A 71,888-nucleotide genomic window follows, 5' to 3' on the forward strand; every position below is an offset into this window, starting at 1 on the left:
AGGCACTTTCATTTTCTTTGCTACTTCTAAGAGTTTTTATCGGGAATTATCTGCTGAATGTGATCTGAAACAACCAATAAAATGCATTGCCAGCTGCATGCAAGGTCCTAAGTTAGGACTATGGGAGAGACAAAGGACTAGACAGAGTTTCTGTCCTCAGAAAATTAATCATCTCACTTAAAAGAGAAGGAATAAAGCTTTAGAGGTCATTGTGCTGAATAATCATGACGTTTTCTTCCAAAATAGATTTTTCGGAGGAAGCTAAAGAAAAAGGGAAGCTCAAGGTAAATATGGGTCTGGTGATTTTTAAAGTAGAATTTTTTAAGGAGAGGAACTTCCTCTTTCTGTAAGCAGCCAGGGGTGATCTCGGAAAATGGCCCATTATTCACTTAAGTCAAAAAACGCCACAAAATCACGAAAGTCAAGAGATTTAAACCTTTGTGTTTACTTTAAGGACACTGGTGAAAACTACACAGGTCATCAAGGGTATGCATATCTGAAAACCACCAAGCATCTGAAGGATGTCACCTTATAGGAGCAATGTGTGCCATTCTGTCATTATAGTGGTGGAGTTGGTAGGCGTGCTCCAATGGAGGGGCTGGGTGCAGGATTGGGTGCAGGTTGGTGACCCCAAAGAGTGCTGAATTTTTGCTGCTGTTAACGTAAAAAAACCATTGTAAAGAATTTTTTTGAGTTTATTTGAGCCAAACTGTCAACATATGCTGGGAAGGAGAACCTCTAGGAATTGAGGTAATGCTCCAAAGAATGGTGGGTTACATCTGTATTTATACATTGCAATCAAAGGAAAGGGATGTAGGTGGATTACATGAACTCCATTGGTGATAGATTAAGGAGGTGGGATAAAGCAAAGCAGGAAAACCTCTGGGATAGGAGAAAAGTGAAATGATGGACATGTGCTGCTTTTACATAGATGGATACAGGACAGTTCAACATAATTAACAGTTGACGATTAACTTGATAACATAACAATGAGGGAATGTCTTGGTGCTATTTGTTGCACCCTGAAGGGTCCAGAAAAAAGAGGAATTTACAAGTTACCCAGACATTTCACAGATATGTTATCTTAGAGGCAAAAGACAAATGGGCTCAGTAAAGATCTAAGTTGATCTTTGTCAGGGAAAATACTGGCCTAGGACATGAGAACCCACTATAACCTGTGTGTAGTTAAATATTGAATTTTCAGACCATCCTTTGTGGTTACTTTAGGTCTCTGAGTCTGCAAGACTGCCATGCAGACCTCCCCTGAGCTTGTCTGGTTAGGTGTGATCCCTTTTGTCCACACTGCACATGCTTAAAAATGCAGTAACACACTGAAAATCCTGCCTATATCCTATGCGAAGCTACATACATAGGTCCCCCAGAGACATTGCAGGGCCATTTTAAACTGTCACAGAGAATTGGAAGCCCAGCATGCAAGGAATCATTTTCCAGGTCCCAGGTGTGTGGTGATTTTGCTCAGGAATATAGACCCAAGTACCCAATTAGTCCGAATAAGACCAGAACTGTATGTGTGAGAGACATGGAGAATGGCATGAATCACTAACTGTTGGTATGTATTTTCCTCCAAGCAGCTTTTTCTCCAGATTGACATCTTCGTCTGACATTGATATAGAGGTAAATTTGAGGAGGACAAAGTACTGTGTCGAGACAAAGCAGGGGAAACGTAGAGTTCATGTCTCCCCATCTGTTTTCTAGCAACATGGATTTTGGAGCAGGCGGTCGTTTAAGCTGAAGCAATTATTTGGCAAGAAGACAAACAAGAAGGGGGAGCAGAAGGCACAGGAGCAGGAACCGTTCTTGAAAACGTAAATAATTGGGAACACTTAGAATTCTTATCTGAAACGAGGAAATAATGAATAGTTTAATTGTATCTTTCAAGAGTCAAAGCCTTGACCTTTGTCTTCTTCTTACTCCAGGGAGTGGAGTAAATTTGTTGATTCCTTAAGGATGGACATGTCCGAGTCTGCTTCTGACACAGGTGGAGAAACTAGCGCCTGATACCTTCACAGAGCAAGGCCATCTTCTGCCTAATTAAACATGTTTTGCAAATGTGTCAGTTCATAGCTACCTCTAGCCTTGATGTAAGGAATGAAAGTGTAAATAGTCAAGTATATATGCAAATAAGAAGGGCCATAGGCAAGAAAAGCAGGGCTGAAGCTGGAATCCCTGGGGAAGCCAATACTTCCTCAAGCAGCAGTGTGGTCCAAGGAGGTGAAGAGGTCTTCTCTCCCTTATTTCCCCAATACACTCAGTCCCTGAGAACTGGCAGACACCTCCTCTCCCAGGGGTATAGGGCAGTGGTGGGCAACCCCTGGCTCTCGTGCCAAACAGAGCACGCCAGTAACTTTTGCTGGCACGTGAAACCCTCTCTTATAATCTTCCTGTTAGGTTAGGTGGCTCAGGAGGCGGCGTAAGAAATAAAGAGTCGAGTGAATCAGAAAAGAAAAGGTTTATATCTGCATCCCCGGGAGACCCACGTACTCCAAAGACAGGGCACATGGATTCACACAACCGGGGGTGGGGGGGGGGGGGCGTGCTTTTTTTATACTGTGGTTGGGTGAGGGGCGGGGACCTGAGCTGAGGTATTTAGCTGAGGAAGTTTCAGCTGCAGAGGGTCAGCAAGGTATTCAGGAAGGAGTCAGTATCTGTGTGGGGGCCGTCAGGGAGAAGCCAGTATCTGTGTCTGGCATGCTGATCTGTGAGAAATTCCAGGGGAAGTCCATTGTGTCATCACATGACTGCATGTATCTGATCCTGGGCTCTCTCTGACCTAACATCCTGGCCTTTTGGTGATAGGGGATGCCGACTCATTCTGGCTACTTCCAGTTGACCAGGGACATGGGGGTGTGGGGGTTGTTTAAAGGCCAGGGTCAGGTAGAGGCAGGTCAGAGGGGAGCCGAGTGTAGGGATGAAGCAGGAGCTGGTTCACAGTCACCCGTGACATCTCCGAAATCCGGGAGCAGATGAACTTGAGGAGGCAGAGGGCTAGGAGAAAAAAGACACAGATGAGAATCAGGGGCCCTACCCTGGGTAGGACCCAGGTAGCTAAGGGGCTTTGGAACCAGCTGAAAGGAGAGTTGTCCTGGAAGTGTCCTGCATATAGTTCTTCACTCAGCTTAGTCAGGGTCTTTACGTTTTACTCCACTACTCCAGTCTCGTTGATGTAGCAGCAGCATTCTTCTTGAAGGAATATGCAGGTTCCTCCTCTTTCTGCACTCAGAAGGTCTAAGGCGCTCTGGTTCTGTAGGGCTACTTGGACTACTGATGTTATGTGTCGCAGTAGGGATGCTAAAGAAGCAGTAGTGGACTCCAGGGCTAACTGGAGCTTGTCATTAAAGTCCTGAGCCATGACCAGACTAATCCTGAGGACTCTCCCGCCCCCCCTCCCCGGCAAGGCCTATGGAGGTAGCTATACTCCAGTGACAGGGAGGAAGGCGGCCTAGCGGGCCCGGGGGCTGGATGGAGGGAGCAGCCAGGCGAGCTCCGACTCTCCATACAAGGTTAGTTGGGGAACTACCATGACCACGAAGCAAGGACTGGGGTCAGAGGAGTTTATGCAGTTGCTTAAGATGCCGTTGTACCAAAAGAAGGTACCCAGGCTGGCCTTGGTGAAACTGGATGGGATATAGTTCTGGGTGCAGTTCCAAGTGACTCGCCCTCCGATTACTGGATTACTGGTCTGGTAGCATATCCTTGGGGGCAGGGTGGGCTCTGGAGTTTCAGGTTCCCAAAGGGGAATACCAGCCACAGGAGGCTGACATTCACCTTTCCCTTGGGTTCTTGGAGAAGTCGTGAGTGGGATGGCAGCCAGCAAAGACCTTCGGAGAGAGGTGCATAGAAAGCAGTGCGAGACATTGGGCAGGGTGTGGGTCTCATTGAGGAATAGTAGGGTGTGTTGAATAAGTCGGAGCCAAGAAGACAGGACTTCTACTTGGGGGGAGTCAGGCAGCTTCCCTTTAAGGGACTGTTCGGCCTGTAGGATGCTGTTGGAGACCTGGACTTGGGCCTCTTGGGCCAGGTCATATTCCCAGGAGATGTAAATGGTCCCTGAAGGGGTTGAGCTCCAACTACTTAAGTATAGCTTTCCCACAACACCTGTAACGCATTGCTGGTCTCAGGGATCTCGGATTATGATGTGGAAGGCCCCCTTCTCCCCGATAAAGGAGCCACCCCTGTAGGCATCATTGACAACACAGTCTCTCCAGCGGCAACCCCCATAGGTGTCAACATCTTGATTACACCTGTCTGGGTCCTCTTGGTCATAAGCAAAACAGGCATAGGGTCAGCCACCATTGTATATTGACCGGATGTCACCCTGATCCCTGTCTGGCATCTGACCAGGGGGCAATCCTGAGATCCTACCTGCTGGGTGACTTGTTTGCCATTCTGGTGGTAAGTTTCATGGACCTTGAACCTCCACACATAAGCAGGTAGGGGTTGGTGTAGGTTGCTCAGGGCCAGGAGGAGAAGGAGGAGGGGGTGGGTGGCTGAGGCGGACTTTAGTGGGTCCCAACACCTCACATTTACAGAAGTCATGCTGCACCGGAGTCCTCTTGAGCCTGGAGAGGTGGTGCCACGATGGGTCACCGAGCAGCTTGGCTGCGGTGGGTGTTGTAAGGATCACGATGTGAGGTCCCGTCCACCTAGGCTCCAAGGCTTGTGGATGTAGGTTCCCAGGGGAGGGGGATCAGTAAGGAGACGGTGGTTGAGCAAGAAGGGTCTCCCATATAGGAGCTCAAAAGGACTTAAGAAGGCGGGGCTCCTTGGTGTAGCAGAGTTTGGTCAGGGCCATGGGCAGGAGGTCTGGCCAGGAGCTGTGAATTTCTAGAGAGAGTTTACTTAGATGGTCCAATTCATTGGAGTTGAATGGCTATGATGAGGGTTCGAGCCAGTGACAGACAAATCCAGCAGGATGTAGAAGAGGAGGGATTGATGTTGGAGAGTACATGGAAAGTTGTGTGATTGAGGGTGGGCATAGGAGTAGGTCCAGGGTTCATAAATAGAGAGTGACACTAGAGGATTTCCCATCCCAGACAGTAGAATTGATGACTCCCTCATCATACCATGTCCCTTTCACCTGAAAATATAAAAAACCTGAGCAAAATTGGAGGGTCCCTTGCCAGGTAAGAGCCTGTGAGGAATGATGGGTCATCCATCAGGTCCTGGATGGTGTCGCCAAATCTTCTTCAGGGATGGTGGGAGGCATTTGGTGAGCCTGAGAGAGGTAGGTATTGCAGTGAAAGTGAGAGGAAATGTTAGAATGTGCTGTTATCCAAGGGAAAAGAGAAAGGGACAGAGCAGTGGAAGCCAGGGATCTGGAGGTTGGAGAAAAGGCGGGGAGGGAGGGAGCAGGTCGTGCTGCATGTTTCCAGGCCTCTAGCAGCTTGGATTATAAAACTGCTGCATTTTTTCCTTTGGGAAGGGTGGAGCGGGATGGGGTGAGAAGGCGCTGAGGTCAGAGTAGTTCTCAGTTAAGAAAAGGGGACAGTCGTGGAGGAGATAAGGAGATCAGGTGTTCACAGCGAGACTGAGGTAGGCCACTGAGGTAGGCGAGACTGAGGTCTGGGACAACAGGGCCCCATAAGGGGCCTCGTGGCAGTGGATGGTCGGCATCCCTGTAAAGGGGGACAGGAGCAGGGAGTCTGAAGGGCAGAGTGGCCACTAGGATGGTGAGAATATCTCGTCCTAAAAGGGGCACGGGGCATGCTATCATCAAGGAGGCAGGGAAGGGGTCCAGTGGCCAGCGGGCAGGTGGATTTGCCATCAATACCCATGACCGAGATCTTGGAAGGATAAAGGGGCCCTAAAAAGGAGGGCAGGACAGAGAAGGTAGCCCCCATGTCGACCAGGAAGGTGACCTGTTGCCTTCAGTGCAGCCCTGGACTCGCGATGGTGGTGGGGGCCGTCGGGACTGGGCATCTTCAGTCTTCAGCCAGTCCCAGCATGGCCAGCGGTGGGTCATGACCTGGAAGGGTGGCCCCTCCACACTGGGGTGCAGAGGGCCTGCCACCTTTCCAGGGGAAGTCACTTTTCAAGTGGCAGCTTTGACCACACGCTGGGCAGGGCTTGGTTGGAGCCTGGGGCTGGGGGCACTGCATTGTCCAGTGGCCTTCATCTCTGCATTTGAAGCATTCTCCGGTGGCGTTCCTTTTGTTGCACCCCACTGCGAACAGCCCCCTTAGGGCCATGCGTGGCTGCCATTGACCTCAGGGCCAAAACCAAGGCGTGTCTGCAGATCTACCTTCTGTGAAAGGCAGGCCTGCCATTCTGACTGTGCCTGCTCCTCACGGGCATTAAGAACCTTCAAGGCCATTTTTCACTTGATCTCGGACCGGGGTATGAGGGAAGAGGCTGTTTTGGAGCTAACGTTCTCAGGATTTGGGCTTTCAGGGATAGGGGAGAAGGAAGCTGCTGGTTAAGAGGGTCTGAAGAGAGCCCAGCTGCAACCTCTCGCAAAGGGAACTGGCCGGCCACCTGTGAATTAAAGTGTTGGCAGTCATGAGGGAGGAGATTCGGTGGAGCGCACAGAGGAAGGCGGGCAATTAGAATTTACAGAGGGTACTGCATGGGGTCCAGGTTACTAGGCAGGCCCGTAAGGGGAGGGGAGAGAGCTGGAGAGGTGGCCTGGGTGGGCATGGGAGAGTTACCGGAATTCTTTGATGAACGCAGTGGGGTTGGCAGAGAAAGACACCAGCTGCTTCTCAATTGTAGTTAAAAGTCACAACCTCCCAGGGGCGGGGCAAAGGGGAGGAGAGATAGAAGGAAGGTGGAGCCTACAGACGTGTGTGTGTGTGTGTGTGTGTGTGTGTGTGTGTGTGTGTCCGTGTGCTCACGGACTGACCCTGCCTGAGGACGAGGGCGCAGTGCACACAGCGGTAGCGTGCAGGAGCGTGGGGTTGTTGTCCAGGCCTTTTGAGTTTTTGGCTTCCGTGGGGGCGGGTGGAAGAAGGGAGGCGGGGTCAGGAGGCTGCAGAGAAGGCGAGGCTGGAGGAGGGTCTGGCAGGGAGGAGGGGAGAGTGTGGATGGACAGGGGCACAGAAGCTGGTGGGAGAACAGGCGGCTTTTGCCAGGGGATGTTCTGGGTGGTCTCCAGTGTGGGGGGGGGGGGGGTGGGAGGACGCTGAGACGATGGCAGTGCCGTCGCCACCACACACACACAGCACATGAACCCACCCCCCCACGCTCCACAGACACCGCGGGCTCGGAGGCACGCAAGGCCGCTGGGCAGTGCAGGGACAGCCCAGAGGGAGGAGGAAGGACCAGGCGAGGAGAGACCGCAGAAGGAACTGTGGGGGGAAGAGATGGGGACACAGACTGGGTGGAGAGAGGGACTGAGAGAGAGAGACTTGGGCACATTTCCCAGTTCGCTGGCAGAAATTCCTGAGATCGGTGCGGATGGTAAAGTCAAGGTCCCGTTTTCAGACTGAGGCCATGCTACATTACAGAAATAGGACGCAGTTCCGGGGCAGGCATAGTGTTTAGCCAGATCGGTGAGCCGGCACCCTAGAGGTGTGCTCAGTCAGGTTTGGAATTTGGATTCCCCCTGTGCTTGATCCCGTGGCCTGTAGAGGGGCCAAAGCCTGGCGTCCCAGCAGTTTAACCCACGCTACGGAAGGACGATTGGGCCAGGAAATGTAGGCACGTCTCCACTACTTCCCTGGACCGGAGGAGCCTTCCTGGAAGGGTCCGGAAAGAGGCAATCTCTGACTCTGCCGCGTTTTATGGACAGAGATGCTGGCGGGCAGGTGGCCACCTGGGACCGGCACAGGGGTGGAATGGGACTCAGCGCTGATGTTGCCAAACTGGGAAAAGTTGCTGAACTGAAGAGATGAGGTCCTGATGGGTCCAGAGCTACAAGGAGGAAGAGGCAGGCACCCCAAGCTGCAGAGGGACGGCCAAATGAGGTGCTCACGTCACCCAGGTTTCAAGGCACCAAATGTTAGGTTAGGTGGCTCAGGAGGCAGCATAAGAAATAAAGATTCGAGTGAATCAGAAAAGAAAAGAGAAGGAAAGGTTTATTTCTGCATCCCCGGGAGACCCACGTACTCCAAAGACAGGGCACGTGGATTCACGCCAACAGGGAGGGGGGGCGCTTTTTTATACTGCGGTTGGGTGAGGGGCGGGGACATGAGCTGAGGTATCTAGCTGAGGAAGTTTCAGCTGCAGGGGGTCAGCAAGGTATTCAGGAAGGAGTCAGTATCTGTGTGGGGGCCATCAGGGAGAAGCCAGTATCTGTCTGGCACGCTGACATGTGAGAAATTCCCAGGGAAGCCCATTGTCTCATCACATGTCTTCATGTATCTGATCCTGGGCTCTCTCTGACCTAACACTTCCATTTACAATTTTTTTCTTAATATCGACTTTTTTATTTTTCAGGTAAGTTCAGTGTAGGTGCATCTTAGTTAAATAATTTTACATAAAAAGTTATCTTAAAGACCATAGACATGGATTGACGAGAGAGGGGAAGAGCAATGTCAATAGTGTCGAAAACGATCTATTGAGGACTTGAAATGCCATTGCAGAAAATTTTTTCTGTTTAAAAAACTGCAACAGCGTTACTCTCCATGTTTTCATCCACATGCACTTGTGAATCTTTGTGCTCAGTGATGAATTTTGTTAAGTCTCATAATAGGAGTAGCCTGATGGATGAAAGTAGTAGCTTGTGCATATTTCTGAAGGTCACGAAACATAAACCTGATGTAAAATCTCTGTCATCTATGATGCAGCAGCAAAAGTCCCACTGAAAATATCAAACGAAGTAATAAAGTTTTCTGTCGGACTATCAGTGCACATGTATACATTAAAAAATAAATGTATTTTTCATCATCATATACTGTGTTTTTGTCGCTCAAATGAATTTTATGATTTCTTCAAGGTTCTTCACATATGTACACCTTAAGAGATATCAAGTAGGTGTAACATGTTCTCAAAAAATTAGGGTTGGCACGCAGAAGAATTCTGAGTCAGAGATTTTGCTGGTTTTGGCACCCACTCACAAAAAGGAGCCCACCCTTGGTATAGGTTATTCTGGTGCTCTGTCCCTCTAGCTCACCAGTTATTTATAATACATTTGACCTCCTATCCATAGAGGATCATTCACTTTCTCCCCTCTCAACAGGCCTTGGGGTTCTCAGAATATTTGGGTCCCTGAGCCAATTTCCACCCCCTCCCCCCATCCCCCACACACAAGCCTTTAAGATCTTGCATAAATGTGTGCCCTGTCCTGGAATAGCAGGTTCTTCACTCTTAAAAGCTAGTGTAAAATTCACAGTAGGTTTTTGGTATTTTTTTTTAATTAAAAAAACTCCCAGCCCGGCCAGTGTTGCTCAGTTGATTCAATGTCGTCTCACCTACCAGGAGGTCCATGTTGAATTACTGCTCAGGACACATGTCAGGGTAGTAGGGGAGCATGTTTCTTTCCCTTCCTCTTTCTGAAATCAATAAAAATAATAAAGAATCAAAAGTCTTTTGAAAAACAAACCACAACAAAAAACCCTTCCTAACTGTTGGACAGCTATCAAGGAGTTTCTGGAGATAAAGAAGAATGTGTGAGCAGTAACTAACCAATTCTTTCCTCCTCAGGACTTTATTTCAGGAAACATACTGGTGGGGCCACTGCTCCATTCACTACCCTGCCTCAGCCTCTGTGAATCCCACTGGGGCTCATGTGTGTGCTCCTCCGCTCCCTCCAGCTCAGCCCAGCACCAAACCTACCTACTTCCTTCTGTGTCCAACACAGATCCTTCGACGCGTGATTCCAAGTGAATGTCCTGGTTCCTCTACTCCTGCAAAGAGAGGAGAGTCATTACTACATCACATTAAGTCAGTGAGAGTTAAATGCCTGAGTGAGTGTAAGAAATTCTGAGTGAACAAGATTGACCTCAATGACCACAGATAACTGCTGGTGGCTTAGCAATATGAGATGCAGAATGGTGCCAACCACACACAGGACAACAGCACAGCGTCCCCCAGTAAAGCAGTGGGGCTGGGAAACAGGCCAGCATGTTTTGTGGCAGAATAAAGCAAGGGAAAGGCAGAATTCATATTTATGTGTCTGTTTCTAGGAGGCCTTTTTCTGGAGAAAGCAGCCGCCTTGGCTAAGGGATACATTTAGACCTCTCAATGCCACATACAAGCAAAACATGGCACAGATGCTACATGACAAGGATTGTCTAATGAGGATGAGATTTTCTATAAGAATAAAGGGTAAATGGGGACAATTTGGAGTTCTTATCTGAAATGGTTAGGTGGGGTTCTAGGCAGAGTGCAAGGGCCTCCAGTTCCTATGTGGTTATTTGGTTTGCGGATGCTGTTCTCTTGGTGCCTGCCCAAGTGACCTCCCAAAGTTCCTTACTGAGAATGAAAGCAAGTGTTTTTCTCTGTGTTGTCCAGTGAGCCAGCAAATACATAGTGTGTTTAAGGCACATCTTGGGAATGGGGATCAGTGAGTGTGGGGAATCCAGGAGGTGAGGAACAACAAATGGGATCATCCTGGAGACTCATTTTCTGTCCCCTTTCAGTAGTTCACCAGATCGCTAGCTCAGCAGGTACCAGCAAGTAATGGAAAAATAGTCCCCTTTTCCAATGAGATAATTTCTTTCATCCAACAGCTTTCATGGTGGTGGCATAGATGTTCCTGCCTCACCTTTCCTATAAGCGTGATGCATTCCATGCAGGCTCCCTCTCCACAGGACCTGTAGCCATGGGACACATGGTCCTACTAAGTCTGGCCTAATCCCCTTCTATGGAAGCTTGGGGATTGAGTAAATTCTGTTACATTTTTTAAATTTTTTAAAAGATTTTCTTTAAATGTGAGAGAGAACAGAAAGAAGGAGAGAGGAACATCAATATGAGACCAAAACATCCCTTGCATGCCCTCTCTCGGGAATGGAGCCTGCAACCCAGGCGTGTGCCCTGACCATGAATCTAACTGACAACTTTGGGGTGTACAGGAGAACATACAAGCCTCAGAGCCACTCTGGCCAGGGCTATGTTATTCTGATTGGAAGTGTCCCCCCAAAACAACCAAACACTATATTGACACATGTGTCCTCTTTACATGCTGGCTTCAAGGAATTTTATACCCACAATAATCTATAGGTTGTTAGCATGGCTGATATACAGAGGAAGACTTGGGGCCTGGAGTCAAGTTCGCAACCATTACAAGGGCATCATTTGTTAACATATGAACAAGCTCAAAGGGTCTCAAGTCTGTCTCACTGAACCCCTGTATCACAGTGTATTGGGCGTTAATTTCTCCACATATGAACCTGTCTATATTTTAATATGGATTTGCGTGTATATACATAAACTTGGAAAGACACACAAAGACTGGTGATGTTAGGTGTTTTTGCTGAAGAAATTGGTTGGCTGTTGGACAGAAGTGGAAGAGTGACTTCTGTACTCTTTGCATTTTTCTTATTTAAAAATTGTGGTAAAATGCCCATACTATAATAGTGACCATCTTAACCCTTTCAAAAACTATATTTTTATTGATTTCAGAGAGGAATGGAGAGGGAGAGATAGAAACATCAATGAAGTGAGAATCAGTGATTGGCTGCCTCCTGCACACCCCCTAGTGGGGATTGAGCCCACAACCCAGGCATGTGTCCTGACTGAACATTGAACTGTAACCTTCTGATTCATAGATTGACTTTCAACTACTGAGCCACACTGACCCAGCCCATCTTAAAAATCTTTTAGTGTACACGTCTGTGACATTAGGTACATTCACAGTGTTGTGCAATGATCACCACCATCCATCCCCAGAACATTTTCATCTTACAAAACTGAAACTCTACCGATGCCTGCTCTCCAGCCCCTGGCAACCACCACTCTCCTTTCTAGTCCTGTGAATTCGACCACTCTGACACCTTATACAAATGGGATCTTACGGTATTTGCCTTTTTGTCGTTGACTTTCTTCACATAGCATAGTGTCCTCCAAGTTCATATTGTAACAAGTGGGAGCACTGAATAATATTCCAGTGTATATAGCATATTTTGTTTATCCTGTCCTCCCTTGTTACCTTTGCTTCTACCTTTTTGCTATTGTGAAGAATGTTGCTATGAATATACTTTTTTTTTAATTTGAGAGAGAGGGGAAAGGAGAAGGAGAGAGAGAGAAACATAGATGTGAGAGGAGAACATGGGTCGCATGCCCACTACCGGGGATCAAGCTTGCAACCCAGGTATATCCTCTGACCAGAAATCAAACCAACCACCTTCAGGTGCATGGTAGGACACCCAAGTCACAGAGCTACACCAGCCTGGGCTCTGTTGTTATTCTGATGGTTATTTCCTCCAAAAAAACAACAAAACAGTATATTGACACATTTGTCTTCTTTACATGCTGGGTTCAAGGAATTTTGTGCCCACAAACATCTATAGGTAGTTAGTGGGGCTAATATTATACAGAGGAAGACTTGGAGCTTGGACTCAAGTCCCCAACCATTACAAGGGCATCATTGGTTAATATTTGAGCTCAGAGAGTCTGAAGTCCGTCTCACTGAACCCCTGTATCACAGTGTATTAGGCCTCAGTTCCTCCTCATATGCACCTGTCTACATGTATGTATGGATTTGCTTGTATAGGCATTGATTCTGGAAAGATACACAAAGACTGGTGATGTTAGGTGTTTTGGGTGAAGGAATTGGATGGATGTTAAGACAGAAGTGGAAGGGTGACTTCTGTACTTTTTATGTTTTTACTAGAGGCCCAATGCATGAAAATTGTGGTAAAATGCACATACCCTAAAATTTACCATCTTAACCTTTTAAAAATATATTTTTATTGATTTCAGAGAGGAGTGGAGAGGAAGAGAGAGAGAGAGAGAGAAGAGGAAACATCAGTGAGAAAGAATCCTGATCGGCTGCCTCCTGCACACCTCCTACTTGGGATTGAACCTAGGTATGTGCCCTGACTGGTAACAAAAGGTATTTGCTACAAAGCTGGAGCACATTCTGGGGAAATAGCCTAGAGACTTCAGAAACAAAAGTATCTAACATAGATTCTTTAGTTGCTTGTGTTGTTATGTAGCAAAATCTTTCATTTCTGCAAATTTAGCAGGGTATGGAATGTAAATATATAAAACTGTATGGGGTTTTTCCAGGCTAATATGCAAACTGTCTCCTCCGGAGTTCGACTGGGAGACCGTAAGTTCGATGGCTCAGTATGATGTGCGCTACAACCAGGGGGCAGCATGGAAGGAAGGAAGGTCCCACCTGGCAGCCAGGGGAGGGAGGCCCTCCCCACCCACCCCGCCCCCCTGCAACTCTCCCCCCCTTCTTCCCTTCTCCCCCTTCCCCCCAGCATCTGCTAGGCAGCCTACCCATGCACGACTTTCATGTACTGGGCCTCTAGTATAAATAAATAAATAGTATGTCTCCAAATTAATATTAAAAGGCAAATACTCATAACAGCAACAGGGAGGCATCAGTCTGGACAGCATGCACATTTCCCTCTAGAGCAGTGATTCTCTACCTTCCTAATGCCGAAACCCTTTAATACAGTTCCTCATGTTGTGGTGACCCCCAATCATAAAATTATTTTCGTTGCTACTTCCTAACTGTAATTTTGCTAAGGTTATGAATCATAATGTAAATATCTGATATGCAGGATGTATTTTCATTGCATAGTGATTAATCACAAAACAAGATGTAATTACATATGTGTTTTCCGATGGTCTTAGGTGACCCCTGTGAAAGGGTCCTTCAACCCCCAGTTTGAGAACCGCTGCTTTAGTGCATCAGTGAGGCTCATTCAGTTCTAGGCTCCTGGGAGGTGCAGCTCAGGTGACCACGCTGCTCCAGGCCTGTGGTACCTGTTGCTTGTCAACCATGGGTTCCAGCAGTCACCTAGAAAATTGGAGGATAGGACTTAGGGCTTCAAGACTGTCCAGAGTGAGGCCCCAGCAATTCCCTAGGGCCTCATTCCTGCCCGCACCAGGCGGCCAGCTTCAACTTGAATGGACACTGGGACAGGACACCCAAGCAGCGCTGGCCCCGCCCCCTCCCACCTGCCAGTCCACCCAGGCAGCGCTGGCCCCGCCCCCTCCCACCTGCCAATCCACCCAGGCAGCGCTGGCCCCGCCCCCTCCCACCTGCCAGTCCACCCAGGCAGCGCTGGCCCCGCCCCCTCCCACCTGCCAGTCCACCCAGGCAGCCCTGGCCCCGCCCCCTCCCACCTGCCAGTCCACCCAGGCAGCGCTGGCCCCGCCCCCACCCACGTGAGGACCCATCTAGGGTTCTGCTCTCCTGGTGGCACTTCCGCTCCCCTGGCGGCGCTTCCCGGCAGGACCAGGTGGCTGAGGTGGGGGCCTAGATGATTCGGGGCGGGGGGGGGGGCGGCGGGGGCAGCAGTAACCCCAGGTAGCAGCCGCCAGCTCCTTTCCCACCTCTCCCGAACCGACCCCCAGCGCCTGGGGCCATAAGGGGCTCCCTGGCTCAGACCCAATGCTGTGTGGTGTACGTTGACCACGAAGGAGAAGAGGACGACGAAGCCGGGAAGCAGAGGAGGCCCTGGATTCCGAGGACGCCAAGGAAGAGGACAGCGCAGCCAGTGGCTGCAGGGAAAGCGGCTAAAGGAGGCACAGCGCCTACAGGTACCCACCCAGTCCATGGCTGCGGGCTCCTGCCCGCCTCCTCTGCCCTCACCCGAGCTCTCCCAAACCCGAACCCCAACCTCCACTCCCCTGACTGAGGGGAAATGACAGGGCACATCGAGTGACACTCACACACAACAGAAACACACACAGCACAACAGAACAGCACACCTACATCTACTCTCTCTTACTGGCTTCCTTTACTCAGATGATTACTTTAAGACTAGAGGCCTCATGCACGAAATTTGTGCACTGGAGTGGGGTCTCTCAGCCCAGCTCTCGGGGGAAGCCCAACTGATGGCTCCCTGTAGGAAGCTGGCCTAAGCCAGCACTCAGACATCCTTAGCACTGCTTTGGATGCAGATGAGGCTGCAGCCACCACCATTGCACTCACCAGCCATGAGCCCAGCTTCTGGCTGAGAGGCGCTCCCCCTGTGCCAGCAACTGACCACCAGGGGCCAGTTCCTGTGTTTAGCGTCTACCCTCTGGTGGTCAGTGTGCATCATAGTGACCAGTCATTTCGTCATTCAGTCGTTTTGCATATTAGCCTTTTATTATGCAGGATTAGTCCATCTTGTTTTGCATATCAATAATTCATTTTTATTGCTGAATAGTATTCCATTAATAATGGATATATCAGTATATTTCAACACTGATGGCTATTTGAGTTGTTCCAATTTTTGACTTACAAATAAAGCTATTATGAATATTTATATACAAGTCTGTTTATGGAAATATACTTCTATTTCTCTTGGTAAATACCTGAAAGTGGAATGGCTGGGTCATACAGTAGGTGTCTGTTTAACCTTAAAAAAAACTATTTTCCAAGTAACTCCTTTGTCACTAATATAATTCTGTATGTTTCCATTTATAGTATCTTACCTAACCATTTGGCCTGCTGCCTCTGCCAATTTAAAAATCATATTGAGGTCTTGCCAAGACAGTGAAACTGCATTGTGAGACTGAATGTGTGACCAACACACCTTGTGATGAGTCTGAAATGCCCGATGATAGACTTTTTTATTTTATTTTATGTTTTCACTAGAGGCCCTGTGCACAAAATTGTGCACGGGCAGGGAGTCCCTCAGCTTGGCGTGCACCCTCTCCAATCCAGGACATCCCTCTTGCAATCCGGGACCACTGGCTCCTAACTGATCAAGTGCCTGCCTGCCCGATTGCTCCTACCCATTCTACCTGCCGTCCTGATCGCCCCTAACTGCCCTTCCCTGCTGGCCTGATTACTCCTGACTGCCTTTGCCTCATTCCCTGCCACCCTGGCTTTTTCTGGAAGATGTCCGGTCTGATTAGCATATTACCCTTTTATTAGTATAATTTCTTTATTTGTAATCAATGACGATACATTTTAAGCAAATAAAGTAACTGTATTATTTCTATTCATTTATTCAGAGTTCAACTCTAAATTATTAAGAACTACTCCTTGCTAAGAGTCTGATGAAGGGAAGGGTATTTCTATTAATGGGCACATCCTGTGTGTTGTGCTCTCTGCCGGGTGCTTTGCTTCCAAAAGAGAAATTGTTCATTAGTGTGTCACAGTTTGTAAACTCTTTTGTATGCATTAGGTTTCAATTGCCCTTTGCAGAGTAGACAGATGAAGATACATTTTTATTTTGTTTGTTTTTGCAAGTTTATGAAAAGAGTACAAATGATGCTGTTTTATGTAAGTTTTATTTGGAACCTGACAGTTTTTGGATCCATCACCAGAAGCTGCTACCCAGCCCTTCTATGGCATGGGAGGGCTCTTTCTTTTTAGACTGTCCAACTCTGAACTTGCTCTGAAGCACAAGGTTTTCTATCCACCAAACAGTCGTGTGCTTTTAAGTATTTTTCTATACATTAGGTTTATTGGCAGCTACTTGATAACTTCCCAAATGTGTTTTCATGCCCAGATAGCTTAAATACAGGTTTCCATCATGACCTGGGGCACATCAGAAATAATACTGCTGTGCTACTTACATGAAGTCAGTTTAGCTTCTTTTTCAAAACAATGTTTTGACCAATTATATTACTCCCTTCTGCCCCAACAGTGGGCAGAATAGGCATTTTAATCTGCTTTTAAGGTGAGTAAAAACAAGATCAGAAAGGGCTAAGAGCTGTCACCTAGAGCCCAGGTCTCCAGCTCCCAGTTTTGGACTTTCCACAAGACCATCCATGCTCCTCTTTCCCCGAACATTACCCCCTTCTCTGACCCTTATCATCACCAGCAACACTTTCAATTCTTCTGGAAAATAAACCCAGCTGCTCAATGGTACACTTGACCTTCACACAGTCAGAATCTTTAGATGGTTCCCTAAGTAAAGCTGAAAATATAAGAAATTACATGAAATGATAGCAAAGTAGGCAACTGACAAAAGTTGTTTCTCCCGTTCTGTATTTTAGGACCCCAAAAATTTTTTCATAGATCTATTGAACACTAGAGGTTCAGTGCATGAAATTTGCACATGAGGGATCCCCTCAGCCCAGCCTGCACCCTCTCCAATCCGGGACCACTTGGAGGATGTCTGACTCACAATATGGGACCACTGGCTCCTAACTCCTCATCTGCCTGCCTGCCTGCCTGTCTGATCAGCCCTAACTGCCCCCCCTGCTGGCCAAGTCACCCACAACTGCCCCTCCTGCCAGCCTAGTTGCCCCCAACTGCTCTTCCCCTGCCAGCCTGGTTGCCCCTAACTGCCGCTGTGCTGGCCTGGTCACCACTTACTGCCCCCCACCACCACCCCGTTCCGGCCTGGTTGCCCACAACTGCCCCCCCCCCCCACCACCGTGGGTCTCGTTGCCCCATGCACCATGCTGCTTGGTTGTTTGGTCACCCCTCACTAACTCCCTGTGGGCCTGGTCACCGCATGCAGCCTGCTGCTCGATCATTTGGTTGCCCCTCACTAATCCCCCTGCCACCCTAGTTGCCTCACACAGCCTGTTTGGTTGCCTGTTCAGTTGCGATGGTTGCTTAGGCTTTTATATATATAGGAGATTCTACAGTGGTACACAACCTGGCAAGTCTGTTAACGTACATCCCGAGTACCTGCCTAAATCTTAAGCATAGAGTGAGGGTAGACATATTGTTTTTTCTGTATAGAGCCATCTGTTATGGGGCTGGCATATGTGAAGGCAGGGCCCAAGTGAGGAATAGGTGAGTTAGTGCAGAAGGGTGGGTCCAGATGAGGACGTGTTAGCCGTGGGTGTTAATCGTGGTCATCTGTGATGGTAGCAAGAACACAAGCATCCTGAAGAGTGGAGAGAGGAAGGCTCAGGCCCCCTCTGCATCTGAAGCAGGACAGGATGGGTGCGTGAATGTGAGTTCACAGTAGATCTGCAGAGTGTCTAACTGAGTGGGTCTTCCAGCCCTGGCTTTCCTCCAGTAACTGGCTGTTGGCCCTTGGGGCCCAATGGTATAGTCCTAAATATAGTCACCATATGTCATGCTAGGGAATGATCTACGTAACCACTTTAAAAAAAGAGACAGTTTCTCCTTTTGTTGTGTCAACAATCATAGATGTAAGTTGGGGTTTATTTTTCTCCTCTCCAAATGGCACTCAAATATTTGCTGAGTCCCTATATATTGGACTGGGATGTAGGCTCTGGACTGACAAATAGCTGTCCCGTGAGTCTTTCAATATCAGATGTGATTTCTTCTTTTTTGACAGATGAAGAACTCCTATTAGAAGGAACTGTCATCAAAGCATTACAAGGCCGACAGAACACCTGCACTGAGCTGACCATTGAGCCAGAGAGGGCATCCTCTATCAAAAATAGCTACACTTCCTCATTTCTTATGAGTGAGCTGCTAGACTCTAATAAATTCCTGAATGAATCTCCAGAGTGAACCCCATCCTCAAGCATATTAATAAAGCACTAGTGTCTCAGTTCATGAAATTCGTGTGTGTGTGTGTGGGGGGGAGGGGTTGTCCCTCAGCCTGTCATGCATCCTCTCCAATCTGGGACACCTCGGGGGATGTCGGACATACCTCTCACAATCCGGGACCGCTGGCTCCTAACCACTCACCTGCCTGCCTGCCTGATTGCCTCTAACCGCTTCTGCCTGCCCGCCTGATTGCACCCTAACCGCTCCCCTGCCAGCCCAATTGATGTCTAACTGCTGCCCTGACAGCCTGATCGCCCCCAGCTGCCCTCCCCTGCCGGCCCAATCGCCCCCAGCTGCCCTCTGCTATAGCGACCCGCCTCCTCCACTGGGATCCGCCTACTTTACTTGAGGTGGCGGAGATGCCCATACTGGCCTCTTCCGCACCATGTGGAGCAATGGGACCCCTAGGCCTCACCACATGGAGCGGCCACTGGGCACCGCCTGCGTGGTGCATGTGGCCATCTTGTGGTGGCCATCTTGTGATGATGTCGCATGCAAGGTCGTGAGGACCACCTAGGCCAGGGGTGGGCAACCCCTGACACGGATGCCATGTTTGGCTGAACCATATGTTTGGCAGCAAGAAACGCAAGAAGGGGGAGTGGAAGTCTCAGGAGGAGGAATTGTTCCTAAAAACGTAAGTAATTGGGAACACTTAGAGTTCTTATCTAAAATGAGGAAATAATGAATAGTTATAATGAGTTATAATAATGAGTAACTTTTGCTGGCACGTGAGACCCTCTGTTATAAGCTTCCATTTACAATTTTTTTTCTTAATATCGACTTTATTACTTTTCAGATAAATTCAGTGTGGGTACATCTTAGATAAATAAATAACTTTACATAACAAGTTATCGTAAAGACCATAGACATGGATTGACAAGAGAGGGGGAGAGCAATTTCTATGCCTCTGCCTTAACTCTCTCTTCCTTCCTAGATCCGACTAGTGTTTTGGTTTCATCCACATACACTTGTGAATCTTTCTTCTCAGTGATGAATTTTGTTAAGTCTCATAATAGGAGTAGCCTGACGGATGAAAGTAGTAGCTCGTGCATATCTCTGAAGGTCACAAAATATAAACCTGATGTAATTTCTCTGTCATCAGTGATGCAGCAGCAAAAGTCCCACTGATAATATCAAATGGAGTCATAAAGTTTTCTGTTGGACTAGCAGTGTACATGTATACATTAAAAAATACATGTATTTTTCATCATCATATACTGTGTTTTTGTCGCTCAAATGAATTTTATTATTTCTTCAAATTTCTTTTTTTTTAAATGTATTGATTTTTTACAGGGAGGAAGGGAGAGGGATAGAGAGTTAGAAACATCGATGAGTGAGAAACCTTGATCAGCTGCCTCCTGCACACCCCCCACTGGGGATGTGCCTGCAACCGAGGCACATGCCCTTGACCAGAATCGAACCCGGGACTCTTTGGTCCACAGGCCATCGCTCTAGCCACTGAGCCAAATCGGTCAGGTCTCTTCAAGTTTCTTCACATATGTACACCTTAAGAGATATCAAGTAGGCCTAACATGTTCTCAAAAAATTAGGGTTGGCACGCAGAAGAATTTTGAGTCAGAGATTTTGCTGGTTTGGGCATGCACTCACAAAAAGGCTGCCCACCCTTGACCTAGGCTTTTATTAGTATAGTTAATAAAGCATGTATTTGAAATGTATCAATTCATAGCTAACTCTAGCCTTGAGGTAAGGAATTATAGTGTAAATAGTCAAGTATTTATATGCAAATAACAAGGGCCATAGGCAAGACAAACAGGGCTGAAGCTGGAATCCCTGGGGAAGACATTACTTCCTCAAGCAGCAGTGTGGTCCAACCAGGTGAAGAGGTCTTCTCTCCCTTGTTTCCCCAAGACACTCAGTCCCTGAGAACTGGCAGACACCTCCTCCCCCAGGGGTATAGGCTACTCAGGTGCTCTGTCCCCCTGGCTCACCAGTTATTTATAACATATTTAACCTATCTGTACCGGATCATTCACTTTCGCCCCTCTCAACAGATCTTGGGGTTGTCAGAATATTTGGGTCCCTGAGCCTATTTGTCCCCCAAGCTTTTAAGATCATACACAAATGTGTGCCCTGTCCTGGTGTAGCAGGATCTTCACCCTTAAAAGCTAGTGTAAAATTCTCAGTAGGTTTTGGTATTTTTTTTAAATTAAACTCCCAGCCCAGCTGGTGTGGCTCAGTTGATTCAATGTTGTATCGTTTACCAGGAGTCCATGGTTGGATTACTGGTCAGGGCACATGTCAGGGTAGTAGGGGAGCATGTTTCTTTCCCTTCTTCTCTCTGAAATCAATAAAAATAATAAAGAATCAAAAGTCTTTTGAAAAACAAACCACAACAGAAACCCCTCTAACCTGTTGGATAGCTACCAGGGAATTGCTGAAGATACAGGGTAAAGAAAAATGTGTGAGCAGTAACCATCCAACTTCCTTCTGTATCCAACACAGATCCTTGGCTGCATGACACCTAGTGATAATGGTTCCTCCACTCTTGCAAAGAGAGGAGAGTCATTACGAAATCACATTAAGTCATGAGATTTAAATGCCTGTGTAAGTAAAAGAAATTCTGAGTGAACAAGATTTAATAATTGACCTAAATGACCACAGATAAATGCTGCTGGCTTAACAATCTGAGATGCAGAATGGTACCAACCACAAACAGGACAATAGCACAGCGTCCCCCAGTAGAGCAGTGGGAATGGGAAACAGCCCAGCATGTTTTGTGGCAGGAGAAAGCAGGAGAAATGCAGATTTCATATTTATGTGTCTTTTTCTAGGAGGGCCTATGCTGGAGAAAGTGGCCGCCTTGGCTAAGGGATACATTTAGACCTCTCAACGCCACATATAAGCAAAACATGGCACAGAAGCTATACAACAAGGATTGTCTAATGAGGATGAGATTTTCAATATGAATAAAGGGTAAATGAATAGGGACAATTTGGAATTCTTATCTGAAGTGGTTAGGTGGGGTTCTAGGCAGAGTGCAAGGGCCTCCAGTTCCTACGTGGTTAATTAGTTTGCTGATGTTGTTCTCTTGATGCCTGCCTAAGTTACCTCCCAAAGTTCCTTACTGAGAATGAAAGCAAGTGTTTTTCTCTGGGTTGACCAATGACCAAGAAAATACATAGTGTGTTTAAGGCACAGCCTGGGAATGGGGATCAGTGAGGTGTGGGGAATCCAGGAGGTAGGAGAAACAAATGGGATCGTCCTGGGGACTCATTTCCCATCCCCTTTCAGTAGCTCACCAGATCGCTAGCTCAGCAGGTACCAGCACGTAATGGAAAAAGAGCCCCCTGTTCTGATGAGATAATTTTTTTTCATCCAACAGCTTTCATGGTGGTGGTATAGATGTCCCTGCCTCACCTTCCCTATAAGTGTGATGCATTCCATGCAGGCTCCCTCTCCACAGGACCTGTAGCCATGCGACACATGGTCCAACTAAGTCTGGCCTAATCCCCTTCTATGGAAACATAGGGATTGAGTAAATTCTGCTTTGTTCTTTTAAATTGCTTAAAAGATATGTGAAAAATGTGAGAGCGATAAGGGAAAGAAGAGGGAGAAAGAAACATCAACATGAGAGCAATACATTGATTGCATGGCCCCAGCCACGTATTGAGCCTGCAACCCAGGCGTTTGCCCTGACCAGGAATCCAACATACAACTTTTTGAGTACAGGAGAACATACAAGCCCCAGAGCCACTCTGGCCAGGGCTCTGTTATTTTGATTGGAAGTCCCTCTTCCCCCAAATAACCCACACTATATTGACACATGTGTCCTCTTTACATGCTGGGTTCAAGGAATTTTATGCCCACAAAAATCTATAGGATGTTAGTGTGCTAGGGTGAGGGACTGCGCCATGGAAGGGTTACAGAATGTTACAGAATGTGCTGGGAGGGGGGACTGATGTATGGAGAAGGATTGTGTTGCCAGGATATGAGGATTGTGTATGTGCTGGGAGGGGGGACTGACGTATGGAGAAGGATTGTGTTGCCAGGATATGAGGATTGTGTATGTGCTGGAAGGAGGGACTGATGAATGGAGGGGAGTTGCAGGGTTAGGAACCATGGAAGAAAAATTGCTAGATTGTCTTAGACCAGCCAGGTGTGACTCTGTTTACCCCCCCTTTGTGCTTATGAACTTTCTGTGAGCTTCTAAGGTAACACTGTTTTGTTATAAAAATCATAATGCACACTTGCTCTTTGCCACATGCCGCGAGGCTTCCCAGAGGGGGAAGGTACGGGCTGTGGTCAGCTGGCCAGCTTAATAAACGGCTTTCAAATTTAAATTCTGAGTCGGTGGTCTATCTCGTTGAGCCAACCCATAACATTTGGAGGCCCGCAGCGAGATACCCGGCAGGGAGGAGAGGGACCCCTTATTTAGGGCTGGAGGCTCTCCCCCGGTAGGGAGGAGAGGGACCCCTTATTTAAGGCAGGAGGCTCTCCCCCGGCAGGGGTGAGAGGGACCCCTTGTTTAGGGCAGGAGGCTCTCCCCTGGAAGGGAGGAGAGGGACCCCCTATTCAAGGCAGGAGGCTCTCCCCCACTGGTCGCCGGGCACTCAGCGAGATACCCCACACCTGTGGAGAATGATTACCAAGGAGGCCTCCAGTCCACCCAAAACTTTCAATTCGGAAACCGAGCCACCTGGACTCTCGAGAGAAGTAAGGACCAGTCGTTAAACAGGAATTGGGACGTCCCACGGAAGGACCTATACGGAGGGCTGGACGCAGCGGTACTCCTGGTCCTGACCCGCGGCCACGACGGTGGCCGGGGTCCCTGGTTCGTGCGGCTGTAGGCTGCACTGGGTTTGTCTGTCTGGTATTTGTTTGTCTTGGTATTTGTTGTCAAAAAGTTGTCTGCTTCTGTGTATACCCTGCTGCAATGTTTTTTGAAAATTTTCAGGACTTCAAGGAGCAAGCTGCAGGTTCCGGGCAACCTTAGGTTGCATTTGGCTGATTTATTTTGTCTTTGTTCTTTGTTGTCTTTGTCTTTGTCAAATGGGATAGGGTCAGTCATCTTTGTCGACCCCCTATTAGTCAGGTCCACTCCGGGTGAGTGGAAGGGGAGCTTGATCACCTCCCGGGAAGCTATAGAGCTCCCTCAGGAATCAGGAAATTGTTAGGAATTGGGTGGATTGTTTAAACTCTGAGTGAATGTCTGGTGAAAGTGTGTGAGTGTGGAGGGAGGGGGCCTGCCCTCTCCTCTCCTTTATGTGGCTCCACGACTTGGGTTACGGAGTCCGAGTGGGCCCCAACCTGCGGTTCCGCGATTTGTCATATGGCATAACGGTGACTCACCCCCACATGGAGGTGACCAGGCCCGGGGTTTATACGGGTGCACCTTAGCTACTACGAATCTAAGCTCCCAAGGGACGCGGCCAGGCGGGCACCTGTGTGAGGATCTGTGAAAACAGGTCACCCCTTCCCTTGTCTGTCTCTCGCCACCGGTCATCATGGGGTCGGGGCAAAGTTTGTTTGTGTGGGACTGGCCAAATTACTACAGAGAAGAGAGACTGGATACAGCTCCAGCCTGGGCTGGTCTATCAAGAAAGTGTAAATCATTACTGGTCTGTGTAAAGTAAGAGCTACTTTGATTTATTCTGCTTTCTGTTGATACGCTTGGCTGAACGTTTGGGCTGGCCCCTTAGCAGTCTGCAAAGTCTCGTGGCAGCTGCGAGAATTATTTTTCTCAGAGTCTTTTGTTCACTGTTAAGGAGAATCAGCTCACTTAGTTAATAAAGATTTCTGTCTATCAGCTGCTCTTACCTAGGTTGTAATTTACTGTATTAAACTGAAGTTCTAGGGTAGATTTAAAGGTTATAATGTTAATGCTTTTGATTTACAGCGATTCTGTGAATGGGAGTGCCCCACTTTCCAGGAGGGGTGGCCGGATGCAGGGTCTTTTGATCTGACCACTGCCTACCGGGTCCATTACGTCATACACGGCCGCCCAGGGCATCCTAATCAAATTCCTTATATTCAGGTTTGGGTTGACATATTGTCCAAGAAACCCCGGTAAATGAGGGCTTGCCTCCCAAGGGAAAAATTGGGACAGACAGACAATTCTTTTGGCCGGGCCCCAAGAAGGGAAAGGCTCCCCCGGTCCTTCAGGGAGAGCAGGAAGAGCCCATTAGCCGGCCGCCCCTATGGTTCCCAGGCGCCGGATCTGGGTGAGCCCTGGCCTCAAGCCCAGGCCACGCCACCAGCTCTTGACCGGGAGCCCCTGCCTCCCCTGATGCCAATTGTCTTCCCTCCACACCCACCGACGGGAGGGGCTTTGTCATCCTTCAACCCCTTCAGTCCGTCCCATACTAGACAGGGACAGCGTATGGAGGGAGAGAGAGAGGCGGGGGAAACTGCAGGACCCTGCAACATCTGCCAGTCCTGCAGTTCCTATGTTGCCACTATGGCAGGCAGGCCCTCTATAGATCTGGGGCCAAACAAGCAGCCCTCTGGGGAAGCAAGGCAGATCGAGACGCTATTTCTTAGCTCCAGACCAGATTGGGGAGTGAATGAACAAAGAAGGGGGGCTGGATGCCTGAGCTGCCTGCAGTGGCCCTGAAAAAAGAAGCAGCAGCAGCAGCGAAAAAATAGAGAACAGCAGAAATTTACCTGACACTAGAGCTGCCTCTCTGCTGCTGCCCAGTGAAAAGTGAGTGTTTTACAACAAGCAACACAAGACTTGGGCCTTTGGCTTGCAGGCTACAGCAGTTAAGCCAGAAGCCAGTGACTGGTACTAGCCTACCTACAACACCAGGAATAGAGCAGCAAGCCTGAGATCTATGAAAGCTGCAGATAGAGTTAGTAAAAGCTCCCTGCTTGCAAATGTACTGAAAGGGTTTAGTACCTGTTGCTGCTGGAAGAGGAGGGGCTGATATCCCCTTCCAGTGCACTCCCTTCAAAGAGGCCTGGTCGCTGTTCTGCCATAAAGGGGACTGGTGGGAAGACAAGGAAAGCAGGGCCCTGTAACTAATAAACAGAGTTAAGAAAAGGGCACTCTCCCTGGACCTGGGGGGAACAAAGCCATCAGGACTTTGAAATTCTCCAAGAGAGGAGAAGTCTGACACAGAGACTGGCCGAAAAATCACTGGGTTAGGAGGACCGGAGGCTGCATATTGAACTTATAGACTGCAATTTGCTAGGCAGACGTCCAAGCCCAGTTGTATAGGGATTAAGCTACCTGTGTACAGCAAAACAACTTTCTCCTGTGCCAGAATACATTTTAAGGAAATTGGACAAGCTGTATTTGTGGCTAGAAAGAACTGGCCTATGTGTAAACTGTCCTGGAAAAAGGCTATGTGGAATGAACCCAAAAAGTAAAAGGTGTCTAGCTGCCGAGAGGGCAGTTGCCCAGGTGGGCAAAAAAGAATACCCATTAAATTTTGGTCTCTATTGAGAGACAGTTGACAGTTAGCAACCTGTATACTGTCTTACAGGCCTGTGTGACCATGCCCATGTCAGGGGTGGCACAAAACCTCAACTGTAGGAAACTGGGGAAGGCCTGTCTAGAATAGAGGGGTTAATAAAGTGGTGAATACTAGCCCTCTGTTACAGGAATTACAGACCCTGTGAGGTCCTGTGACATATAAGACCCTGTAGGGAAATAAAGCTCCTTTAGTCCATTCTGAAAGAATAAATAAAAGACAGATTGAAGGCTGTGTTTCCCTCCAGGCAACCAAACTGGAACCCCTATAGTGACAGGGGAAAGGAGGCTCTCGATCGGTATCGCCAGACTCTATTAGGGGGCATCCGAGCTGCTGCTTGGAGACCCACAAACCTCTCTAAGGTGACAGAGACAGTCCAGGGGCCGAACCCTGATGCCCTGGAAAGTCGGAGGGCTATCAATGTTGCATTTGTTTCCCAGTCGGCCCCAAATATTAGGAAAAAATGACAAAAGTTAAAAGGCTTTGAGGGGAAATCAATCTCTAAGTTGGTTGAGGTGGCCCAGAAGGTTTTTGACAATCAGGAGGACCCGACAGCAGGTTTAAACACCCGGATGGCCAAGGTCCTCCTGGCCCTAAACGAGGAGGAAGGCCCAAGGGGCCGGAGAGACAACAAGGGCAAAGAAAAGCCTCGCGGAAGAAAAGGAGTCCAACCTAGGCTTGGGAAAAATCAATGTGCATTTTGCAGAAAGGAAGGACATTGGAAAAGGGAGTGCCCTGAACCTGCGGGGGAACCGACTCCCTCCCATGCTGGTGGAGGAGGTGGATTGGGGTTGTCTGAGCTCAGCTGGCCCCCAGGAGCCCAGAATAACCCCGACAGTGGGGGGCCAAAAGGTGGACTTCCTTGTGGAACTCATAGCACTCACTCAGGCCCTCTGGTAGAGAAAGAGAAAAAGAGTAAACATTTCAGCTTCCTGAAAACAGCTACCTTGAACCATGCCACACTCCTCCCTGACGAGAAGGCAGAGGCCCCTTTGCCTGACTGCGAGGAGACACTGACTACCCTCACTTCCCTCCGTGAGGACCTTGTGGACCAGCCCTGCAGGATCCGGATGAGACTCTCTACACGGACTACCGGAGCAGCTTCGCAGAGGAAGGTACCCGGTAGCGGGGGGCACATGAGGAGGAGCCAGGAGAGATCTAAGAAGCCCTGGTAAGCGCCCCGGCACTGGCCCTGCCAGTCCTACCCAGGGACTACAGGGATATATCTCCTCACACTGCCCTTACAGGAGGACACGGGAGCCACCTTAAAGAAGTCTCCTGACCTCAGGAGGAAAGGAAAAAGCTCCTGAGATACTTAACCACCTGGCAGCCATATAGGGGCCGAGGAATTGACTAAAAGACCAGTAGGGCTCCTAGAAGTTCTCATAGCCCTGCCAGCACAAAGGCTCCCAGAGAAGCCTACTCATCTGCCAGAGGAGCAGAGGCTAGCTGAGAAACTAAGGGCGCGGGAAGGAGAGGCTGAATGGCTAATTCTGCCAGATGGGAGGCCTATAATGCCAGAAGCCCTGGGGCGGACCATCACTTCCCAGACCCACCAGAGCACCCACCTGAGGGGAATGAAGCTATCAGAACTACTGGGAAGAGAATTTTACATCCCAGGGCTCCAGAAAATATCTCAAGAGTTGGCTAGAAGATGCCAAGTGTGTGCCCAGGTGAACCAAGGGCCCCTGTTGTGGCCGCGCCGGGACAGCGAATCCGAGGTCAGAACCCCGGAGAACACTGGGAAGTGAACTTCACCGAGATACCAGGAGGACAAGGAGGGTGTAAATACTTGCTGGTTTTCATTGATACCTTCTCTGGCTGGCCTGAGGCATACCCAACCAAGGCAGAGACAGCACAGGTAATAATTAGAAAACTCACTGAAATTGTCCCCTGGTTTAGCCTGCCACTATACATGGGGTCCGACGATGGCCTGGCGTTTATCGCCAATGTTACAATCCATAATTAAGTCCCTAAGAGTTAAATTGCATACAGGTAGAGAGAATAAATTGGATCTTAATGAAAACATTAACTAAGTTAAAATTAGAGACTGGCGAAAACTGGGTAAGTCTCCTTCCTTTTGCCCTCCTCAGAGCTAGGTGCACCCCGTATATAAAAGGACTCACCCCTTTTGAAATTATGTTTGGTAGGCCGCCACCTCTTCTTCCCTGCCTAAGGGAGGAAGAAATTGCCCAGCCGTCGACCCAAAGTTTGCTTAAGTCCTTACAGGCTTTGTAGAGCAGCGCCACGTCAGCACAACGGGTGGTGAGAGCCCTACCGGAGGAGGACGCACTGAGAACCAGTCCAACGCAGCCTGCCTTCTCTCCGGGTGACCTCGTCTGGGTGAAACGGCACGACCCTGGCAGCCTAGAACCTAGATGGGATGGACCCTACCAGGTGGTGCTGAGCACTCCAACTGCCATCAAAGTCGCAGGAAAGAGGCACTGGAAATTGTAACCCCGTCCTCCTCATGCCTCTCGCCTGGTGAACTGACCAATGGGAAGGAGAAAGACATAGGAACTAAGACTCTATGTCAGTGGCCGAGACCCTGGCCAATTCTTCACCATCAAATGCCAGACTCTTCCCCGGCGGCTTGACCCCTACATTGCCAAATGCCTCCTCAATTTCATAACGTAGAGGAGGGCGCTGAATCAAAGATTTGATTCGGGCATAAGACCAGTAGGGAATGTGCTAGGGTGAGGGACTGCGCCATGGAAGGGTTACAGAATGTTACAGAATGTGCTGGGAGGGGGGACTGACGTATGGAGAAGGATTGTGTTGCCAGGATATGAGGATTGTGTATGTGCTGGGAGGAGGGACTGATGAATGGAGGGGAGTTGCAGGGTTAGGAACCATGGAAGAAAAATTGCTAGATTGTCTTAGACCAGCCAGGTGTGACTCTGTTTACCCCCCCTTTGTGCTTATGAACTTTCTGTGAGCTTCTAAGGTAACACTGTTTTGTTATAAAAATCATAATGCACACTTGCTCTTTGCCACATGCCGCAAGGCTTCCCAGAGGGGGAAGGTACGGGCGGTGGTCAGCTGGCCAGCTTAATAAACGGCTTTCAAATTTAAATTCTGAGTCGGTGGTCTATCTTGTTGAGCCAACCCATAACATTAGCGTGGCTGATATTATACGGAGCAAGACTTAGAGCATGGAGTCAAGTCCCCAATCATTATAAGGGCATCATTCGTTAATATAAGAGCTCAAAGGGTCTCAAGTCTGTCTCACTGAACCCCTGTATCACAGTGTATTAGGCGTTAATTCCTCCTCATATGAACCTGTCTATATCTTCTTATGGATTTGCGTGTATATACATAGACTCTGGAAAGACACACAAAGACTGGTGATGTTAGGTGTTTTGGGTGAAGAAATTGGATGGCTGTTGGACAGAAGTGGAAGAGTGACTTCTGTACTCTTTGCATTTTTCTTATTTAAAAATTGTGGTAAAATGCCCATACTATAATAGTGACCATCTTAACCCTTTCAAAAACTGTATTTTTTGTTGATTTCAGAGAGGAATGGAGAGGGAGAGATAGAAACATCAGTGAAGAGAGAATCAGTGATCAGCTGCCTCCTGCACACACCCTAGTGGGGATTGAGCCCACACCCACGCATGTGCCTTCACTGGGCATTGAACTGAGACCTCCTGATTCATAGACTTTCAACCACTGAGCCACACTGACCCGGCCCATCTTAACAATCTTTTAGTGTACACGTCTGTGACATTAAGTACATTCACACTGTTGTGCAATGATCACCACCATCCATCTCCAGAACATTTTCATCTTGCAAAACGGAAACTCTACCCATGCCTGCTCTCCAGCCCCTGGCAACCACCACTCTCCTTTCTAGTCCTGTGAATTCGACCACTCTGACACCTTATACAAATGGGATCATATGGTATTTGCCTTGTTGTCTTTGACTTTCTTCACATAGCATAGTTTCCTCCAAGTTCATATTGTAGCAAGTGGGGGCACTGAATAATATTCCAGTGTATATACCATATTTTGTTTATTCTGTCCTCCCTTGTTACCTTTGCTTCTACCTTTTTGCTATTGTGAAGAATGTTGCTATGAATATGGGGGGTACCAATATCTCTTCGAGATCCTTGTATCTTTACATTTTTAAAGCATATGAATGTGCTGCTTATTTGAAAAAAAAACCCACAATAAATTAAAAATCCCGAGTAAAATACAAATCAATAGGAATGAAAGTTGTATTTTTTTCTCCCCCATCCTCGTCAGAAGCCCCTAGGCAGCCCTTGAGCCTCCCAAGGATCATTTTACTTGGGGGTCAGGGTGGAGCCTGGAAGTACAAAAAGGGTCTGTCTCCCCCCCCACACCCTTGTAGGGTAACAGCTGGGGACCCTAAGGGGCCTGCACTGAGGGTCCAGTGCTGCATTGTCCTTGCCTGCCTGCTGCCCACCCCCCTGCCAGACCATTGGCCTGGACACATTCCTGTGCGCTGCCTGCTGCACTGCCAGTGACTTAAGGCCCAGGAAACCTGGGAATGCCTGGCCTTGCCCTGGAGTCCTGCAGCTGCTGGTTTTCTCATTTAGAAACTCCTTTGCTTCCTCTGCTCCAAACAGCCCCAGCGTTGGAGGGAAAGAGGTTTAGAACAGAAACCAAGGCTTCCCACAATTGGTTCTGACAGTTTTATCTCCCACGTAAGTCAAGGCAGATAGATATTCCCCCTTTACCCAGTGGTCTTGTTATAACATCTATCACAATGTATCAGGTCACCTTCTAAAAACCTTTCAATGCATATCACTGCAGACTTTATCCAAGTGTCTATGCGCCTTTCATAATCTGGCTGCTGGCTTCCTATTGTACCTGGTCCGCTCCACTCTGCACCTCACCCCATTGAACATTTCAGTTCTCCAGCTATGAGAAGCGCCTTCGGCTCCTCTACTGCCCTGGGCACTCCCCCACCGAGCACCTTTGCACTTGGCTGGGCACTATGCCTGTCCTGCTCTCCCTGGCTGGTGCCTCTCAGATGTCATCTTCTTGGAGACCCTTCCCTCCCACACGTCCAGTAAGCCCTCCAGTCACTCCAGTCACCACCCGCCCGCCTCACCTCACTCTGCCTGTCATGACTTTCACCTAATTTATAACCCAGGGTTACCTTGTCGGTGTGTATCACCCGACTTCTGTATGGCTCTGCTCTGCAGCGGGGGTGGGGCTGGGGTGGGAGTAGGCGGGTGGTGGGAGCGCTGAGGGGACCCGCGCCGGGATGACCCCGCGCGGACCAGCGCTTGACGGCACGGCCAAAGGATTACATCTTTAGTGGTCATTTCTCAGAGTCAGGAAGTGGAAACATTTCTAAAAATTCAGCAGTTAGAGCTAACTCCCTAGCACTCCATAGTCTGTTTTGGGAAGAATGAATCTGCAGGCGAAGAATCCCGGAGTGGGCGGGGCCAAGGAGAGGTCAGGTGCCGAGCTGGCCCCGCCCCTCGCACAGCCTGGCGCAGGCGCAGTGCCGCTGGCGACTCAAGGGTCTGCGCGGAACCCTTCAAGGTGGAAGGTGGGAGTCCGTGCCCTTTCCGAATCCGACCGCCAGTAAGAAAACCATGGCGGTTTGGGAGCTGAGCCCAGGGTGGAGGGAGGATGGAGACACGGCTTCCGGGCGACGGGGCGCCCCGGAGTCCAGCCTCGGCACCTCAGCCGCCTCAGGTCCTCTGAGCGGGGCCCTTGCTCGCAGGCACTGATTTTCGAGAGAGAACTTTCCACAGCAGCTCAGGTGGCCTCCTCGTTCTTCTCGAATGTTAGGATTTCAGACAAAACTGGTTCATGAAATGACCCCTCCGCAGGTGCCTTGGGGAAGAGGCGGGAAGGGGCGGTTTTGTTTTCCGGGCTGACATTTCACTTAAATGTCCGGGGACCACCCACAGCGTCCTCGGGTGCTCCCAGCCTGGCCTCCCCGCTGCAGGGCCGCCAGGCTCCCGTGCCTTCATGGAGGGTCCTGCTCTTCAGCCAGGGATGCCCACGGAGCCCAAGGCCTGAGACCAGAGCAGCTTTCCCCGAAATCTCCAGTGAAGGGGCCCAGGTGCACACTCCCAGCTCCACCGCAGGAAGCACTGAACTCAGGGTAACAGGCTGCCATTTGCAGGGCTTACAGAACGCCTGCGGATGCCTCCCTACACCCTGCCGCTGGGTCCGGTTTTATTGTGATTACTCTTGTTATTAGATAAAGAAACGTAAACTCAGGAGGGTGAAGGGACTTACTTAAGGTTCCTAACAATACCGGTGGAAGCTCGAGGTCACACCCAAATTTAATGATGTTAAAGCCCCATGTCATTTTATGCTGCCCCTTAATTTAAGAAATGTTCACAGGAAGAATCTTGCTTGCATTTACTATTATGTGGTTTTAAGATATGTATGCTTGACAAAATTTCTCATGCGTTACAACCCAAAGGATGCTTTATCATCACTCCCAAACTGCCTATTGAGAACTCCCTTCAGTTCCCAGAAAAAATGTTTAAACATTCTTTATTTTTATTTTTTTAAAATATATTTTATTGATGTTTTACAGAGAGGAAGGGAGAGAAATAGAGAGTTAGAAACATCGATGAGAGAGAAACATCGATCAGCTGCCTCCTGTACATCCCCCACTGGGGATGTGCCCGCAACCCAGGGACATGCCCTTGACCGGAATGGAACCTGGGACCTTTCAGTCCGCAGGCCAACGCTCTATCCACTGAGCCAAACCGGTTTTGGCTGTTTAAACATTCTTTAATGCATTGTAGAAACATTATTCCATTTAAGTGCTGTCCAATTTTACTTTCACAGAGCCCCAGAAGTATAGTTAATTACCAGGTATGTGCCTCAATTCAACCATCATTCTTTTTTCATGGACCATTTTATTATTATTAGCCATGACTTTTTAAAAAAATCTTTATTGTTGAAAGTATATCCTCCTTTTCCCCCGCATTGACCCCTTTCAGTCCTCCCCCGCCCCCCACCTCAGGCCTTTACCACACTATTGTCTCTGTCCATGGGTTATGCATATACCCATGCAAGTTCTTTGGTTGATGTCTTCCCACCTACCCAATCTCTCATGGACCATTTTGAATCCTCTGAATGAATGAGTGAGGCTTAGATTTCCCAAACTTTTCATGTTATAATTATGCCTTCATAAGCTTCTCTGATTGACTTCATGATCTGGCTTTTTATTGACCTCGCTGCCTATTCTTACCCATGTTCCTTTCCTCATTGACTTCACTTCTACTGAATCTGAGAACTCTCCTCAGATGTGAATCAGGTAGACCACCTTCACTTGTGTCCCCTGCTCACCACCTTCTTCAATCCTGTCACTGAAAAGATGATCAGCAGACATTAATTTGCAGACGCCAATCTACCTCTTTCAAGCCTGTATCCATTTCACACAGCCACTCAGATGTTACAGGTACTCGAAAGATCAGGAAACAGTTACTTGGTATCCGTTGTAATACATTTCTTCCCCTCTCAATTGGACATTAAGACCTATTCATTGCATAAGCTTTAGGTTTTGAGATTTTCACAACATAAAGCCCATCACTGACAGAGTAATGAAGGAAATGTTCCACATGTTAATATATAGTTGAGAAAAGAGAGTATTGTAGATTTATTTTTTTAAATTCAGGGCCTTAATTATTAGTGATTATTTGTATCTTTATGTTTTTGGCAAGTACACATGATTAAACTCTTTATAAATTCAGAAAATGAATAATGTCTTAAAATCAAGGAAAGCCCTAAGGCATCAGAGAGATTGTTTTTTTTTTCAGTATCATGAAGGAAAATGGTTGCCAGCAAGCAGTGTGGCCAGGTTATCCAAGGAGACAACTGTCTCTGCTCCCCAGGGACCAGCTTCGGAAGCTTCCTTGTTGTCCAGAGCTGCTTCACTGATTCACTGTACAGGCTGGCTTTCCCTGCAGCAGTCAGCATTTAAAAATTTGTCTTCAGCCCTGCTTGTCAGCAGTCAGCTTCAGTTGGATAAAGTAATTTCATTTTCATATTTGCTCATTTCATTCATTCACTCAATCAACAGACTATCAATCTCCTATCATATGCCAAGAACTGTGTTAGGTTCTGGAGATGAAAAAATAAGATAATGGTTCCTTCTAGCACTTGAAGAGCTTACAAACTAGTGATAGAGGAAGATGTACCAATAACTCAATAAAAATAATGCTTTGACTTTATTTGTATTATTGGAATTTTATAAATCCATTCATGTACACAAAGTGCTCACATAACCATGCTGGTATGTTCTGCAACTTTTAAGTGAAATGATGTAAAACAAAAACAATTTTACCATATAGATTAATTAATAAGATAAGAGTTAAGTTCCTGTGGACATTAGGACACAACAAAATGATGTTGAATTTGAGGACCTGCGGTACATTAAAAATTGAAATACACCTTTAAGGAAAGTCTAGGGATATGAGAAATCCACATGAATGTGTAAGTTATTTAGAGAGTTAACACTGAAGATTTGCATTCTGAAAACAGCTTTGAATCTTAGATGCAGATGACCTTTGTTTTAGTTGCTTATAAAATTTATGCAGAGGTATCTTCTAACAGGGGTTAGTAACTTGGGGAGGGGAGTGCTGCAAATTAAGATCCTACCTTGGTGGCAGGTCCATTTTTTCTGTTCTTCATGCTATAGTCTGAAACAGGAGCTACAGGATGGGATGACTAAAACAATTTACTGCCTCTGGGTACCCATAACCCTATATTGGCATAGGCATGGCTTTCTAAGTTGTTCCATCATCATTTTCACCACCAGGGTTCAGTGCAACTTTTCAGTTAGCCAGGGCCCCTAGAAATGGTGCCGAAAAGTACTGTGGCTTAAAATATAATACTTATAGTTTACTATGAACTTATTGCTTAAAATGTATCCTATTTAATATTCACAATCACTATGAAATTCATAAATTTCAGGTGTATTAAAAATAAGTCTCTGTGTCAGATTTGTGGTATTCTTTTTTTAGATGAAATCTTTATTGTTCAGATTATTACAGTTGTTCCTCTTTTTTCCCCCCATAGCTCTCCTCCACCCAGTTCCCACCCCACCCTCTTCCCCTTCCTGTACCTCCACACCCCTTTCTCCCCAAGATTTGTCAGTCCACTCTCTTTCTATGCCCTTGGTTCTATTATATTCACCAGTTTACGCTGTTCATCAGATTTTTTATTCACTTGATTTTTAGATTCACTTATTGATAGATATGTATTTGCTGTTCATAATTTTTATCTTTTCCTTTTTCTTCTTCTTCCTCTTCCTAAAGAATACCTTTCAGTATTTCATATAATACTGGTTTAGTGGTGATGAACTCCTTTAGCTTTTTCTTATCTGTGAAGCTCTTTATCTGACCTTCAATTCTGAATGTTAGCTTTGCTGGATAAAGTAATCTTGGTTGTATGTTCTTGGCATTCATCACTTTGAATATTTCTTGCCACTCCCTTCTGGCCTGCATAGTTTCTGTTGAGAAATCAGCTGACAGTCGTATGGGTATCCCCCTTGTAGGTGACTGGCTGTTTTTCTCTTGCTGCTTTGAAGATTCTCTCTTTGTCTTTTGCCCTTGGCATTTTAATTATGATGTGTCTTGGTGTGTCCTTGTTGGATTCCTTTTATTTGGGGTTCTCTGTGCATCCTGGACTTGTAAGTCTATTTCTTTCACCAGGTAGGGGAAGTTTTCTGTCATTATTTCTTCAAATAGGTTTTCAATATCTTGCTCTCTCTCATCTTCTGGCACCCCTATAATTCGGATGTTGGTACGCTTGAAGCTGTCCCAGGGGCTCCTTACACTATCTTCGTATTTTTGGATTCTTTTTGCTTTTCTGGCTGGGTATTTTTAAAAAAATATATTTTATTGATTTTTTTACAGAGAGGAAGGGAGAGAGATAGAGAGTCAGAAACATCGATGAGAGAGAAACATCGATCAGCTGCCTCCTGCACACCCCCCACTGGGGATGTGTCCGCAACCCAGGTACATGCCCTCAACCAGAATTGAACCTGGGACCCTTCAGTCAGCAGGCCGACGCTCTATCCACTGAGCCAAACTAGTTTCGGCTGGTTCGGTATTTTTTGCTTCTTTGTATTTCAAATCTTTGACTTGATTCTTGGGATCCTCTTGTCTGCTGTTGGATCTTTGTATATTATTCTTTATTTCAGTCAGTGTATGCTTAATTTCTAGTTGGTCTTTTTTCATATCCTCTTACTAAATTTATCGGCGGTTTCTAGAAAATTCTTGACAAACCTTAATACTATGGTTTTGAACTCTACATCCAGTCGTTGGCTTTCCTCCATTTCAGTCATTTGTGACCTGTTTCTTTGTCTCCACATTTTGGCTGCTTCCCTGTGTTGATAGAGTGGCTTTGTGTGCTAGGTGTCCTATAGGGACGAGTGGCTCAGCCTCCCCAATTACCTGAGGTGGACACTGTTGGTGCACCCCTTTGTGAGCTTTGTGCACAGTCTTGTTGTAGTTATGCCTTGATTGTTGTAGGTATCACTGGGAGGAATTGACCTCCAGACCAATTGGCTGTGAGAATCAGCTGTGTCTGCAGTGGGAGAACTTCTGTGCTGAAGACACCCTTCTGGGGCAAGACTTGCTTCAGTGGGGCTTTGGTGCTCATTGAGTCTGCCCCCTGAGTGTGTCCCTTATGGATCTGAGGAGTTGTAATCTGGATGGTCTCACTCTGACCACTGGGTACACTGGCTCTTGGATCTAAGGTGGTTTAATTTAGCCTCTGCCTGAGGCTACCCGACAGGAGCTATGAAGATATCTGCAGATTCCCCTTCCTTGTTTGGGGTTTGGAGGTGCCCAGATGAGTCCCAGCTGTGAAGCAATGCAAGCTGCTGTGGGGCCTTGGGCCTTCTCTTGGAAGTTCTGGGTCTGTCTGTCCCAGCTGCAGTTGTTAGATAATGTTCATATGGCAAAGGGCCAGGGCATTCATATGCAAAAGCCTCTGCAGCAGCTTGGGTGGGGTGGGGTCTCAGGGAAACAACAGGGTGGAGCAAGCAGCTATGGCTGATCCTCAGCCCTGCGCTAAGGCCCGCCCCCCCTCTGTGTCCCGGTAATTGCTGCAGGCACCCCTGAGAGAAAGCCGCCCTCGAGTTCTGAGTTCTGCCTGCTGCCAGACAGTCCAGGTTCTCCCTGTATGAGTCTAGGTCCCCAGAGACTCACCTGGAACTGGAGTACAGAGCAGTCGGGGGCTTGTGACTCCCTCCTGCCAGCCCTTGCCGTGTGTGCCTCTGTACCTCTGCACTTTACCTCCGTACCTCCTCTGAGTCTCAGTGTGCTTTTCTCTTTTTTTCAAGTTGTAGTATTTCCACTCAGCCAGCTTTCCTGTGGTTCTGGATGATGTCCTTTTGTCTTTTAGTTGTTTTTTGAATTTGTTGTGGGAGGCAGCAATTTCCAGTGTTTACCTATGCCAGCATCTTGGTTTCTCCAGATTTGTGATATTCTTATGTCTATGTCTTTTGTCCTATGGTTCATCTTGGCATCAGACATAGGACAGTTCAACATGAGGTCCTTGACCTAAACAGCTCCCAGTGCTAACTAAGAACTGGCAATTTACTACATTGTTTTCAGTGATTGTTCAAAAGGAATCATCAAGGTAAACTTTGTGGATTTTCTTTGGCTAACTCCGTGGTTGGCAAACTGCAGCTCACGAGCCACATGCGGCTCTTTGGCCCCTTGAGTGTGGCTCTTCCACAAAATACCACGTGTGGGTGTGCATTTACAGTGCGATTGAAACTTTGTGGCCCATGCGCAAAAGTCGGTTTTGGGCCTGGGCGAGTCTATTTTGAAGAAGTACTGTTGATATTTGGTTCTGTTGACTAATTAGTTTGCTGACCAATGAACTAACTAGACTCCTTTCAACATTGAAATTCTAGACTTTAGAGACAAGAATAGACCTGGGATGTGGGGAGGAGATGTGAAAGGCCTGTAAGTGGAAGTATCTGAGTATTGGACTGCCAGCTAGAATTCATAATAATTTCATAGACTTGGGTGATGCTGTCCATAATTTTCTCCGGTATTTCTATGGTACTTATAAAAACAATTGTTTATGTCTAGTAATGCATCTGCAAGTCTTCTTTGATTTTGAAGCCGCAGAACACCTCAACTGATAGCTGGGATTGTTGGAATTTAGTTTTTATTTCTAATAACAAAACATTTTGAAGTCTACATTGAGACTCTGGGAAGGACCTTTACTTCAAAATCCTTACAGCTTCAGGATCTTTCTGACCTTGAAGAAAGGGAAAATGAAGGTATTGTGGTTGCACCACTTCAGAAGCAAAGCTGAAGTTCTGTGCTTTACAGGTGGTGTCATCCTGAGTGCAGGAATCTCGGAGTCGGCATGGCTGAGGAGCGTTTGGGTAAGCTGGAGGAGGGTCTGTTTCTGGAGTGTGTTTGGGTAGTAGGGACCTCTCTTTTTTTCTTTGATTTAAAACTCATCTTTTCAAATACATCATCAAGTTCTCCCATTGTTAAACCACTAACCCTCTGAGCAGAATTTTTCTGCCTTTCAACACCGGTTTTTTGCTTGCATGTTTTTGTTTTTTAATTTTAAGCAATACCTGAAAGAACCATTAACTTTAAAATTTTAGAGATGACTTCTTGCTAGGATGCTTGGAGGAGGGAAATTTTGGTTAAGGTTTTGCTTCAAATACTGATCTTGTGTAGCCTTCCATTAAAATTACCTTCCAAAGATTTAAATAAACTCTCATGAAAATATTCAATCCTTTGCCTCTTATAGAGGGGCTAGAGGAGGAAGAGTCAAATGTAAATAGGATATTCTGATCAGTACTGAGTTTTTTCCCTAAAATCTATAGCACTTTGGCTTAGGGTTTTAAGTCAGAGGCAGGGCTGTTTGTGGATGGAGTGGATTAACTGCTGCCCTGGCCTGCTTGGGTTGCATAAGTTCCTCCCCCCGCCCTCCCCCATCCCCTGCAATACCCTCGAGATCTCTTGGCATCCAAGGGTCAGGAGGGGGACGCCTTTGAGGCCTCCCCTGCCTTCCTCTCCAAGCTGGAAAGGGAGACAAGGAGGGAGGCCCTGATGAGATATATGCCACAGTACAGAGCCGCCTGGGTTACCTATAGTACCCCCCACACCCCCATCCTATCCCAACCTCACTGCATGCCCTATAGTGGTCCCTTCATGGGCTCAGTCTCTTCTAGGCTCCTTGGAGACATAGCTCCCTTGACTGACCATGCTAAACCCATTGTTAGTTTTGGTCACATAGCCAGAGATAAGAAAAGTCTGAAGTTGATCCAGAGGGACCTCAGCAATTCCGATGGGCCTTCTACCTGCACAAATTTCTGCAGGCCTGCACCTCCTGCCTGGCCCCAGCACCTCCCACTCAGCTCTCCCTTTTTCCTTGCCTGCACTCCCATTGGAGGGGCCAGCAGGGGCAGACCACTCATGCAGCCCCCAGCTCCAGCTCTGTCTGTGCCCCACATGGTAGATGCCCATATGCTGGACCCACGTGGAGAGGTGCTCTGCTCCAGGCACCTAGGCAACAGCCGGGGCAAGTGGGCTGTTGCCCAGGCTGAGGTGGTGCCCAAGATGGGGCTAAGCTTGCCCAAGGGTAGTAGCCAGAGGAAGCCCCCCACTCTCACCCCATCCCCAGCCCCAATCAGGTAAATGTGTATATGTGGGTATGCTTTGGAAGTGAAAACTTTCTAGGGGTGGTTTAACATATTCCAAAAGCACATAAGGAAATGTGATAGGTGGATTTGAGTCCTGATGTACTGTCAGGGGAAGTTATTCTGATACTAGTAGCCCATCCTGCGATATCGTGTGCAGTAGTCCACCTGCTGCTGCTGCGGGCGCCGGGGGGAACCGAGGTGCACCACAGGGAGCTGCGAAGCTTCCACAAGAGGCTGAATCGAGCCACCAGCGCTCACAGGAGCCGGGAGGGACTCGCGCCAATTCTGCGGGAGGCCAGAGGGAGCCTTGCTGCTTCCACGGGATGCGGGCCCACAGTCTCCTCTCCAGGCTTGTGCTCCATTGCAGAGGCTGCCAGCGAGCCCTGTCCTTGTCTGTGTCCGCTCTGGCTCCAGGGGGCCGGCCCAAGTCCAGCACGACGGCTTGCCAGCCCTCCTGTCTCTGTCTCCATATTAGCTCAGGCCTCACCTGTGCGCACAACCTCCTGGTGTATGGTCATGACATGTTATGGTGTCCTGGCCTAATTTGCATATTTCCTCTTTCTCTCTCTCTCTCTCTCTCTCTCTCTCTCTCTCTCTCTATATATATATATATATATATATATATATATCCCATGTAATAAAAATCTACTATGCAAATTGTCTCTTTGACCAGAAGTTCAACCAGGGGGTGGGGCCGGCTAGCTACCTGCCATAACCTACTTTTAGTTAAAAAGTTTTAATTTCAAACCATTCTTTGTGGTTACTTCAAGTCAGCATGGCTTAGTTTGTTGAACTTTGTCCCATGCATCAGGAGGTGAGGGCAAATGCCCGGTTTCAAATTCAATTCTAGTAGGAGGGCTGGCCGTAGGCATCTAGTCTCTCTCTCTCTCTCTCTCTCTCTCTCTCTCTCTCTCTCTCTCTCTGTCTCTGTGAAATCCAGAACTAAAAAAAATAATCAAGCATTTTTATTAAACACACAACAAAAATCCCTTCCTAACTGTTGGCCAGCTATCAAGGAGTTGCTGGAGATAACGAAGAATGTGTGAGCAGTAACTGCCTACGACTTCCCTCCTCAGGACTTTATTTCTGGAAACGTACTGGTGGGGCCACTGCTCCATTCACTTGTCCTGCCTCAGCCTCTGTGGACCCCACTGCGGGTCATGTGTGTGTTCCTCCGCTCCCTCCAGCTCAGCTCAGCACCAAACCTACCTACTTACTTCTGTGTCCAACACAGATCCTTTGACGCATGATTCCAAGTGAATGTACTGGTTCCTCTACTCCTGCAAAGAGAGGAGAGTCATTACTACATCACATTAAGTCAGTGAGAGTTAAATGCCTGAGTGAGTGAAAGAAATTCTGAGTGAATAAGATTTAATAATAGACCTAAATGACCACAGATAACTGCTGGTGGCTTAGCAATCTGAGATGCAGAATGGTGCCAACCACACACAGGACAATAGCACAGCGTCCCCTAGTGGAGCAGTGGGACTGGGAAACAGGACAGCATGTTTTGTGGCAGGAGAAACAAGGGAAACGCAGAATTCATATTTATCTGTTTTCTAGGAGGGCTTTTTCTGGAGAAAGCAGCCGCCTTGGCTAAGGGATACATTTAGACCTCTCAATGCCACATACAAGCAAAACATGGCACAGACGCTACATGACAAGGATTGTCTAATGAGGATGAGATTTTCTATAAGAATAAAGGGTAAATGGGGACAATTTGGAATTCTTATCTGAAATGGTTAGGTGGGATTCTAGGCAGAGTGCAAGGGCCTCCAATTCCTATGTGGTTAATTAGTTTGCGGATGCTGTTCTCTTGGTGCCTGCCCAAGTTGCCTCCCAAAGTTCCTTACTGAGAATGAAAGCAAGTGTTTTTCTCTGTGTTGACCAGTGAGCCAGCAAATACATAGTGTGCTTAAGGCACAGCCTGGGAATGGGGATCAGTGAGGTGTGAGGAATCCAGGAGGTGAGGAACAACAAATGGGATTGTCCTGGAGACTCATTTCCTGACCCCTTTCAGTGGCTCACCAGATCGCTAGCTCAGCAGGTACCAGCACATAATGGAAAAAGAACCCCCTTTTCCAATGAGATAATTTCTTTCATCCAACAGCTTTCATGGTGCTGGTATAGATGTCCCTGCCTCACCTTGCCTATTAGCATGATGCGTTCCATGCAGGCTCCCTCTCCACAGGACCTGTAGCCATGGGACACATGGTCCAACTAAGTCTGGCCTAATCCTCTTCTATGGAAGCACCGTGAGGTGGCTGAGGTGGGGACCTAGATGATGCACGGCGGAGGGGACAGCAGTCACAGGAGGTAGCTGCTGCCAGCTCCTCCCCTACATTCCCCCCATCCAGGCACTGAGCTCCTGGGACCATTAGGCAGTGATGGCGAACCTGTTGAGCTCTGTGTGTCAGCATTTTGAAAAACCCTAAATAACTCTGGTGCCATGTCACATATAGAAATTTTTTGATATTTGCAGCCATAGTAAAACAAAGATTTATATTTTTGATATTTATTTGATATATTTAAATGCCATTTAACAAAGAAAAATCAACCAAAAAAATGAGTTCTTGTGTCATAGGTGCGCCTCACTGCCATAAGGGGCTCCGTGGCTCAGATCCAAATAGTGTGTGTTGTACGTTGACCACAGATGGAGAAGAGGGGTAGATGGTGAGGAAGAGGAGGGGAGGACGAGGAAGAGGTCGACTCAGCCAGTGACTGCAGGGAAAGCAGCTTCAGGAGGCACAGCGCCTACAGGTACCCACCCAGCCCATGGCTGAGGGCTCTTGCCCACCTCCTCTGCCCTCACCCGAGCTCTCCCAAACCCGAACCCCAACCTCCACTCCCCCGACTGAGGAGAAATGTCAGGGCACATCGAGTGACACTCACACACAATAGAAACAAACACAACACAACACAACAGCACACCTACATCTACCAGAGGACAGAGCGAATTGTTCATGGAGGTTGCCTTGTTTCAGTTTGCAGGCCACATACTGGCTCGCTCTTTCTCTGCCCCCAGCCCTCCCATTTTCCTCTTTAATGCTGTTCTCTTGGTGCCTGCCCAAGTTACCTCCCAAAGTTCCTTACTGAGAATGAAAACAAGTGTTTTTCTCTGTGTTGACCAGTGAGCCGGCAAATACATAGTGTGTTTAAGGCACAGCCTGGGAATGAATCAGGTGAATTATCACATTTGTTTTGGCTTTGCTTGCAGTGTCTCCATGAGGCAGGACCAAAACTTTGGCACATGGATCCATTGCATTCATTTTTTCTCCCCTTGTGTTGGTTTGGTATTTTGGTATGAAAGAAGCCTCTTGTTTTGCAAACCTCTCTGTGTTTCTAATGTGGTTTCCTTTAGGTTTATATTATATATCTGTTCTTTAAAAGGGACTTAAGGATTTAGAGAGGTTGTCTCCCTCCCTGTTCCCTCTTTTTCTCTCTCCCTCTCCCTCACTCTCTCCCTCTCCCTCTCTCCTCTTTCTTACACACACACACACACACACACACACACACACACACTCCCCTTTGCACGCCTAGCTGTGTGGTTTTAAAATTATGTTGAGGAAATGGATCAGTTTGGGTTATGTCAACCTAAGAAATATTCAAACCTGTAAGAACTTTTGTGAGTTTATTTGAGCCAAACTGACAATTGCTGGGAAGCAGAATCTCAAAGGATTGAGAAAATGCTCCAGAGAATGGCAGTTTCGCACCTTATTTGATACATTACAATCCAAATAAGACTTACATGTATTAAATCCATTGGTGATAGAATGAAAAGTAAAATGATAGACACATACTTCTTTTTTAAAAATATATTTTATTAATTTTTTTATATATATTTTTATTGATTTTTTACAGAGAAGAAGGGAGAGAGATAGAGACTTAGAAACATCGATGTGAGAGAAACATCGATCAACTGCCTCCTGCACATCTCCCACTGGGGATGTGCCCGCAACCCAGGTACATGCCCCTGACCGGAATCGAACCCGGGACCCTTCAGTCCGCAGGCCGACGCTCTATCCACTGAGCCAAACCTGTTAGAGCGGCACATATTTCTTTTACATAGGTGGGTACAAGATAGTTAATAGTCAGCAACTAGTTCAATAACAGTGAGGGCATTTGTGGTCTCCCTTCTAATGTGGTATCTGTGCTTTGAGGGGTCTAGAAAAAGGAAATTATTTTGAGATTCCAAAGGAATATTATGGTAGATGCAAAAAGACAACATACAGGCTTAGTAAGGTGAAAATTGAACTTAGGTAAGATTCTAGCCTAGAACGTGACTACTGCTTTTAGTTTTAAATTCAGCCCTAGCCAGTTTGGCTCTGGGATAGAGCGCTGACTTGTGGACTGAAGGGTCCGGGTTTCATTCTCGGTCAGGGCACCTGTCCATATTGTAGGCAACTAATCAATGGTTCTCTCTCATCCTTGATGTTCCTCTCTCCCTCTCCTCCTTCTCTGTCTGAAATCAATAAAAATATATATTTTTTAAACAGTTTTAATTTCAGATCATCCTTTGTGGTTATTTTAAGTCTCTGAGTTAGTAAGGCTGCCACACAGGCACGGGAAGAAGACCACGGCCCCAGCACTGCTCGGTATACAATGTTTCATTTTAGCTTGCCATTGTACACTCAATCTTTAACTTAAGGATCAATATAAGTCTTTGTAAATTTAGTTGGCATTACTAAATTATTTTCTTAATGATTTTTATCCAATTAGAGTCTTAATCGGAAATAACTTTGTTCCCTCAACCCCAGGCAAGTCCTTGCTGGCTTTATGCTTAAAATTCCAAAAAATATAGGAGAGGTCAGAGAGTTGTTGGCTGGCTTACCAGAACTCATTGGAAAATGCAACCAGACTTTGTCAAAAATAAAATAAGGTGGCAGAGAACCATGGGCTCTTTGAATGAACCGGAATTACAGCAAATTTCAAGAGCTTGCTTTCAATGGCATTTGTGGCTATGAGTTGGTTTATTACTTTCACATCAGTGGTTCTTTAATAAATAGTATAAGAGTAAACAAATAACAAAAATTATGTTTTCTTATTCATTTATTTCCCAGAAAAACAAGCCACTTGATCTTTGAATTTGTTAGCTGATTTCAGTTGATTTTTTTAAGTCTCTGCCTTAAATGGTTTTGTTAGTGTAAGCATGTCAAACTTGCAGCCGGCAGGCCGCACATGCCTCATTCCCGCCAGCCACGAGTTTGACATGCTTGCTCTAGGGGAGTGTTCTTTCTTGCTGTTTTATGGCTAGCCAGCATTCCCATGGGCATAGACATCATTAATTAGTCAGAACAATAATACTTATACTTTGATGTAGATTTTCCCAGCCAACAAGAAAGGATTTTGGAATTTTCAGTTATCTGGAGCTTGATTTGAGTTTCTGATTTTTCTTTCATCATTTTTTCCTTGTAGATGGAGTCCTAGAACATAATTTCATTTTTTAATTAACTGACCTTATCTGGGGCTCTTCAAGTTCTTCGTCTCTGGTGGATTATGGATCAACTGCCTGGGGTGGTTAGAAATACACAGATTTTATCCTGACAGCCCCAAGCTGTGAATTAATTGTGGGGTCTGGCTGAGAAATGTTCCTTTATAAAGGTAATAAATAGCCTGGCTGCATCAACCTATGAATGATCAGATCATGGTTTGATTTCCCGTCAGGGCAGATGCCCAGGTTGCAGGCTCAAACCCCAGTGTGGGGTGTGCAGGAGGCACCCAGTCAATGATTATCTCTTGTCATTGATGTGTCTATCTCTCTCTCCCTCTCCCTACTTTTTGAAATCAACAAAAAATATATTTTTAAAAGGTGATAATTCTTTTATTCTCTAAAGATTAAGAAAAGTTATTTATGTATATGCTATTTTCAGTTAGCTTTATATTAATCAAGAGACCTGAGACGATTTCTCAACCCACTCATCACTGAAGTTCAAAACCATTCCTGAAGGGTAGTTGGAGTCTGTATTAGTTTGATAGGTCTAGCGTAACCAAGAACCACAAACTTAGCTTAAGTCCAAAATTGAAATGTTACGGTTCAATATCTATGTCACCCCAACCCAAATTCATATGTTGAAACCCAATGACCAATGCAAGAGTATTATTTCATTTGGCAAGTAATTAGGGTTAGAGGAGATCATAACGGTGAAGCCCTCATGAATGAGAATAGTGTCCTTGTAAGGGTCATGAAGAGCTTGCTTCCTCTCTGTCTACTCTCCATGTGAGGATGCCGTGTGATATCAGTTGTGTACTGTAGGCAACCGATATATTTCTCTCTCATACTGATGTTTCTCTTTTTCTACCCCTCTCCCTACCCCCTTGTCTCTCTTTAAAATCAATAAACATATCTTTGGGTGCGAATTTTAAAAAAAAATCAAATATGGATATTGAGAATTTCAAGAAAATGGCAACATTTTTGAACTGTAAAGTGTGTCCCACTCCACACCACTGTAACTGGTGTATTTTGTAGGTCAGCTATTTTTCCAGGAAGCAGTATGGCCATGGGAGGAAGACTGTCAGATTTCAGCTTTGAAGAGGAGCTCAGATTGCCAGACTGGACTAGCTCTTCTGAATTTCCTGAGAATAAAGTATGGTAGCAACCATCTCAGGTAGAAACTGTAGCTTAACTCTAACCCTGCTGTTTGGCTTAACAATAGAAAAGTTATTTTGATTTTCTGAATTATAGAAATCATCCCATTCGATTGAATGCCTTATTGATTGTAATGTGAATATCCCATTGATTGTGATCTTACTGGTTTTAGGAAGCACATTCTTCTAGTCCCCAAAACCAGGACAGCACATTTACTCTAAATTGCCTCGATGGCTCTAGATAATGTGTTCCTGGTGACTCAGTGGTCCCAAGAGCCCGGGCTCTAGATAATGTGTTTCTGACAAGGCAGTGATCCTGAGATCCAAAACTATAATTAACATGCTTAATTCTGCTTCTGCAAACTGCTTTATTGCCAACCAGGTTCCTCATCCCAAACCCTGGGATGTAGTCAATACCTTTGTGATTTTTGCCTCTATAAATCTGGTATTGCGGCCATCTTATCAATTTGAGATTTGGGAGAGTGAAATGCCCCCTCAGAGCCCCGGATTGCAATAAACGTGACTCTTTAATTCGACTTCTTGAGACGTCCTTCTGTGATTCGTGGGGTACATTATAACAAGATGCCAGGCCCTGTGGCTTTCTTGGAGAGCTCTTCAATACTCCCCTCCTCCCACCTTCTTTTACACCCCCTCCCCACATCCCACCATGCCTGGGCTCTGGGGCCACCCACGTGTGCAGTCCAAATCCTGCCTCACTGTGAGTGGAGAGGGGAGACCCAGAGGGAGATAGTTATCTTTTCTGCAGGTGAAAGGAACCATTTAGTCGCTGGTGATTTTGGGGAAAAGGCTCCCTCTTCTGTAGGCACTTCAGCCCAAGAATAATAAAGGTTGCCTAAATAAAGGTTAGAACTTGAGGTGGGGGAGGGCTGCTTGGTTGCTAAGGGGCACATGCAGGACAGGCTGCCAATTGTGACATGGCTGCCAATTGTGACATGGCTGCAGATTATTGGGCTCCTGCTCAGCGCAGGGACTTGGTCCCACTTCTCTGGGTTGCGTGTACGTGCCCCAGTATTTTGGATCGCTCCTTGTGCTCCAGTCTCCTGGATCGCATATTGTGCTCCATTATTTTGGATTACCTGTTGTGCCCCAGTCTTCTGGGTCACTCTCCTTCCCCATTCGCCTTGGTGGCTCACTGTGCCCCGGACCTCTGCCTGTCATGTCCGGGCTGCACATGTGGGCCCCACGGTTCCTGTTCCTATGGCAGCTGTTGTGGCTGCAGGTCCAGGCAGCTCCGATTCCGGAGGTGGCCATGGACTCTCTCCTGCTGACCCCCATGCCCCTGGGGCCCACCAAGCCCTGGTCTTGGGATCAGCAAAATCCTGCACACCTTGAACTTTCTTCTGTCAACCATGAAGTCTCAGCTGTACTTGCAGAGGCCCCTGAGAAAACGGAACCTTCTCCAAATCCTCAGGAGGCTTTAGTTCAGCTTCCACCCCAACAAGAAGCTGCAACTCAGCCTGCAGTGTCCTCTGAGCCGTTGAAATTTTTGTTGGACCACCACGGAGATCAAGATAAACAGCAACCCTATCGTGAATATGTTCGCTCTTCAAAGAGATCAATTCTACCTTCTGTGCCTCTTGAAGAGATAAAAAATTCTCACATCCATCAGGCTCAGCAGCCAACCTTTCCACCCGTGGACCTGGGACTCACCATCACTCCTGAACACACTTCGGGGGCTGCGGCTACAGCCCTGCAGCAGAATGCAGCTCCATCAAAGCCCTCTGAGGTGACATTTCAACAGGAAGCGGGGGTTCAGGGTCAGTGGCCAACCATCCCACCCATGGACCTTGGACTCACCATCCCTCCTGAACACACTTCGGGGGCTGCGGTTACAGTTCTGCAGCAGAATGCAGCTTCTTCAAAGCCTTCTGATGTGACATTTCAACAGGAAGCGGGGGTTCAGGGTCAGTGGCCAACCATCCCACCCGTGGACCTTGGACTCACCATCACTCCTGAACACACTTCGGGGGCTGCGGCTACAGCCCTGCAGCAGACTGCAGCACCTTCAAAGCCCTCTGAAGTGACATTTCCACTGGAAGTGCTGGTTCAGGCTCAGTGGCCAAACATTCCACCCGTGGACCTGGGACTCACCATCACTCCTGAACACACTTCGGGGGCTGCGGCTACAGCCCTGAAGCCGAATGCAGCTCCTCCAAAGTCCTCTGAGGTGACATTTCCACAGGAAGCACCGGTTCAGGCTCCTCAGCCAACCTTGCCAGCTATGGACCTGGAGATGACCATCACTCCAGAACCGACTTTGGAGGCTGATGTTACAGCCCTGCAGCAGACTACAGCTCCTGCAAAGCACCCCGAGGTGACACTTCAACATCCAGAACTTGCTCAGGTTACGCAGCCAACTTTTCCTGAGGTCACAGCCACAGGTCTACTGTTCAACCTAGAAGTCACCATAACTCCGCCTCCAGAGACATCAGAGACAGTTCCTCCAATGACTGAACAGAGTGCCACCATGAACATCTGTGAGCTCTGTACCTGCAGTAATGGGACACTGTCGTGTATTGGTTTTGACTCAAAGCAGAGGCTCAACAGAGTGCCAGTACCAGAGCCCAGCACCTATAATGGCACCTTCACCATCTTGTAAGTATTGCCTTTCCTCATTTGCTCTCTGCATCCTGGCTGACATGGCAGCCTTTTCCTTGAGGTCTTCCTGGACCTTCCTCATCTCCCCCAAATCATGTTGAATGACTTTGTTTTTATCTTTCTTTGATAGCTCTTCCTTATCTTTATTCTTCTTAATACTTTGTTCCCCCTTAACCAGTCTTTTGCTTGTAATTGCCCATATTATTTTTCCAAATTTTTAGCCCTAGCACTTCATTCCTTAACCTCTACTGTCCTCCCACTTATGCTTCATTCTCTTTATAGCCACATGGCCCTCTCCCAGACTCATTGGTGGTGATACAACAAAGTGGTTAGGAGTAGAGATTCTACAGCCAGAGTGACTGGCTTTGAACCCACTACGCCTTTATTAGTGTTGAGACTCAATTTCCTCACCTGTAAAATGAAGATTATATAGTTACCTTTACATAGGATTGTTGTGAGTTTTAGGAGAGTTAATGTGTGTGTGTGTGTGTGTGTGTGTGTGTGTATACATATATATAATTTATAAAGTTTCCTAACATATGTCTGTGTTCGCTATTATTATTTGATCCCTCAGTCATATCTAGAACTTATCTTTGTCCCCTGGCTTTCTATATAAATGACCCATTTTGTTCCCAGCCCAGGTTTAAGTACTGTGTGAGCCACAGAAGTATGACTTTGTCTATGGAACATGACAGTGGTAGGGGGGAAGAAAGGGAATATACATAAAAAAGGAGGTGATATATAATTAAGCTCTGAAAGAAATACAGGCCAGAGGTGCTATAATACAGCAGAATCTTTAGTTATTGGTGTAAGGAAGTCAGGGAAAGCTGCATGGATAACCCAGAAGTTTAGCTGGGACTTAAGGGAGGCTATGGTTTGGTAAAATAGTGAGTACAGTAGGGCAAAGGCATGGCTACAGGAATGATCATGACTTAATAGACCAGTCTGGTTATAAAGAATTGATTTAGGAAGTAGTGATAAATATGATGATGAAAACTCTTGACTATCAGATCTAGGGGTTTCGAAGTTACACTGAAAAAAGGAGTTCTAGTGAAAGTTTTCAAGTGAGAAAGACAGATGAGTAAAAAAAAAAGGGGGGGGGCGGGGTGGGGATTATTTCAGATTCCATAGGTAGAGTGATCTAGAAAGGAAATCTTGACTCAGGGAGACCAAGTAAAATACTCTAGGAGTTCAGTGAGAAGACTCTGAATCAGAATGTTGTGATAGAAGAAGAAAGAAAATCCTCAGAACACTATAAAGGAAGAACTGACAAGCTTTAGTAATTGACTGGAGTGAGGATGGGATGTACAGTCAAGAGAAAGATCAAATATGACCCTGGAAAATTTCTGTCCTGGATGATGAGGAGAATGATGGTGGTATGACAGGTGGGCATACAGCAGTTGTGAAAGAGAGCCAGGTTTAGGAGGTGAGCTCAGTTTGGGCTTCTTTCATTGGTGAGCATAAAGCAACAAGAAGGCTTCTGCTTGAGAGGAGATGTCCACTAGGCAGAGGGGCAGACAGATAACTGACTTTTTCTGACCTTCCTGAAAAATATGTAAACTGAATAGGTAAGTTATTGCTGAGGGATGAGGACAAAGCTAAAGATTCAAAGTCATCCACAGAATTAGTGTTTGAAACTGAACCTCAGGAATTTAACAGCTTCTTTTAAACACTTGTAATTCATGGACACATTCTCACTGTTTGTGGGTTTTAAAAAAAATACATTATTATTGATTTCAGAGAGGAGGGGAGAGGGAGAGAGAGAATGATGAGGTCAATGATGAGAATCAATGATGAGATGAATGATGAGAATCATTGATCTGCTGCTTACTTCACGCCCCCTACTGGGGATGGAGCCACAACCCAGGCATGTGCCTTTGACCAGAATTGAACCTGGGACCCCTGAGTCCACAAGCTGATGCTCTATCCACTGAGCAAAACCAACTGGAGCTCACATTATATCTTTATTAATTGTGCAAACTGGAAAGCTGTCAGATGTGTAGATTAGAAAGCTTGTGTTTCCTCCATTTAAATATCAAGGTTGCAATGATTGTTTTACTTATTCTGTTCATTTGTTTCTTACTTATTCAATGATATTAACTGTTTCTTTGCAGAAACTTGCAAGGAAACGCCATTTCTTACATTGGTAAAGATACGTGGAAGTCATACCATTTGGTTGAGAAACTGTGAGTATATTCTCTCCATACGTAAATTTAAAAAAACTAACTGCATTGTAAGAACTTCTTGGTCCAGAATTTTGAGGTCAGTAGCTCTGAGAAAAGGTATTTCCTACTCTGTATCCCAAATCAAGTCTATTGATTGCAATTCTGTTCATTTTAAAAAATTAAATTTGGTAGGCCCTCTTTATAATCACAGTCAATTGAAACTTATTTTCTATTATGATAAGCAATACATGATTATTTTTTTTAATATATGAAAATTAGAGAGCAGATATACTGAAAACCCTGCTTGTGTCCTCATCCCCACCCGAAGGTAACTGCTTCTCTATGTTTCCTATATTTCCTTACATATCCTTTTCAATGCATTTGCCTACATACATATTTACAGATAGCAAAATAGGTATGTTATGTGATTTTCATATCTTTCTTTACATAATTGATGACATCCTACGTCTTGATTCTTTCTCCTCATAATATATCTTACACATGTTTCCTTCTTGTTAGAGAGAGGGTTACCCAATTCATTTAAACTGTTTCAGAATATTTCATAGTTTAATAATCCCCCTATTGATGGCTATTTAGATTATGTCCAGTTTTCTTGTTACATGTATTTGATGCAACATACATTCTTGTCCATGCATCTTTGGGACCATGGGCTGGTATTTATGTAGAGTAGATATTTAGAAATGGAATTGTTGGGATGAAACTATATTGATACAGCATTTAATTTTCCTTAAAGAAATTATGCCAATTTATACACCACTAAGTGGGCAACTACAGTATTTATTGTCTTCTATCCTTCCATCACTAGATAGTCTCCATTTTTTGGCTGATCTAATGGGTGAATAAAGGCGGTCCCACCTAAGTTTGAATTTTTCTGATTACTTGTGAATTCAGATACTTTTATTTATTTATTGAACATCTGTTTCTTAAAAATAATTTTTTATTGATCCCAGAAAGGAAGAGGGAGAGAGAGAGAGATAGAAACATCCATGATGAGAGAGAATCCATTGATTGGCTGCCTTCCTAACTTAGAGTCAGTGGACCCCCCACACTGCACCATTTCTTACCATTTTTCCTCCCAAATATCTCTTGGTTATCTGCAGAAGCCTATATTCTTGAGGACTATATTTTTAAAAGATGTATAAGTTAAAATATATATGGAAATAAAGGAAAGCTATTATTAAAATGCGTATTTAAAAACATTTTTTATTTTCCTATGATTATTTATTTTTTAATCCTCCCCTGAGGATATTTCCCCTTTGATTTCTGGAGAGAGTGTAAGAGAGAGGTAAAGACAGAGAGAAATATCAATGTGAGAGAGACACATTGATTGGTTGCTTCCTGCAGGAGCCCCTAACAGGCCTGGGCTGGGGAAGAGCCTGCAACCCAAGTATGTGCCCTTGACCAGAATTGAACCCGGGACCTTTGGTCAATAGGCAGACATTCTATCCACTGAGCCAAACCAGCTAGGTCTAAAATTTTAAAAAAAATAGATTATTGAAAGGCCAGCCACCATGACTCAGTGGTTGAGTGTCAGCCTATGCACATCGAAGTCACTGTGGGATTCCCATTGAGGATACATGCCCAGTTGCAGGCTCAACCCCCAGTGGGCTGTGCAGGAGGAAGCTGATCAGTCATTCTCTCTCATCATTGATGTTTCTCTCTCTCTTTCTACCTCTTCCTTCCTCTGTAAAATTAACAAAAGTATATTTTTAAATTAAAGCAATAAAAATATTATTGATACTACTTCTCTTTTTTACGTTTTTCTTTAATCTTTGTCCTAAGATATTTTTTCCATTAATATTTTTCAAAGAGAGTGGAAAGAGGGAAAGAGAGAAAGAGAGAGAGAGAGATAGAAAGACATGAGAAAGAGATATCGATTGACTGCCTCCTGCTGGTTTGGGGCTAGGGATTGAACCTACCACCAAGGTATGTGCCCTTGACTGGGAATTGAACCCATGACCTTTTGGTTTGTTGGCCAACACTCTAACCACTAAGCAAAACCAGCCATGGCAAATCTGCTCCTCTTATAAGTAACACAAGCTATAGTGGTTGATCTGATAACTATTATAACTTCAATGTAGTCATGAGAATAAATGTTATTTTGAGATATCTGCAACAAATATATTATATGAAAACATCTGTGAATTTATTGGAGACCTAATGAAGTACTATACTGTTAATCTAGTATGGTTTGTTGCCTACATTCACAATGTAGGCCAATGCTAATTTTTGGTAGATGTTCATGAAAATAGAGATGTAATTTTATTTCCCATTCAGGTTTGGCCCCCTGAATTCAATCCATACAATGCTATTCACCGACTCTGGCCTGAAGTGGTAATCAGCAAATGAAAATTATATGCACACTTTGGCATGTATTCAAGAAAGTGTAGTTTTCTAGGGAAAGGGTCCATAGTTTTATGAAATTCTCACAGGGCTCTTGTCTCCAAAGATTCATAGTCATAAATGTAGAGGAAAAGAAAGACAGTTCCTTGCCTATAAAGCTGTGCTTATTCTCATGAGTAATAATAAATGGATGATTTGTTTTAAACAAAAGTAGTAGACTGAAAATGATGTTTGTCATTTTCTGAAATCATGGAAAAGGTATTTATGGAACGTCTGCTGTGTGCCAGGAACTGTTTTATGTGCCAGAATTACATGCTCAAGAACAAAGTAGACAAATTACTCCATTTTTCAAGGGGTTTACAAGTATATAATATGAAAATGAATACCTATATATATAAAAGCCTAATATGCATATTGTCCCCATGGGAATTCAACTGGGAGGCCGATGGCTTGCTAAGATGTGCGCTGACCATCAGGGAGTGGTGCGAAACAAATGAAGGAAGGCCCTGGCCAGCAGCCAGCAACCAGGGAAGGGAGGCCCTGGCCAGGCGGCCGGAAGGTCCCAATTAGCCCTGATCACCAGCCAGGTATATGGACCCTACCCTATTCATGAATTTTGTGCACTAGGCCTATATTGTGTATATATATACACACATATATACGTATTAACTAGGTACATATCATTTCAAATATTGGTAAGTTCTTTGGAAAGAAAGAAAGCTGAGTAAAGAAAGTGAATCCATTTTAGAATGCTATATTGTTTGCAAAAGAGGACAGGAGAAGAAAGGTTTGAAAAAAAAACACACAGATTATCTTCCTTCGATTAAATAAAAATTAGGGTATTTCGCGGGCACCATTACCCGGGTTTCCCCATATATATTTCTGTGCAGGAAATAATTGTAGTTATTTTGCATTTTGATCCAGATATAACCTTTTCATTTTTCAGAAATCTCAGTGCAAATAATTTGAGAGAATTACGTAAAGATTCATTTGAAGGCCTGGCTTCCCTCCAGTATTTGTAAGTTAATTGTATTTACTTATGAGATTTTAGTTATGTTATCTATAAAATAAATAAGGGGTTCAAATGAAAAAATTTCTACAATTTCTTCCAGCAATAAAATTCTACAATTCCATAAGTCTGTATAGCTCATCTCTAGCATTTAATATCTCCTATACATTTTCAGTTTCAGTTTAGCCCCCTAGACAAAATATTGATAGGAAAAACTCTTCAGTTATGGAGTAAAAGTGGTGATGAGGTCTGAGTAATGATACACACCATTATGAGCCTTGTTATATAAGGTTTATATACCATCTGCTTATATTTATATTTAGTTTAGGGCCCAAGAATCAAAATGGGCCTATGATTGCTCATTACGTTTTTTTAATTTAAATTCTTTATTTTTTAAAGTATTACATAAGTATCCTTTCCCCCCCATTTACCTCTCCCTGGCCACCTCCTTCCTCCTCCAGATTGTTTGGATCTTACAGCACATAAATTAAGAAGGATTTTCACACTTTTAAAGGACTTTGAAAGAAAAGAAACAAAGAAGAATATGCAAGACAGACTATTTGTGGCCTGCAAAGCCTAAAATATTTACTGTCTGACCTTTACATAAAAGGTTTTAAAATGTTGATTTAGTCAAATGAGAGGAATTTAGCTTAACCTCAAATTGCCTCCTATAGGACAAGAAACTATAAAGCATTTACATTAATTTGAATGCCATTAACCCAAAATTTTTTTATAATTGATTCTAAATTAGATTAACATTTACAATTAAATGTTTTAGCAGATGACTTATGTAAAAAATATTATTAAGAACATATTATATTATGAAGAGAGCAGACTGGTGTTGAGGATTTCAATGCAAGAATTGGTATACCAATACTAAAAGTAAATGTTTAAAATGATGGTTAAGTGGTATTAGAAATGTCTCCACTAAGTAAATATATCAGAAATGCCCCTAACTTCACTAATTAGAAAATAAAAATCTCTTCAGCCTCCTTGTCAAGGAAGAAATGCTTTTCTCGTATCCTATTTACTTAGAAATAGGGAGATGTTGGTTACGATAAAAACTCAACTATGATTCTTTGTCCATGGCACCCAGAGGTGTGTCTGTCATAAATCCTTATTAGGCTAATGAATGATGCTATTTAGCAAATGGATTCTTTCTGCAAATATGGAAGGCTTCAGGCAAGTAGGTATAAAGAGCCTCACATGACACTAAAAATAGTCATTTGTATTATTAAACCTTTCAAACTTCAGAGGGACATCCACTTTTATATTGGTCTTCTTGCTATCTCGCTTTCAAACCTTCCATACAGTTTGGAGGAAATAAAATGAAGTAAACAACTGCTCAATAGGTTATGTCATTCATTACTTCTACTGTGAAATACTTTGTAAGCTACCTATTTGATGTTAGCATAAAATATTCCCATCCATTAAAAAATGCCTATCAATAAGCAATCTAAAACAGAACATGCCAAGCACTGTACCTAGAACTATAGGCACAATATAGCTATGTCAGGGTTCCTACCCTTCTGATAATTGATGCTCTCATAGGGAAAATAAACATATCAACTCAAACCATAGAGCACAAGTGCTAAATGGAAGACTATGTGCTGCAGTGGCACACAAGAGGGAGCCATGAAATAATAAAACTACATTTCTGTTAAAAATCATTTTTCTCTCTACTTCCCAGCTATTTGTTTATTTGATAAATATTTCAGTTTGCACCTGTTTGCATGTCAGTAGACAATGCTGATGAGCAAGACCCAGTCCATACTTTAAGGAGTTTATACTCAGAGGAGATAGGATGCAAAAATAACTCTATTAAAATTTGGTAAGAAATGAATATATAAATTGGTTTTGGTGACAGCAGAGGGAAAAAAGACTTTATGTTGGATCAGCAAAGATGTCAGTAGAGCAATGCTGTTTGAACACGACCTTGAAGGGCTTTTGGGGATCAATGGACAGACATCTTGAGTAGAATAAGCTTGCAAAAGGAGCTTGGGAAAATGTACCTTGAGTAGCTGTAGAGTACACGTAGGCGGAGGAGGAGATTAGAGCCAGATCTTCTGGAGTTTTGAATACCAAGTACCAAGTTATCACACCATTGCTCGAGGAGAAGCTTTAGCCTACAACAGAGTCACTTGGAGGGCTTGTTAAAACCCAAGCTGTACCCTCAGTTACTAATTCAGTCGCTCCACAGTCAGACTGAGAATTTCCATCTTTAATAAGTTCCCAAGTGATGCTGACTTGGTATTTGAGAACCCCTTCTGGAGTGTTAATCTGGTGGCTGTGTGCAGGATGGTTTAGCAAAGGCGAGATTATAGATGGAAACACCAGTCAGAAGACAGTTAGAAAAGTGAGGAGAAAAGTGAGGGACTAAAGTGGAATCAATGGAAATAAGACAGTGAATTATAGACAAGGGATGGTGTTTTCAAATAAAAATCCAGCACCATGTTGTGTTGTGTTGTCCGACCACTGTACAACTGAAGCCATTAAATACATGGATATTAAAACAATGTATAATAAGAAATGAATTGCTATTAGTATAATAGAAAGTATCATTAGTTCAACGTTCTGTATTAGTTCAAAGTTCTGTATTATTTAGAGCAGTCACTTCCTTTTAAGTTATGTGAAAAGGCATCTTTTATTTCTTCTGGTATTGAATTTGTCTAAAACACAGAAGTAAACCAGGGAGGTGTGTAGATGTGAGACTATTTTTTTTTAATGTTAGACATTTATAAATGTACACGAAGATATAAACTTTAGCTCATAATCTAAATTTGATGAGACCACAAAGGGTCTTCTAATCAATTCTTCTGCTCTCAGGAATAAATACCTTCAAAATGTATCCAGATCTATAGTTGTATGTTGTATTTGTGAAGATCCTGATGGTGAGACTTTTGAGTGAGGGCAGTATAATGGGTTCTAGATGGTTCAAATCACAATTCTTAAGGTTTTCAGTTTAGACTAAACCTGTGTATTCAATATTATTGTAAGCTCTACCAGTTATTCCTACTAACTAGATACTAATAAGTAATTAAACACTATTTTTCTTTTACTTTTTCTAGGGACTTGTCCTGTAATAAGATAGAATTTATTGAAAAGAATGCATTTGATTCATTACCTCTTTTACAATATATGTAAGTTATAAATATAACCTCATTGTGTTTAGGAATTTCATGAAACGTAATTGTAAACCTTTTTGTTATTTATTTTGAAGTAAGATTAAAATTTTATTACTAGAAAACTACTAAATTTATGTAGAAAATCCCATTTGTCTCTAGCATAGATTAGTGTGAGAATTCTGTCACATTCCGAATGAACCATTCTATCTGCACAGCAAAAGAAACCATCAACAAAACAACAAGAAAGCCCAGGGCATGGGAGAACATATTTGCCAATGATTTTTCCAATAAGGGTATAATCTCCAAAATTTACAGAGAACTCATACACCTTAACAAAAGGAAGATAAATAATCCAACAAAAATGGGGAACAGGTCTAAATAGGCACTTTGTGAAAGAGGACATACAGAACGCCCAGAGACATATGAAAACATGTTCAAAGTCACTAATCATCAGAGAGATGCAACTCAAAACAATAATGAGATAACATTTCAGACCAATCAGAATGGCTATCATCAACAAATCAACAAATGATAAGTACTGGTGAGACTGTGGAGAAAAAGGAAGCCTCCTCCCCTGCTGGTGGGAATGCAGACTGGTGTAGCCACTGTGGAAGACAGTATGGACTTTCCTCAAAAAGTTAAAAACAGTATGAACCATACTATAGCAGTGGTTCTCAACCAGGGTGATTTTGCACCAGGTGACACTTGGCAATAGCCAAAGAGAGTTGTAGTTGTCAGAACTGTAGATTTGCTAATGGCATCTAGTGGCAGAGGCCAGAATTATTGTTCAAGGCAAAGGACAGTTCCCCATAATAAAGAATTATCTAGCCCCAAATGTCAATAGTGTTGAGGTTGTGTAGCTTTATTTCAGAGAAATATAGATCAGTTTAATAGAAGCATTTTTTTTTTTTATCTAATGCACCACATGTATAAACATGAAAGCATAAACCATAAGCAAATATCTCCCATAGTAAGAATTTTGGTATATAGAGGGAGTATTGAGGTTGTTTTATCATATATAAATTAGAATCTCTGCTAAAGGATAAGTGATCTGAAAGAATTTTTTTTCTCTTCTTTTGCTCTTGTCTTTTTTTAATAGAAATCTTGGTTGCAATTTAATCACCAAAGTGAACTTTGGAACATTTCAGACCTGGCATGGAATGCAGCTGTTACACAAGTTGTAAGTGAAATAGAAGATGAACACATGTAAAAAGCTATGTGTAAAAACTTCATACAGTGATTGGTTGGCTGGGTACAAGCTCAGTTTTTTTTTTTTCTTCTTTAAATGAGGAAACTAAGGTACAAAGTGTCCAAGAGACTTGTTTAACTGACATATGCCATGCTCTGCTTTCCCCGAACTGACCTTTGGCATGGGCTTCTTTGTTTTCAAGAATTGAGGGGGGAGGGTGGTCATACTGAATTGAGAGGAAAATTTATTTCAGCACTGGGAATAAAAGTTTGTGTCAATTAAGAAATTTATTTATTTGATTGATATGTAATCAAAATATTATTTATTTTTAAACAAACATCCATTAAATTCCTAGTAAATGTCAGGCACTAATAGTCAAGAAATTGACAAGTAAATAGGTGATTACATACATTGTAAGAAAGCCTGTGATGCAAGAATACACATAGGAGTATGTGATAGGAGCATGGCTTTCACCAGTTCCTCTTACATCTATCCTATTTGTGGCTCCAAAACCAAAGAATTAGGTCTATTTTTCTTTTTAACTGGATGGTTTACGCTGGATTTTTAAAAATTTCTGGAGATGAAAGAAAAGCACCTTGAATTATGAGGACATTAGAAATGGTATTTCCTTGCCCTAGCTGGCATGGCTCAGTGGATAGAGTGTTGGCCTGCGGACTGAAGGGTCCCAGGTTCGATACTGGCCAAGGGCACATACCTGGGTTGCAGGCTTGATCCCCAGTAGGGGTTGTGCAGGAGGCAGCCGATCAATGATTCTCTCATCATTGATGTTTCTTTCTCTCTCTCTCCTCTCCCTTCCTCTGTGATATGAATAAAGAAATATAAAAAAGAAAAAAATGGCATTTCCTGTAGAGCAGGAGCTTCCTATCAGCATAGTCACTAATGGGGTTTTCAATCTGAAAGGTTCTTCAGTATAGTTTTCTTTGCTATCTACTTCTTTCCTCTTTTTTTTTTTTTTTTTTACTTTCTCTTCTCCACTTTTTCATTCAGAGACTTGGGTAGTTCCCCAATAAAGAATCCTTTATAGCCCTGGCCCGTGTAATACAGTGGTTGGAGCATTGGCCCATACAACAAGGGGTTGCGGGTTCGATACCTGGTCAAGGGCACATAGCTGAGTTGTAGGTTCTATTCCTGGCCCTCATTGGGTCATGTGGTAGAAGCAACCAACCGATGTGTCTCTCTTACATCGATGTGTTGTTTTTTTTTTCTCTCTCACTCTCTCTAAAAAAAGAAGTGGAAAAAATATCTTCGGGTGAGATTAACAACAACAAAAGAGAATGCTTTACAGATTCTAACAGTGATCTCTGGGAATAGACAGAAAATGATTCTTTTCAACGTTCACATTTTGAACCAACAAAATGAATATAAACTTTCATGGCAGTTATTAAAAATGCAGACAATTTTAATTCTATTGCATTTTTCAGAATTCTACATGAAAATCCTCTGATGACGATTCAAGATCCTTATCTTTTTAATTTGCCAGCGTTGAAATATTTGTAAGTATTGCAGCAATTTCATGGCTCATGAGATGATTTCTGTTCTTTCTTTTGTCAAAGATGAACTATTTTGCATTTTGACAAAAAACTCATAATTTAAATTTTAACTTGGTTATTCTCAAAAATGATTTATTGGCACATGAAAGTGATAAAGACCGTACAAGGGCAAGACAGCCAGCAGAGGAAGGGAGCAGTGTTGACAAACACATTCTGACATGAAACATGTAGATGCATGTAGAAATACCATGCATCTCAGAAAGAAAAAAGGAATAAGTTGTACATTCTGTCTTTTTAAAAGAGTGATCAAATAGTGGTTGGAACAGAGGAAGGGAAGTAGGATGATGGTAACAAAAAACAAAATATCACATTGTACTGTTCACCAAAGCCATTAATTTGATGATGAAAATATATTAATTTGATGATGCAATACATTTAAATTTCTTCAAGAAGAGCTCTCTAAAATGATTATGTATGGAAAGTAAACTAAAGCACCTTGAATTATGGAGCTGGCTTGACAGAGAAGCCAGGATTTAAGTAAATGGATGTTGCTAAGTGTCTTTTCAAGAATAGAATTTTTGTCTTTGGGTTCATATCATGCATGTTTGGTCTTTCTCCTTCAGAGACATGGGAACAACACAAGTGACATTTACAACACTTGATAACATTCTCATGACAGCTCCTGAGTTAGAGAAACTGTAAGTTGATTTTTCTTATATTTATTTTCACTTAGTTCTTTTGGGTTTGCTTTTTTATGTTCTTAAGTCAGGTTTATTGAAGTATAATTTGTATTTAAAATAATTCTCTCTTTTAAAGCGTACAGTTTAGTGAGTTTTGATAATTGTGTAGTCTTGATAAATGTACCACCATCACATTAGAGATCCAGAACACTTTTATCATCCCCACAGGGCCCCTCATATTTCTTTTTTTTTTTAAATATATCTCTTTATTGATTTCAGAGAAGAAGGGAGGAGAGAGAGAGATAGAAACATCAATGATGATAGAGAATCATTGATTGGCTGCCTCCTGCACACCCCTTACTGGGGAGTGAGCCCACAACTCTGACATGTGCCCTTGGCTGGAATCGAACCTGGGACCCTGCAGTCCACAGGCTCTATCCACTGAGCCAAGCCGGCTAGGATCCTCTCATATTTCTTCGCAGTCAATTCCTCCTCCCACCACCAGCCCCTATCCAGCACCGGTCTGATTTTTTATTATTATAGTCCTTCCTTTTATAGAGTGTCTTATAATTGAAATCATGTAGAGCAAGTGTGTCAAACTCAAAGGCTAACATGGTCCAAATAAATGAGGCAGGTGGCCATGGGCTTGATGTAGAATGTAGCTTTTTGTGTTTGGCTTCTTTCATGTAGCATGATCCTTCTGAGATCCATCTTAGTTGTTGCATCTATCAGTAGTACATTTTTTTTTTATCCCTGCGTAGTATTCCAATTGTGTGTATATACTAGTTTGTTTCTGTAGTAATCAGGTAATGGATATTTGAGCTCTTTCTAGTTTTTTGGCTATTATGAATTAAGTTGCTAAAAATACTCACATGCAGGTCTTTGTGTGAACATATGTTTTCATTGCTTTGGAGTAAGATACCTAAGGGTGGGGTTGCTGCATTATATGCTGAGTGTATACCTAACTAGTAAAGAAACTGCTAAACTGTGTTCTAAAGTGGTTGTACCATCTTGCCTTCCCACCAGTGGTAGATGAGAGTTGCAATTGCTCCACATTTTCACCTGATCTTTATATTTCTGTGGTTTTTTTTAACTAGCCTTTCTAGTAGGAATGCATTTGTATTGCAGTGTGATTTTAACTTGCATTTCTCTAATAGCTGAGGGTGTGGAATGTCTATGTGAAAATATATTTTTCAATGGAGTGTCTGTTCAAATCCTTTTAATTTGACATTTATCTTATTATTGAGTTTTAAGAGTGTTTTATATAAAGTCCTTTCGGTAAGATATGTGTTTACTAAATATATTTTCCAAGGTTGTGCCTTCTATTAAACGTATCACTGAAGACCAGAAGTTTTTAAAAATATATATTTTTATTTATTTTAGAGAGGGAGAGGCAGAGGGGGAGAGAGAGAGAGATAGAAACCTCAATGATGAGAGAATCATTGATCAGCTGCTTCCTGCATGTAACCTACTGGGGATTGAGCCTGCAGCCGGGCCTGTGCCCTGACCCGGAATCCAACTGTGACCTCTTGGTTCATATGTCAATTCTCAATCTCTAAAATACACCGGCAGGCTGGAATGTTTTTTTGTTTGTATGTTTTTGTTTGTCTTTTTTTAATATTCACCAGGAGATATTTCTCCTATTGAATTTGAGTGAGGGTGGAAGGGAGGAAGAGAGTAGGATAAAAGGAAGAGAGGGGGAGAGAGGGGGAGAGAGAGAGAGAGAGAGAGAGAGAGATGTGAGAGAGACATTTCAATTGGTTGATTGGTTGCCTCGTGCACACCACAAAGCCATCATCAAAAACAAACTTTCTATAACCTCAAAAAGCTGCATCATGTCCCTTTTATAATTCTTCCTTCCCATTCCTCCTTGCCCTCCCCAATTCCTGTAAAAACACTGCTCTGCTTTGTGTTACTATTGGTTAGTTTGCATTTTCTAGAACTTTATATAAATGAATCGTATAGTATCTACTCTTTTCTAACTGGCCTCCTTTATTCTGATGATTATTTCAAGATTAGAGGCCCAGTGCAGGAAAATAGTGCAGTGGGGGGGGGGGGGGGGGGCGGGCAGGGGAGTGTCTCTCAGCCCAGATCTTGGTGGATGCCCAAATGACGGCTCCCAATAGGTAGTGGGCCTAGGCTAGCACTTGGACATCCTTAGCATTGCTGTGGAGGCAGGAGTGCCTCCCGCCACCACCTCTGTGCTCGCCAGCCATAAGCCCAGCTTCTGCCTGAGAGGCATTCTCTCTGCAGGAGCACAGTGATCACTAGGGGGAAGCTCCTGTGTTGAGCGTCTACCCCCTGGTGGCCAGTGCACATCATAACAACTGGTCATTCTGCCCTTTGTTCGATTTGCTTATTAGCCTTTTATTATATAGGATTAGTCCATATTTGCCTAATGTTTTTTTGCCTATCATTAATTCATTTATTTTTATTGCTGAATAATATTTCATTAAGAATGGATATATCAGTATTTTTCAACATTGAGGGCTATTTGAGTTGTTCTAATTCTTGACCACTATAAATAAATCTATTGTGAATATATATGTACAAGTCTGTTTATGGAAATATACTTCTATTTCTCTTGATAAGTGCCTGAAAGTGGAATGGCTATGTCATACAGTAGGTGTACGTTTAAGTTTTTTAAAAAATTATTTTCCAAGTAACTCCTTTGTCACTAATATAATTCTCTATGTTTCCATTTATAGTATCTTACCTACCCATTTGGCCTGCTGCCTCTGCCAATTTAAAAATCATATTGAGGCTGTTGCCAAGACGGTCAAACTGCTTTGTCAGACCGAATGTGTGACCAACACACCTTGTGGTGAGTCTCAATTGCCTGATGATATACTTTTTAATTTTTATTTTGTTTTCACTTTTTATTTGTAATCAATGACGATACATTTTTAGCCAAGTAAAGTAACTGTATTATTTTTATTCATTTAATCAGAGTTCAACTCTAAAATTTTAAGAACTACTCCTTGCTGAAAGTCAGATGAAGGGAAGGGTCTTACCATTAATGGCCACATCGTGTGTGTGGTGCTCTCTGCTGGGTGCTTTACTTCCAAATGAGAACTTGTTCATTAGTGTGTCACAGTTTGTAAACTCTTTTGTATGCATCAGGTTTCAATTACCCTTTGCAGTGTAGACATTTTTATTTTGTTTGTTTTTGCAAGTTTATGAAAAGAGTACAAATGATGCTGTTTTATTTGGAACCTGAGAGTTTTTGGATCCATCACCAGAAGCTGCTACTCAGCCCTTCTAAGGCATGGGAGGGCTCTTTCTTAGACTGTCCAACTCTGAGCTTGTGCTGAAGCACAAGGTTTTCTATCCACCAAACAGTCGTGTGCTTTTAAGTATTTTTCTCCACATTAGGTTTATTGGCAGCTACTTGATAACTTCCAAAATGTGCTTTTACGCCCAGAGAGCTTAAATACAAGTTTCCATCAGTGATCTATGCTACTTATATGAAGTCAGTGTTGCTTATTTTTCAAAACAATGTTTTGACCAATGATATTACTCCCTTCTGCCCCAATAGTGGGCAGATTAGGCATTTTAATCTCCTTTAAAGGGGAGTAAAAACAAGATCAGAAAGGGCTAAGAGCTGTCACCGCGTGCCCAGGTCTCCAGCTCCCAATTTGGGGCTCTCCACAAGCCCATGCTCTTTCCCAGGACGTTACCTTCTTCTCTCACCCTTATCACCACCAGCAATACTTTTAATTCTTCTGAAAATCCTTGTGTACCAGCTGCACAATGGCACACTTGACCTTCACACAGTCAGAATCTTGGGAGGGTTCCCCAAGTACAGCTGAAAATATAAGAAATGACATGAAATGATAGCAAAGTAGGCATCTGACAAAAGTTATTTTTTCCCTTCTGTATTTTAGAACCCCAAGTATTAGTCCATAGATTTATTGAACATTCCACAGTGGTGCACAACCTGGCAAGTCTCTTAACGTACATCCCAAGTGCCTGTCTAAATCTTAAGCACAGAGCGAGGGTAGACATATTGTTCTTTTCTGTTTAGAGCCGTCTGTTATGGGGCTGGCTTATGTGGAGGCAGCACCCAAGTAAGGAATCGGTGGGTTAGTGGAGAAGGGTATGTCCAGATGAGGACGTGTTAGCAGTGGGTGTGAATCGTGGTCATCTGTGATGGTAGCAAGAACACAAGCATCCTGAAGAGTGGAGAGAGGAAGGCTCAGGCCCCCTCTGCATCTGAAGCAGGACAGGATGGGGTGCGTGAATGTGAGGAGTTCACAGTAGATCTGCAGAGCGTCTAACTGAGTGGGTCTTCGAGCCCTGGCTTTTCTCCAGTAACGGGCAGTTGGCCCTTGGGGACCAATGGAATAATCCTAAATATAGTCACCATATGTCATGTTATGGAATGTTCTAAGTAAATAACCACTTGTTTAAAAAGATACAGTTTCTCCTTTGGTTTTGTCAACAATCATAGATGTAAGTTGGGGTTTATATTTTTCCTCTCCAAATGGCACTCAAGTATTTGCCGATTCCCTATATATTGGACTGGGATGTAGGCTCTGGACTGACAAATATCTGTCCCATGAGTCTTTCAATATCAAATGTGGTTTCTTCTTTTTGGACAGATGAACAACTATTAGCAGGACCTGTCATCAAAGCCTTGCAAGGCCGGAGGAACATCAGAACTGAGCTGACAATTGAGCCAGAGAGGGCATCCTCAAACAAAAAGAGCGACACTTCCCTTATGAGTGAGCAGCTAGGCTTTAGTGATAAAAGTGATGTTAATAGTGCACTAAATAACCAATTGCCTTATTTCTTGGAGGGAAATCTAGAAGATATAGAATCAACTTTATTCCCATTCATTAAACTCCCTCTTTCAAATGTACACGATGCAGATATGCCCCGGAATCATTTGAAAAACAACAGAAGGAATCCTTCTGTTAAACCGGAACTTAACTATTCAAGTTTCAAAAATTAACCGAGGAAACTCTATTTTCTGGAATAGGCCTTCTGATGAAACTGCTCACCGAGGAGCAGGAAGTAAAGATATCCAACCCAGAGTGGGATGCGGAACAATGGAAAGATGAGAGGATGCAAGCCCCCAGGAAGCAGGAAGAGAAGGCGTCCAATGAGGTGAGGACAGGTCCTGAAACACCTGACCTGGATTTATAGTCAGTTTAGGTCACAGTGATGGCGTATCAGAGGTGACAGGCGAACTCATTTTTTTGGTTGATTTTTCTTTGTTAAATGACATTTAAATATATAAAATAAATGTCAAAAATATAAATCTTTGTTTTATTATGGTTGCAAATATCAAAACATTAATATATGTGACACAGCACCAGAGTTCAGTTAGGGTTTTTCAAAATGCTGACAGGCCGAGCTCAAAAGGTTCGCTATCACTCGTTTAGGACATGCCATGAAAGTACCCAGGTAGGAAGACCAGGGGCACCTCGTCTCAATCATGTCTTGATCATGTGACTTTGGCTTAGACAGTGATCTTCCACTTTGCTCATTTAGAGATTTGTGCCACTGTTCCTAGGGTACATGAGAAGAGGACCTAAATTCCAAGATAAACAAATTGTACAAGAACATGCTAATGATCAGATTACATAACACATTCGATGTGGTATGTTCTTTAAGAGCCTATAAGATTTGGTATGTTGCTTAAGAACCACGTGGAAAGGTGGGGTTTTAGAATAGTAGTTAAGAATAGTTAGCAATTCATTAGAATAGGCTAAAGAATAGTTTTTATGCTTTCCATATCTTTGTGGATTTTTTTTTAATGTTGTTGTTGTTGCTGTTCTTTTTCTTCTCCTCCCCTTCCCCCCTCCCCCTCTTCCTCTCCCTCCTCCTCCTCCTCCTCCTCCTTCTCCTTCTAGCTCAGGCAAGAAGTGCCAAGATATAAGAAAGAAGTCATCATTGCAACACCTGTGATTGCAGTAACGATGTTTTACTTTGTAGTTTTCTGTCTCATCGTGGTAAGACAAGTTAATTCAGATTCTAATATATAGTCCATCTTTGAGGAGTTTCAGAACCTACAACCTGAAAATCAAAGCCACTTTCCTGTCTACTCCTACTTGATACTCTTCTTTAGTCATGAGCACTGAGATATGCTTTATTCTTTTTTTATTAAAAATTATATTCCAGGGATGTTTAAAGGAAGCCCATTCCCAGATATCTGTGAAAATTAAATCAAGATAATAAGCCGTTAGACCACTTTAAAAAATATATTTTTATTGATTTCAGAGAGGAAGGGAGAGGGAGAGAGAGATAGAAACATCAATGATGGGCTGCCTCCTGCAAACCCCTTATTGGGAGCAAGCCCGCAACCCAGGCATGTGCCCTTTACTGGAATCGAACCTGGAACCCTTCAGTCCACAGACCAATGCTCTATCCACTGAGCCAAACCAGTCACTAGACTATTTTGAAACTTAAGTTTGATATGCCAGAATTGATATGATAGCAAAATTTCTTCAACTCAACATGAATGATGTTAGGTTGATGTACTCACCAATTACTCTCTTCCTGACTTCTTTTTGTGTTGGCTAAAATGAGGAGAGATATAGAATCTCCAACCTCAGGGAGCTATGTCACCCTAGCAGATGGGACATGGCATAACTATAAAAGTGTGATCTTGGCAATTCTTAAGGTTTACTTAGCAGCTTTCTTCTCCAGTGTGTAAGGCATGGTGTTAGTAGATTCAGTTAAAACACTGCAAACTAAATCCTGCATCAGGCTTCTCTAAAGCATGTCATGTTAGAGTCACCTGTTCCTAGAGCTTGTCTGTGTCCCTTTTGTTCAATTACATAATGGTGTACTTTCCCTACAGGCAGATTGCTGACATTAAAAGAATGATTTAAGCCTTAACCGGTTTGGCTCAGTGGATAGAGCATCGGCCTGCGGACTGAAGGGTCCCAGGTTCGATTCTGGTCAAGGGCATGTACCTTGGTTGCGGGCACATCCCCAGTGGGGAATGTGCAGGAGGCAGCTGAATCGATGTTTCTCTCTCATCAATGTTTCTAACTCTCTATCCCTCTCCCTTCCTCTCTGTAAAAAAATCAATAAAATATATTTAAAAAAAATAAAAGAATGATTTAATAAGCTGACGATCTTGACTCTACCCTATAAATCCAACATAATATATTTTATTTACCCTTTCAACAGTCATGGCAGTCCTCCATTCCAGCCAAAGCCACCCCTCACCATAACCTAGCCACACCAGGCCCATTCCCACTTTTTTAAATGCCTTTGCCCATCTAAAATTCCCTTATTGTGCTCTCCCTGGGAAAGTCCTGTGAATATCTCAAAAGCCAGCTCAGGTTTATTTTTGTTCATGAAGCTTTCCCGGAGTCTTCCAGCCATGCTGTTCCTAGTCCTTTTGTGAGCTGTGTCACTATTTTTCTTTTTTTTGAGGTGATAGTAAGGAATTCGCCTCCCTTGAGAACTTAAAAATATGGTAAACAATTTTTTAAAATGTGTGTCCCCAAGACAGAAATACCTAGGTGAACACATCATAGAGCAGAGCAGAGATGTGTATAGACCAAGTGGCTTCAGACCTATGTGTTCCTAAGACTTTTGAAATATCACATTTTAATATTCTAATCTGTGGAAGAAAATGAAAAATGGGAATAGAAAAGCCACCTAATTATTTGAGAGGGAAAATAATAGCAAATCTATATTCTCATCTTAAACAAACATATTTATGTAAATGTAAAAAAAAATAGAACCTGTATAAGTACAAGAAGAAAACAGAAGCAATATATTTATAATCTGGTGGCAGGAAATAGCTTTTTGAGTCTGATCCCACAGGCAGAAACTTTGATAGATTTGACCAGCTTTTCTGTGACACCATTAGCAAACTTAGCACTGGTTGATCCCAAGCACAGGATGAAGATGTTTCCATATACATATTGAGTGATTCAATCCCCACAATCCTGTGAGGAAGATAGTTCCACCTTCTCCCAAAGATGGAGATCGACTTAAGTTCCCAGTGGCAAGGTCAAAAGCAGGACCCTGTTTTGCCTGACTGTGAAGTCTTTGCTTCTTACTCCGCTATTCTATCTCCTTAAAGACAAAAACACGGGGCCAAGGCCACTGTTGCTCAATAGTGAGAGCATCAGTCTGAGTGCCAAAGGGTCACAGGTTTGATTCAGGTCAAGCGCGGGTACCTGGGTTGCAGGGCACCTGCCATGCAGGAAGCAGTCAGTAGATGTGCCTCTATCACATTCCTATTTCTCTCTCTCTTTTTTCCCTCCTGCCCCCTCCCTCCCACTCTCTCTGAAAGACAATGGAAAAAATATCCTTAGGTGAGGATTAACAACAAAAAAGTACACTGGGGAATATTTGAAACATTGAAATTAAATGAAAGCGACTAAGGATTAAGTTATTTAATGTAAAAAGATTTCCATAAATCAACAGGAAGAAGACAGTCCAGGGTGGAAGAGGGCAAGGGCTGTGAAGAGTAGGCTGTGTGTAGACATCTGTCAACATATCTGTTGATCTTCTCATGGTTTATGGGGTGTGGATTTTATTAGCGAGGTCTTTGTCACCTCACAGTATGAAAGTTGTCTGATATTTTCTTCTAGTCCTTTTTATAATATTTGGGTTTTATTTTCTCAAATTAAAAAAAAAAACTATCATTGGTTTCATTTGTTTTTCTTGTAGTTGACTGTTTTTCTCCTATGTGAAGATCCAATTGTCTTAAAATGTTTTATTGAAGATCTCATTCTTTCTTTACTGACCTGAAATCTGTGGACTCTATTCTGCTGACCCAGTTATCTTTTTTTGTACCAGTAGCAGTATCACTATACATATATTTTGATTGATTTCAGAGAGGAGGGGAGAGGGAGAGAAAGATAGAAACATCAATGATGAGAGAATCATTGATCAGCTGCCTCTTGCACATCCCCTGCCAGGGATGGAGTCTGCCACCCGGGTATGTGCCCTTGACCAGATTGGAACCCAGGAATCTTCAGTTTTCAGGCCAACGCTCTATCCTCTGAGCAAAACTGGCTAGAGGATATAATTGTCACTATATAATTCCGGTTCCTTTTTAAACTCCTTTTTGGAAGTTAAACTCCTCCTTTTTGATCTTTTTCATACATTTCATTGCATATTTTCTCTACCAAATGTCAGTTGGTCGGTTTATGTTTAAAAATCATCTTGGAACTTGAATAGGATTACATTGCACTTGTAGGTTAATTTAGGGAGAATTGGCATCTTTACTACCTTGGAGGAACATAGTACTTCACTTGTGTATTCGTTCTAAAGTCTTTTAGAAGAGTTTTAATGGGTCTTAACATTTTTTGTTAAGTTTGTTTCTTTATAGATTTTATTGATACTGTAAATGGTCTTTCATTTTTTATGGGATTTTTAATTTTTTTAAATACTCAAATCTTCATTGTTCAGATTATTACAGTTGTTTCTCTTTTCTCCCCCCATAGCTCCCCTCCACCCAGTTCCAACCCTGCCCTTTGCCCCCCACCCCCACTGACCTCATCCATAGGTGCATGATTTTTGTCCTGTTTCTTCTCACATACCCTCCTTTTCCCTCCACAAGAACAGTTAGTCCATGCCCTTTCTATGCCCCTGATTCTATTATAATCACCAGTTCATTCTGTTCATCAGATTATTTATTTACTTGATTTTTAGATTCACTTGTTGATAGATGTGTATTTGTTGTTCATAATTTGTATCTTTACCTTTTTCTTTTTCTTCCTCTTCTTAAAGGATACCTTTCAGCATTTCATATAATACTGGTTTGGGGGTGATGAACTCCTTTAGCTTTTCCTTATCTGTGAAGCTCTTTATCTGACCTTCAATTTTGAATGATAGCTTTGCTGGATAAAGTAATCTTGGTTGTAGATTCTTGGCATTCATCACTTTGAATATTTCTTGCCACTCTCTTCTGGCCTGCATAGTTTCTGTTGAGATATCAGCTGAAAGTCATATGGGTACTCCCTTGTAGGTAACTGACATTTTTTCTCTTGCTGCTTTTAAGATTTTCTCTTTGTCTTTTGCTCTTGGTATTTTAATTATGATGTGTCTTGATGTGGTCCCCTTTGGATTTCTTTTGTTTGAGGTTCTCTGCACTTCCTGGACTTGGAAGTCTATTCCTTTCACCAGATAGGGGACATTTTCTGTCATCATTTCTTCAAATAGGTTTTCAGTATCTTGCTCTCTCTCTTCTCCTGGCACCCTTATAATTCCGATGTTGGTATGCTTGAAGGGGTCCCAGAGGCTCCTTACACTATTTTCATAATTTTGGATTTCTTTTAGTTTTGCTTTTCTGATTGGGTGTTTTTTGCTTCTTCGTATTTCAAATCATTGGCTTGATTCTTGCGATCCTCTAGTCTGCTGTTGGAACTCTGCATAATATCCTTTATTTCAGTGAGTGTATGCTTAATTTCTAGTTGGTCATTTTTCATACCCTCGATGTTCTCACTAGATTTCTTAAGGATCTCACTACATTTATTGGTGGTCTCTTCTGTCTTACTAAATCTGTCGGCGGTTTCTAGAAAGTTCTTGAAAAACCTTAAAAGTGTGATTTTGAACTCTAAATCCAATAGTTTGCTTTCCTCCATTTCTGTCATGTTTCTTTGTCTCCACATTTTGGCTGCTTCCCTGTGTTGATAGAGTGGCCTTCTGTGCTAGATGTCATATAGGGCCCAGTGGCTTAGTCTCCCCAATTACCTGAGGTGGACATTCTTGGTGCACCCCCTTGTGGGCTTTGTGCACAGTCTTGTTGTAGTTAAGCCTTGATTGTTGTAGTTATCACTGGGAGGAATTGACTTCCAGGCCAACTGGCTGTGAGAATCAGCTGTGTCTGCAGTGGGAGAACTTCTGTGCTGAAGACACCCTTCTGGGGCAAGACTTGCTTCCTTGGGGCTTTGGTGATCACTGAGTCTGCCCCCTGAGTGTGACCCTTATGGATCTGAGGAGTTGTAATCTGGATGGTCCCACTCTGACCACTGGGTACACTGGCTCTTGGATCTAAGGAGGTGCTAATTTAGCCTCTGCCTGAGGCTACCCAGCAGGAGCTACAAAGAGATCTGCAGATTCCCCTTCTTTTTTGGGGGGGTTTGG

General features: G+C 44.3%; 1 protein-coding gene and 2 long non-coding RNA genes across 7 annotated transcripts in view; 2 read left to right on the forward strand and 1 right to left on the reverse strand.

Moving 5' to 3' along the window:
• Positions 1–2,455: 2,455 nt before the first annotated feature.
• Positions 2,456–28,926, reverse strand: LOC139016140 (uncharacterized). Of its 5 annotated transcripts, none has more exons than XR_011472621.1 (5): positions 28,065–28,923; positions 13,687–13,876; positions 9,736–9,806; positions 9,372–9,452; positions 2,456–3,006 (listed from the first exon to the last, which is right to left on the reverse strand). It is a non-coding gene; the product is annotated as an uncharacterized lncRNA (long non-coding RNA). The 5 variants fall into 5 exon arrangements; XR_011472620.1 differs by having other exon boundaries at positions 9,376–9,452; positions 28,065–28,921; XR_011472622.1 differs by lacking the exon at positions 2,456–3,006 and adding an exon at positions 8,112–8,761 and having other exon boundaries at positions 9,376–9,452.
• Positions 28,927–31,426: 2,500 nt separating this feature from the next.
• On the forward strand, positions 31,427–46,690 carry LOC139016760 (uncharacterized). Its single transcript, XR_011472711.1, has 3 exons — positions 31,427–31,500; positions 38,244–38,299; positions 46,041–46,690. It is a non-coding gene; the product is annotated as an uncharacterized lncRNA (long non-coding RNA).
• A 10,706-nt stretch (positions 46,691–57,396) lies between these two features.
• Positions 57,397–71,888, forward strand: part of LOC139016141 (leucine-rich repeat-containing protein 37B-like) — a 17,537-nt gene continuing 3,045 nt past the window's right edge. The window contains exons 1-8 of the mRNA XM_070423776.1: positions 57,397–57,456; positions 58,541–58,621; positions 60,073–60,144; positions 60,765–60,839; positions 63,530–63,645; positions 65,426–65,548; positions 65,806–65,933; positions 66,683–66,781. Of these exons, the coding sequence (XP_070279877.1) occupies positions 58,602–58,621; positions 60,073–60,144; positions 60,765–60,839; positions 63,530–63,645; positions 65,426–65,548; positions 65,806–65,933; positions 66,683–66,781 (633 nt within the window). The 5' untranslated portion in view covers positions 57,397–57,456; positions 58,541–58,601. The remainder of the gene's footprint in view (positions 57,457–58,540; positions 58,622–60,072; positions 60,145–60,764; positions 60,840–63,529; positions 63,646–65,425; positions 65,549–65,805; positions 65,934–66,682; positions 66,782–71,888) is intronic.

This window comes from Myotis yumanensis, unplaced genomic scaffold (assembly GCF_028538775.1).
Source record: "Myotis yumanensis isolate MYYU_CA2020_CCGP unplaced genomic scaffold, mMyoYum1.0.hap1 SCAF_9, whole genome shotgun sequence".
Lineage (NCBI taxonomy): Eukaryota > Metazoa > Chordata > Mammalia > Chiroptera > Vespertilionidae > Myotis > Myotis yumanensis.